The sequence below is a fragment of the Pocillopora verrucosa genome, chromosome 12 (assembly GCF_036669915.1).
Source record: "Pocillopora verrucosa isolate sample1 chromosome 12, ASM3666991v2, whole genome shotgun sequence".
NCBI lineage: Eukaryota > Metazoa > Cnidaria > Anthozoa > Scleractinia > Pocilloporidae > Pocillopora > Pocillopora verrucosa.
Window position 1 is genome coordinate 7,768,713 of NC_089323.1, and position 71,068 is coordinate 7,839,780.

At 38.2% G+C, this 71,068-nt stretch overlaps 6 protein-coding genes across 6 annotated transcripts; 5 read left to right on the forward strand and 1 right to left on the reverse strand.

The window, feature by feature from the left end:
• The first annotated feature begins 6,869 nt into the window (after positions 1 to 6,869).
• On the forward strand, positions 6,870 to 23,155 carry LOC131777829 (vitellogenin). The gene is made up of 27 exons (XM_066159655.1): positions 6,870 to 6,971; positions 7,340 to 7,354; positions 8,070 to 8,215; positions 8,612 to 8,908; positions 9,350 to 9,526; positions 9,987 to 10,147; positions 10,509 to 10,552; positions 10,981 to 11,081; positions 11,459 to 11,616; positions 12,086 to 12,254; positions 12,469 to 12,618; positions 12,977 to 13,171; positions 13,603 to 13,844; positions 14,469 to 14,560; positions 14,977 to 15,101; positions 15,703 to 15,957; positions 16,590 to 16,737; positions 17,015 to 17,246; positions 17,333 to 17,515; positions 18,067 to 18,166; positions 18,734 to 18,941; positions 19,436 to 19,719; positions 19,823 to 20,078; positions 20,592 to 20,719; positions 21,212 to 21,442; positions 22,008 to 22,195; positions 22,901 to 23,155. Exons 1-26 carry the CDS (start codon positions 6,929 to 6,931, stop codon positions 22,191 to 22,193), a joined length of 4,326 nt encoding a protein of 1,441 aa, XP_066015752.1. The 5' UTR covers positions 6,870 to 6,928; the 3' UTR covers positions 22,194 to 22,195; positions 22,901 to 23,155.
• Positions 23,156 to 30,814: 7,659 nt separating this feature from the next.
• On the reverse strand, positions 30,815 to 31,789 carry LOC131777805 (adenosine receptor A2b-like). Its single transcript, XM_059094145.2, has one exon. It carries the CDS (start codon positions 31,787 to 31,789, stop codon positions 30,815 to 30,817), a length of 975 nt encoding a protein of 324 aa, XP_058950128.2.
• Positions 31,790 to 37,881: 6,092 nt separating this feature from the next.
• On the forward strand, positions 37,882 to 38,856 carry LOC131777804 (alpha-1B adrenergic receptor-like). Its single transcript, XM_059094144.2, has one exon. The coding sequence runs from the start codon at positions 37,882 to 37,884 to the stop codon at positions 38,854 to 38,856; it is 975 nt and encodes a 324-aa protein (XP_058950127.2).
• Positions 38,857 to 44,624: 5,768 nt separating this feature from the next.
• LOC131777802 (growth hormone secretagogue receptor type 1-like) lies at positions 44,625 to 45,599 on the forward strand. The gene has a single exon (XM_059094143.2). It carries the CDS (start codon positions 44,625 to 44,627, stop codon positions 45,597 to 45,599), a length of 975 nt encoding a protein of 324 aa, XP_058950126.2.
• Positions 45,600 to 51,256: 5,657 nt separating this feature from the next.
• On the forward strand, positions 51,257 to 52,231 carry LOC131777801 (sphingosine 1-phosphate receptor 1-like). Its single transcript, XM_059094142.2, has one exon. The coding sequence runs from the start codon at positions 51,257 to 51,259 to the stop codon at positions 52,229 to 52,231; it is 975 nt and encodes a 324-aa protein (XP_058950125.2).
• A 7,450-nt stretch (positions 52,232 to 59,681) lies between these two features.
• On the forward strand, positions 59,682 to 60,656 carry LOC131777800 (histamine H2 receptor-like). Its single transcript, XM_059094141.2, has one exon. The coding sequence runs from the start codon at positions 59,682 to 59,684 to the stop codon at positions 60,654 to 60,656; it is 975 nt and encodes a 324-aa protein (XP_058950124.2).
• The last annotated feature ends 10,412 nt before the right edge of the window (positions 60,657 to 71,068 follow it).

Sequence of the window (71,068 nt, forward strand, 5' to 3'; positions counted from 1 at the left end):
ACCGATCAGCACATCGACTGGATTTCAAACTTTTTTTTCCCTTTGTGGTTGTCATGCGCGCCTTACGCGATCGAAATGATTCGATTCTCCCATAACACCGTGGGATGTAGCTATTAAACTTAAATGAAATCATAGTGAATACAATATTTCCTTCATTCGACGATTTAACATACAAACAGCAGACATCTTGCTTATTCTTCGTTTCTTTATGATAAACCATCGAAGAGGATGTTTGAATTTATTGATGTGTTTCACATGACTTCTGTCTCCACAACTAAATTGTTACTGAATAATTTAGACAAACAAATTTTATCATGGCCAATCAATTCTCGAGACTCACGCAGAAAATGTCTTTATTTTTCTTTGGTCATAATTATGAACAGTTACCACTTTTGGCTGAATTTCAACCAAGAAATGTTTTATAAAGATAAGCGAAAACCTTACCACACACCACGAAACTCAAACGCGCAAAGACTAAAGGGAATGCACAGCTTGCCAGATCAGTTTGTATGTGGTGTAAGTGGTAATGAAAATTAGTCAGTAGGATTAGGCTCTGGATCAGAGACGTTCACGAGATCTATGATAACCGACCTGGAAAAACGACCTTTAAGAAAACTATCAAAAACTTTCTACGTAAAACTTTCTCAATTATGGTGAGGTTTCTCCCGTTGATGATGTTTTTTTTTCTAAAGTTCAAGTATAATGTTAAGCAATTTTCAACGCACACATGAAATTAATTTATGGTGATGATGAGCTTAAAACTGCTGGTGAATGACGTCATTCAACTTTTTCCTTATATATAACTGAAGTAAGACCAGAAAAAACGTTAAACTGGTGCTAACTTTGGAATTTGTACCAACGTTCAGGATTATTTCGTTCATGGCTAAAAGTAAACTAATTTGTCTTGCCCCTTTTCAAACATTTTTTTTAATGATGACGATGAAGTGAATGAAGACTGAGGCGGAGTAATTTCGGCGTAGGAACCTATTCATCTAATGAGTAGATTTTTCAAGGAATGGGGGAAAGCGCCAAAACTTTTGAAATGAAAAAAAAAATGAGTAAATTTAATTAAAACAAAGGAGACGCAGTCTCGTTCGAACTAACTGTAACAAGTTATTAAGATTATCATTAAAAATCGTCATTTAAAATAGTTGTTAAAATGAGTTATTAAAATTATGACCTTATTAAATTAGTTATTAAAATTATTGAATTATTAAATTAGTCATTCAAATTAATTTTGTCTTATTACAACTCAATAGGATGTCTGTAGATTTTTTTGTTAATTGCATTTGTTTCTCTGTTCGTATTGACGTTTACTCGTCTTATGTCCGCTTGTTCGTTTTGCGGTTATTAATGTTGCTGTTTTTTTTTTTAAAAGCTTAAAAAAATAATTCCTTCCGGATAGAATAAAAGCTGACAAATGACAATGACAATGATGTTAGTAATTGAAATGGTGGTTATGAACAAGCAAGATCTAGGGAGGAAGCGGGTCATACGATTTTCATCGCAGTTCCAGACCAGACAACGTGGGGTCAAGGAAAAAGAAGAGAGAAGGTTGACAAATAACATAGCTTTGTAAGAGAGATTGGTAAAATATAGATTGCCCGAAAAAGGGAAGTCCCAGTGGTATTTGAAGGCATAAGGAACAGTCCGAAAACGACTGGAAAACAAGTTTAGCCTGTTATTGATGAGGCCACTTAAGTCGACGCAAAAAAACTCCTCTCCTTTGAACCACTAAAATCTTGAACACTGAGTGATAGGGGTCTTGGGGGAGGATGGTTTGAACCGCGGGTAACATTAAGCAACTTGTTGTTGACAGGCTTTCTAAGAGATAACACGGGCTCAAAGATGGTCAACCGGCGCAGTACTAGAATAATTATGATGACAACATTAATATTTTGCTGGATTAGACAAACGCAAAAGAAGAAACTAAACTAAACAGGGGTGGTTAGGGACTAGAATAGATCGCGAACGGAAAAATTGAAGAATTGAGGCCAAAGACCTGCCAAGTGCCTTTAAAGCAGCCCATCAGTTCACCGGCCTCAGGCGAAACAGCGGTAAATGATTCTACTGAATTTGTGATATTCAAACGCGAAGTTCTAAGTAACCTTTTTATCGTCGTTGGAAGGGAATTGAAAGTCGACAATAATAAGGTTGCGCTCAATGCAAGTAATTAATAATTATCCTCCTTATCCGGGAGTGCGACAGATTAGGATCGTTTCCGATAGCGTTTATCACGAAACTGCCAAGGAATCTACTTAGTTTCATGTTTCTCAGACAAAGAGACCCCACGTGTAGACTATGGTTGTCAGTTTTGTCATTCGTTCGATCAATTTCAGACTTCTTTAGACAGAATGCATGAAAATCGCGTTTTATTTGCGTGGTAAAGATGTAACACGAGTAACGAAAGATCTTACCAGCTAGGAACGTAACTTAAGTAGTAGAGAAGAAATTTCTGAAAGAATTTTCATTCCTTTATAATAAATAAGCAAACTTGAAAGGGAATTTAGCCCCTGACTATATCGCGATACCACTGCGGTGTTATTGCACACCTGCTTCCGACGAGGTTTGGCTGTGCTGTCTCCACATTGGATTGCGGAGTCTGAAAAACGGAACAGAAAGGTTACTCTGTTCATGAACTAGTATGTCGAATCTCAGTTACGTTTGATGTTAGTCTGCAATCCTTCTAAAACAACCTTAACACACCAAATACATATGTATCTGACTGTTACACGTTGAGGTTTGCAAAGGAGCTAAAATGCTTGTAAAATCGTGCCGATTTGAAAGATCAAGCCAACATAATTTAGGTTTTTAAAAGACAAAGTCACCTCAAGAATATATTCCAACCGATTTTTTTGTGTGTGTCCGGTAAAGGCATGATGGGGGTCTTGCGTGGGACGTTTCTTTTTTCTCCGTTAAGTTGAGATAGACAGTCGATACCTGCATGATCCTTCGCTTTTCGTCTTAAAGCGTAACCAAATTCAATATCATAACGGAAAGTAATTATCAAAAATAAATTGATGTGGTGTTAGCTGTAGATGGTTTGGCTTGTTTGGCAAACCCCACCGCGTCAGTGGATATACTGAAACCTGAGATGCGACCTCCCCAGAACTCGTCACCAGGCCCCATCTAAATGACACAAGGGCAATTTGGAAGACACGGGAGACAAGGCCGGAGACAAGGGAAAACAAAACGAGATGATAGAGATTCATTCGCCTTTCTCTTCTGTATCAATTTGCTTAACTTTAGAGAACTGATACGAAATTCTCTCGCGTGGTTATCAGTCCATCCAATTACCAGTGCCATCCTTCTTGAAAAAGTACTTACGTCATTAATAACGAGCATAGGTGCGCGATCACTTAGTATTTCTTCGTGAGAAAATTGGCCGCCATATTGGATTTTAAAAGTAGAAGAGGATTTGGAAGAGAGATGAATTTCTATTGAAGGAGTTGACGATGGGCGAGGAAGGTATGCTCATCGCCTCCTCTCCCTGTCTACTGTTGCCCAAATCATACACGGCGTCTCGCTGTACGATCGCGAGCGTGTAACATTCTGACTCTGGCGCTCCCTTTGGGACGCCAGCTCGATAGGCTAGGGCGTGAACACATTTCATAGATAACGACTAGTCAGGTAAACTAAACCACGAACTAATGTCAAATGAGCATCTGGGCGTAAGTTGAGGGTTATACCTTTTTACTTATGTGTAGTTTCTAAGAACGTGCCTAAGCATTCCAACTATTACTTCATTCATTGACTATTGCCGCTGTTTGGCAAGGGAGCCAGGCCTTAAGAAGATTAAAGGGGAAAGCAGCGGAAATTCAGCTTATAAAATCCTCTTGAACTCTTGAATCTGGAGTTACACGATAACGATAAAGACGTTTTAAGTCTAGTCATGGTGACAGGAAATAGAAACTTAACTGGTGAACACGCTATTCTAAGGTGTAAACATTGGTAAAGAGAAGATCGATGTAAAAAAAAATAAAAAAAAAAAATTGAACAAAGCTTCTGGCGATTGGTGAAACAAATTATTCACAGTTCCAGTTAGCACATGCAGAAATGAATGTAGACGATATATTTTCAATGACTGACACAGTAAGCTAGGAATTTCAAGGGATCGAAACTCACCACAAGAAAATTAACTCCCATCCAAAGCTGTTATCATTGATTTTTCTTTTGCAAGACTTCACAGTTTTGTGATCTCTATGAGAGTGTGAATGGAAATGGTTGACACCAGCCATGAAATAACCTCCTTTCTCAAAATGTAGCAGACCCCAGCTCATATTTAAGTTATTCCCTTTCGTCGTGTTAAATTTATATTCTTCCGTTTAAATGCCACTGTAGGGGTGGTTTCATAAATACAATTGTAACCCGCGCGTGTAAAATCAATTTCGCTCCCAACATGTGACTTTGCACCCAACTGGCATCTCAGTGACATGATTTTAATTTCCATCGAGGACTGACGCTTCAATTTCTGCACGCTTTTTTGCCATTTTTGCCAAAAGAATCATATTTTCTCTCTCCAACATTTTGCAGCTATCAGTTTAAAAACGGAAATAATCACAAAATATTTCGGCTTTTCCTTATGGCGTTTCATTTTAAAAGTCAAGTTTCCTTATTGCAATCCAGCACGTTTCCTCTATTAAGATTTTCGTATCTAAACAAACCGTTGATCCACAAAAACAGATTGCTATGTCTGGTAATGAGATTAGTCACGAACAATAGTGGGAACATGATAGATTTCCTGTCAAGACAAGTTGTTTGTTTAAAGACGGTGTGTGGGGGGAAAATTCGGCTTGAAAGTGTCTTGTTTTGGTTCGGCTTAAACGTTTCTTGTTTTGGTTGGCTGAGTTTTGAAAGAAAATTAAAGATGGAGAGGTATTTCGATTAAGGTCAGATATTTATAGGCCTTTGTAGACATCTCTCTTTTTCGCGCTGTGGGATTCAAAAGCTCATCATTTTTCAGTGGCTGATGTGAAATTCAACTCTGAAATGAAATCTGAAAAAAAATTATCTCCTAGCCTGGTAATTTTGAATAAAAGAGATTGTTTTCAAGAGAGTGAAACAACACGTGATGTGAAATCGTAAGAATCAGCTGAGCACAGTTGATGTCATAGCTTTAATTTCTACGTTAAAAAAAAAATGACATTTTCGAGGCTCTTTCATATTGACAAATTTTTGATGTTTTTTAGACATTAGAATGCTCACTTATTTTGTCTTTTTTTCCTTTTTTTTTACGTTTTTCCCTTTTTTTGTCCACGTATGCTACAATAGCTTACTATAGCCCAATTTTAACTCCTGCTTGAATCAATACTTACCTTACGTGACATCACGCTTCCAAATATCCAACCAGAATACACATTGCCATTTGTTCAAAGCCCGTTTTTTACTTTTAGCTTTTCTCCGAAAAAATCTCTTAAAGGTAAATATTTTCGGTATGTATTAAGAGACGTTTTTGGTCAACGGAATACGAGAATTTCCATTGTGATTTAAATACTTTAAGCAAAGGAATTTTTAAACGTTTTTCAATTTCTTCATCCTAAAGTTATTATGAGTAAGAAAGCAAACGTTTAAAAAAAGGCTTTCATGTTTTGATGGTTCTATGATCATATTGGAAATAAAATTACGATGTCTTTTGATCCCAAGACTCTTCTGAGGTTTGTTTGTAGATACTGCAGAAGTTTTAACACCTTTTAGCACTATAATTTCCTTAAATTCTAATTACAAGTTTGCTTTTAGATACAAGGATCTCACCGGAGCCGGGTTGTGTTTTGAACTTCGTTTAACATTTTGCAAATATTACAGAAATAAAGAATAATGGGACAAATTTATCCTGACTGCTGTAGTGAATATAAATATAGTGCTCTAACTTATGTAGACGTCGGTTCTCCAAACACATTCTTCCCCCGATGAAACCTAACAATATAAGACGAAATGGTTTGACTCGTAAGCTAACGTATGCAAAAGCGTTAACAAACAAATGTGTACTCGAAGGTAAAAGCGCTGCATGCGGTTGCGTTTTGATATGGGCCAAGTTTATTGTTGTTTACGCCCCTCGTTACCTTTTCGATCGGAAGCTGTCTCTGCTGATAACATACTGTCCTCCGCCTGCCTAAAGTTTAGTGAAGACTGGGATATAATTTGAAACTCGGTCCGTTTATATCATCTACATGACGTTTTTAAACAATTTAGACTCGGTAACTTCCATTCAGAGGATGCTGAAGAAGCACACTTTATCAAACTAAAAGTACCGAGGATATGACAGGTTATAAGATCAGTCATGGGTACAAAGGTTATACAAACAATTTTTTTTTTACTTTAGTAAACTAGTGCACAAAATAATCTCCCCTCTTGTGTAACTTCCGTCATTTTACTCAAAATTCATCCAATTTGAAACCATTCCACAAAAACACTGGGCCACCTGCAAACTCTGAGAGAAGCTCTCAAAATTTGACTCCTAAAATTCAGAGATGAACGCTGAGGACCAAGAACAACTTAGTACATTCTTCATGGCGGTTGAAAGTTGTTTTCAAATTCTCTTCTGTCTAGTTTACGATATCGAACAAGAAAAGCAACTTCTCGAATGAAACGCCATGGCTATGGGTTAGCGTATGTTATGGCTGCTCAGCAAAACTAGCCTGTTAAGAGGTTCGTGAACCACCGGGTAGAGCGAACGTGGAATCCAATTTAGAACTGTTGTGGCTACTTTGTAACGTTTGCTATTCTTCTGTCCCAAATGACTAGCAAAAATATGATTAGTGGGTGTCTTATTGGCAAAAAAGCCCTCAAGTTCAAACGTGCAAACGGTACTCTGATGTTTTGGCTATCACTTTCAACGTGTGCAAGCGTACACCTACATAAACTATAAAAGCTGACTTCATTGCCATATTCGTCACTGCGACGGAAGTTGCTGCGAGCAAAGCCTTGCACTATGAATGCGTTTGTGGTGATTCTCCTTGCGCTTGGCGCAGTTTGTAAGTACAAACAAGTTTTATTACTTTTTTCCTTTATTATCTTTCTTCCAATTTTTCATCATGTTCAGAAAACCTTCCAGCACTTGCTCTTGATGAGCTGAATAAACTATTCTCGCATCAAAGGAGACCACAGTATAAAACATAAGAAAAAAGTAAAACTATTTAGAGGTTCAAATTAACAGTGAAGAAGAATGAATCGTTGATGATGGTGAAGATTGACGCAGTTTGGCCGACAATTATTGGCCATTCTTCCAGCTCAAGATACGTAAATTGTTATGTACAGGTCACAGTAATTCTTTCAGTTTCCGTAACAGTATCACTTGTGACTCATTCATGTCTCTCTTTTTCTTCCCTTCTGTCTCTTTTAGCTTCAATGCCCATAGGTAAGAGAGAGAGTTCTGTGTTAATCGTACCCTATATTTATTTAAAATTGGTTAATACAAATAAGATAAAACGAACTTAGGTGGGTCGCATGCAAGGGTACTGATCTTGACTAGAACTTTGATTTAAATTTGGATGTGACATCACTCACTTCATTTCATTTGTATACTTACGTATGGGGTCATTTTTCAATCAGATTTTCTCTGAAATATTTCATGCTTTCGACAAGGTTTGTAACAAGCATGTAGCTTATTATTCTCTTTGGGGAAAAAAGTTGTAAATGTTTTAAAAATATTATCTGATTGTTTTCAAAACAGCGTCAGTTAGTTTCATTTGTCTTTGATGCAGAAGGTAGAGAGTTTTCTCCCATACAACAAAAAAATTCATCCAGTTTGCTCCTGTATTAGCCCATGCCACTTAGGTAAAATACTTTTGATTGAAGATGGTTTATTTTTGAGGGGCTAAAACGAACTGAAAGCAGTTACAATGGTTTTCAGAGGGAGCCAATTAAAACTTGAGAGCAAATTTCACTTGACCGGCTACAAGCTATGGAAAACGAATGTGTCCAAGTCGCGTATTTTTTTGCATCTGATTAGTTGGGCTGCATGAAGCAAACCTGACGGGTGAGATCAGTCACAAAGCATTAGCGAAGCAAAACCAACTCAATATAAAAATATGTCGAGAAACCTTCATTTGATAGCTTTGTATCTTCTTCAGCTTTCGAAAAGGGAAAGCGTTACACTTACAACTACCAAACTGATGTATACCATGCCATACCCGGCGGATCAACGAAGACCCTCGGACTCAGAGCGAGGTGTCAGGCTCATGTGGATGTGCTGAAGAAAACCGAGCTTCAACTAACCGTGAGAGATTTTTTCCTAATATCACTTTGCATAGAAAAAAAATTAAGTTTGAACTGAAGTTTCGCTTCTCTTTGATCCACATTGGCTGTTTTCACGACAAATCAAAGATTTTATTTTCAGCATTTCATAGAACATAGGTTAAAAGTCCCAACTGATTTAGCACAAGTATATTTTTTTATCTGTGTTTTGTCTGCCTTTAGTGATTTATAACTGAAATTCATAATATAAATTGACTTAAGACACGCCTTTCGGAGGATAAGGTTATTAAGAAGGGACTACCTGAACAGGGTAAATTCATTGCAAACGGGTCCATTAAAATCAACTATGGATGAGGTATTTGAGGGGTCAAATGATGGACGGAAGGCTACAACACTTACCTTATTGTGGTCTCCTCAGTTGGCAAACATTCAAGTTGCAGAAGTGGAAGGAAACCTTCAGGGCCCAAAACAACAACATGAGACAGCAGCTGACCCCAAGATCGTGAAAAAAATGCAAGATTTCCTCGCCCTACCCGTGAGACTTGCATTTAAGTCACAAGATGGCAGTATCAAACAAGTCTATGCCGATCCTCAGGACCAGGAATGGTCGCTGAACATTAAACGTGGGCTCGCAAACCTTTTCCAGGTGTCACCGCGACAACAACGTAAATCACAACAAGAGAAAAATGGCAAACGATTTGTTACTCAACTTGAGGTTAGAAGTTAGTTATAACTTATATCAACGCTTTTTTTCTGTGATCTGACCACCTATCTGATCTTCTATTCCTTTTCATCTATGCGAGTTTAAAGGGTCAAGTTTCGTATCAAAGTATGAATAAATAAGGTAAAGATATGCTACAAAATAATGATCATGATTGTCTATATGCTTTGTCAATGTACCTCTCCAGTTTGACATATCCATATTTCGAGTTAGGAAGAAACAGCAACAAAGGTCACAAAATTTTTTGAGAATGATTTGCTGAAAATCACCGCTATTATCAATTTGGAAAACAAGAATGACAGTTATACAAGATCCCGTAGCGACATGTTTCTGAGATTGTGGCAAACTTGGTTGGAAGAAAAACGTTCTCTACTATCTGGTTCGCCAGTAAATTTGTTAGGCGAAAAATCTCTCACCTCTTTCTCCTGTCTTTAGACCACTGCAGTCGGTTATTGCCAGGTCTCTTACGTAATTCAATGTGAAAATTGCCAAGCGGGACAGAAGGAGCAAGTAACAAAGGTTACCAAAGTCATCAACTACAATAAATGCCGACACCGACCGGAATTTAGTCAGAGTAATTTTTATGGAAGACAATGCGACGGATGCCGACGGGTAAGAGACTCATACTCGGTTGAGACGTTTCCTATCAAAAGTACCCTCTTAGAAAATTAGGCTTTTCAATTGAAAAACATATTTCTTTACCTTTGCGAATTATCTAAGGGGGGAAAGGTTGCGATATTTAAAGTTGTCTTCCGGAATCGTTGAAGATTGTCGTTGTGGAGAGGTGCCTTAATACGTCAGGGTAAGTGGACACCAAATGGGCGAAGAATATTCCAAAAGGAATTAAGGATGGCGAAGGACGAAGAAGATTTAAAATAATAAAGTTAAACAGTTATGGTGCTATACGAAGGAGTGACTGAAAATCATGAAAGTTGAGAGGAGTAATAATGGATTGGTCAATGATTTGCCACTCCCGCTCCTGTGATACTTTTGTAGAGAATTATGCCATCCAGAAATGGCACACCTTAACAGAAGAAGGCCTCATACTATGTTGATATTTCTTTCCTTGCAGAGCTTGGGTAATGTGCCATACCACCAGTCAGCTGGTCAGATCGAACTTATCCTGAGTGGAAATGAGAAAGACGGTTACACCATCAAAAGAGCTGAAGCTATAGAGCAACATGTAGTCACACCATTCAGTCAAGCCGGAGGACAGCTGACTGCCTCAGCAAGGTACAGTCCCAGTAACGATATCCATCACAGTGTTGAAACTACATTTCATCATAGAAAATCACTTGCGCTTAAAGAAGACCTTACTAACAATTTTTGGTCGAGGAAGGCTTGGAATTGAAGAACATTAATAATAAAGTATGAGTAAGTATGCAACCGCATCGTTGTTGCAGGATATATGTTGGCTGAGTTGCTCTTGCCTTATTTTATATATTAGTGAAAAGGTGTAGTTTAAACTGCTTTCAGTCTGGGTTTGTGCAGGTTTAAAAATTGTTCTTCAGAGATCCATTAGATCTTGTTCAATATTTCAAACTTCAATGTTTTCACTACTGACAATGCCATTAAATTTTTTTCTTGCAAACAGACAACGTTTGGGGTTAAATAAAATATCTGACGCTGGACAGGCATGTGAGTATTAGGACAATTCGCATCCTTGTTTCACTAAATGATCACTCGCTGTCGAGAAAATAAAAATTGAGATTTAAGGAAATCTTCACCTGGGATTACCATTTGATTTCACGCTCAGTTCTCAGAAACAATATTGGGATGAACATTGATTCAATTCATGGCAAAACGGCGAAGTAAGAAGCGAGTTAGTAATTTTGTTCTGTGTCTTTTTACCTTGTGTAGTGCAAACTACCCTCCCTTTTTAGGAGATTGCAGAACATTAGCTTTATAGGATAGAGAGACTCAAAAGATCATAGAGGAAACAAAAAATGGTAATGATGGAAGAGACTGAAAGGGATTGAAAGTTACGAATTTGAAAAGTAGGTTCAATTTTGCCAGGAAACACAAACTGTGATTTAGCTCCGTTTTTTTTTCTTTGCTCCAAGCAGCTGAAAAACTTACCAGGACTATAAGCCATCGATTTGCTGTTGAGAATCCCGAGCGACGAGCCCGCGGGAACGCTAAATGTCAGCAGGAAACTGCTAGACAGGTAACACTCGTGTCAGTTAGTAGTACTCCTTCGCTTTTCACATCGAATTTAACCCCTTTTAAACCAATCAAAAGTTGGAAAAGCTCAATTTTTTTCTGGTGAAAAGATCTTCGATGTGCAACCAAGTATCTTTTATTTGGCACGCACCGCGCTGTAGAGGATTTCTGTGAGACCAGAGGTTGGTAAAAGACAACTCCACAAACATGAAACACAAGTCTGAATTTGATTGTCCCGGTGGTGTTCGGATGCATGAATGTGTATATGCAACCAAAGCATTATTTTAAAAGAATTTCAGTCAGCTCGACATAATTACCTGATGATTTTTTTTTTAATAATTCTCAAGTAGACGTAACATACCATAACATACTCGCTTGCAGGCGAAAAATGCTGCCGACGAAATGTGCAAAGCCATCAAACAGAGGGACGGAGCAGCTGAGATGTTTGCTAACTTGGTACAGGAGCTGAAAAAGTGCAACCAAGACACAGCCGAGAAACTTGCTGATAACATGTTAGCCCGGCAAGACGCATCTGAGAGGTAAATTGATTAATATACTTATGTGTTTTATTGGGATACCTTATCAAGAGTTCAGACTTAATAACAAAGACTTACCCAACTTTTAGCTTCAAAACCAATATAGAAAGAATAAGAGACATTGTAAGTTTTGAGCTCGGTAAAGAAATGGAGAAAGATGCTTTTCTTCTAGACGAAAAACATCGACACTGCTGATCCTAGTTATATGTAGGACGCGGGTCATATGAACTTCGTAATAGACCTCGCTCACTGTAGAGTCTCAGTGGTAGATCATCGGAGCGCGGAATCTGAAGGTCTGAGGTTCGATTTCTCATGGGGACTCAGAATTTTTTCTTTATCCCACGCTCGTGACAAGACAAAAAGCATCTTTCAATCAGATGGTTTGAAAATTTGGAATTTCAATCTTCCTTTATCTACAGTCTTTTATAACATCAATTTTTAAGGTTTAACGTTTGGAAAATTTGTTTATTAGAAAATATTGCATTGATGCTCTCTCCTCTGTGGGAACCCGTGAGGCTTTTCAAGTTCTAAAGAAAAAGATCCAAGAGAAGAAAATCAATAAGGCAGAAGAACTCAAACAAGTGTTCTTGGGAATGTCATCTGCTCCACGACCCTCCGCTGACCACATCAGAGTTACCTGGGTAAGACTACAGCTCATAAGTATGACACAACCTTCACAGAACAAATTATGGCGATCGATTTACTGTTATAAATTGCGGCTTTATTTTGTCACGTCTTCAAGGACGAAGTTATGGTGTTTCAAAAATATTTTAATTCCCTGTCCATTGATAGTCTGTAGCGATTTTTTTTAACTCAAAGATCAGAATAAGAAGATCGTCTTTTTGGCTGTTTTAGGAACTGTGCGAGCACGCTGAAGTTAAAAAGGATATGTCAGCTCGTCGTCAGTGCATGCTCACATTCGGGGCCTTGCTACGTAAGATACGTCAAAGACCCAGTCTCCAACAGGACACCAAAACTAAGGCTGCTTGTGAGGAGTATACAAAGGTAATGCAATCTTGGCCTAGGTGTCGTGCTATAACATGTCCTTCCCCTGTCAATAGTGGACTTCAATATTAATGATTGCTGATCGAAAAATGGGCACTTTTAGAGAGAGATTATTTGATTTGCCACATGATGCTACATTTGCCACATGATACTAAGGAAATTTCAACTGTAATAAACCTCTAAGCAACCGACCCAAGCCATAACTTTCCTGCATTCATAATTTTGTCCATCTATACCAGCATATGATCTCCATGCAACAAAATTGTTAGCTTCAGCAACAACCATCTCAAAGATATCACAGTTGTGTTTAAAACCGGAGATAATTGCTGTTCTTTCAACCGTTACTTTATCTAAACAGAAGATACTAGATCGTCTTGCTGGTAAAACGACCGAACAAGAGAAAGTAATGTATATCAAAGCTATTGGAAACTCAGCGAGCCTTCAAGCACAACCAGCCCTGCAAAAGATTCTTAAGGACCGTGATGAGCCCCTCTACATCAGGGTGGAATGTGTTTGGGCTCATAGGCACATCATCCGTCAGGCCAGGCAAACTGTAAGTAATATGGGTCCTTAGGATTACACAATTTAGAAAAACAAAAAGTGTTGCCACGATACTTTACGCCGGCCATATTGGACTAGTTTTGCAACAAAAAGTGAGGTGGTAAAGCACGCTATTTTGACCATGATTGAGGACGTGAGTACAGCACCGAAGACGCCTAGAGGGAGTGATTTGCCATAGCAATTCGATATGAAGGGAAATGATGTCACCTCAGATGAAAAAATGTTTTTTTTTCTCAATTATCTATGTTCCTAATGTGAGTACATACACTTTCTTTTGGCAACACTGTAACAAAAACCCATTCTCTTGGCGTCTTTGGGAAGACGAAAAATCTTTGAGACAGCTATGTGCTAATGTATTTTTGCAGTCAAATGGACAACTTATAACGGCTGATTTTACTTTGAAACCCTTGGTTTTTATTCTAGGCTACTCCATCGCTGATTTCTACCTTTGCTGATGCGAGAGAAAGCCCTGAACTGCGCATGGCCGCTTTCATTTTGATGCTGAACTCAGGACCTAACTTTGCAACGCTGCAGGCTCTCGCCAATATCGTGAAAAGGGAGATCACTAATGCTGCCCCATGCCCTCGCAGCAACCAAGTAGCATCATTTGTTAGAGCTCATCTAGCAGCTTTGGCCTATCAGAACAATGTCTTGACAAAGCGAAGGTACTGAGTCGCTTTTTACATAAAAATATTTTGAAAAGCAACAAGCTAAAAGACGAAAACAATAGGGGTTGAGCACTTGAGCTCGTCTGGCAAGCACCTGATGAAACAGTCTATAACGAGATTTTTTTGAATGCGGTAACTTAGAACGAGAACATTATTCATAGCTTGTCTATCAAATTTCCATTTTTTAAGGAAAAAAGCAAAACTCGATCTGCGTCTTTGAAATTTTAGGTAAACTAAAACTAAACTTGGGTTGAAAATAATTAGGAACATTTCCTTCAAGGGCGACCGACAAAAGATACTTTAAACGTTGTTTGCCCTTAACAGAAAAAGTGTTGTGACAATTTGCAAATTCTGCTCAGGGCAAAGTATGAAGAATTGATAACAATATTTCTTTAGAGCAGTTCGAAGATTGCCCAAGATTGTTAATCAGTCCAGCCTTCCAAAATTTTAACGAAATGGATACGCAACTAGGAATTAAGCTTACTCATCCAGCCGTGATGAGAAATATTTAAAGATTCCGCCCTTCGCTTTTTTTTATTATAGCAGACGGTTAAAAAATTGACGTCAAATTGTTCTCTCGAAATATGCGCAGTCTGTAAGAACCGCTTATTATAATTTCAGGTGTATGCAGGCTCGCTTGGCTCTACGTCTCATGCCAAAGATGAGCTTTGGTCTTGGATACTCTAAAGGAATTCGATGGGCACAATACTCAGGTAAGGTAACAAGGGCAACGAAAACTGAACATGCGTTTGATTCAGACAAAGACCTAATCAGTTGACGGGTGGGATTTGGTACAGACCTGAGACCGCTGAATTTAAAAGTGCTATCTTTGAGTCATATAGTTCGTACTTCCTAAAAAATCTAAAATAAATTTTTCATTATTGTCGGTAATCTACGCTATTCACCTACATCCTTAATCATTCGCCTTTCGTTTTGTCTGTCGATGCTCCTCAGTGTCTGTCTACTCGGCGACTGAAAATGTTGCGATTACCATCTCCTCGAATAGCGATGTATCCGTCGATTTATCGTTTTGAGGTGTCCATAAAATGCGCGATGTATCAGGTTTCCATGTCGATAGGCTCTTTGATTTGAAATAATCCCGGTTCTCGTCCTTCATCTTTAAAAACAGAGAAATTCCAAGCAGGATTCGAGTTGGAGGCAAACAAAATGAATGTTCCTGACAGCATGCTGCCACGAAACCTCAACACACAGATCCGACTGCACGTGTTAGGATACCAAATTAGTGCGTTAGAGGTAACTCCTGTCATAATTATACGTCAATTACGCCGTATCGACCTCATTATTGTCCTATTAGCCCTTAGGTCATGACTGCACAATGTCTTGGTAACGGACTTCATCATGCAGCATCATAGTATCAAATGTATTGACGTTCTGGTAGCTCATCAACCTTCTCCGAATTGTTTCAATAACGAACTGCTAAAAAGCTGAACTGAAGAAACATATGCTAAGCCCTCTTTCTTTCGATAGAGAAACCCTTTGCACCACACTCCACTTCACAAAAGTTTGGTGCTCTGTAGCTGTCAGTGACATGGTTACACATCAGGGTCTCATCATGCACGTCAAAGCCTTAACTGAACACTCCTATGTATTCAGAATTAGCTTGGGAATGTCCCATTTTTTTTATTTGGTGCCGCAAAAAAACGGTAAATCATAACGAAAATTTACTTAACTTACAGGTTTAGTGTAGTTTATCGTCTAGAAAGATATGGAGTTTTCTAGACCATTAAAGAACTTGAAAAAAAATCCTAGATTACTTTTAAAACTAAATTGAAAATTTCAGCAAGTTATCAAAGTGAACACCTTCTGATTAATTTTTTATTTCTTCTTCGCGAAGTTTGGCGCTCGAATCGAAAACATGGACGGCGTTATTGAGCAGGTAATTTCCGAAGTTCGAAAACGTCACAAACGATCTCTGTGGGGAAGAATCAGCTCCTTGTTCGAAAATGAGAGCTCGGAAGATGATAATTCAGGGGAAGACAGTTCTGAATATGGATCAGGAGACATGATATCAGAAGACAACTCAACAATAATTCGTCCTGCTACTCGTCCTAGTTCACAGCCAACAAAAACTCCCAGTCACGACCAAAAGGTAACTAAACCTGACCATGTTTATCTCTCTCACTCCCAATAGAGAGTGTATAAATTATCATTGCAATTTCAAGACACAAAAACAGACTGTAAATGACAATTCACTATTCAAGTAAGTGATATTGCCTCGGTAGGTCAACATAATCTCCGCGCGATCCATCACGCTAGAATTGTGCTGGGAAAGTAAGCTTATAACCTTTCAGATCGTAGAAATGAAAGGGCTAAATGCCACACTATTTGAAGTAAAACAGATTTGGCTTTGTTCAATTAAGCCAGAAAAGGAAATTTTTGTTTTGAATATGAGGTAATGTACATTCAACACAAAATATGAAGCATGCGGCACCGAGTGTTTTTCCCGCTCTACAACTCTCTTAAGCCACTCACTCATTCATGAAAATTTCAAAGAAACAAAACGGCCCTTCTCTGTCAGCTAATTGAGGAAAGTAGTTTGGTTTTGCCACGGGTATAGATTTAGGTCTCTCACCTAGATTCCCTGACTCTGTTAACGTCTCGAAAACTGAAATTACATTACTTATTTCAGATGTGGCACTTACATCAGAGAAAAAAAAATTGAAAGAAGGCAAATCAAATTGAAATGAAACTTGCTAAATAGACAATTGATATCATTTATAGAATCGTCAACAAGTCTCAGTTTTCATGAAGTTGTTTGGAGACGAGGTGAAGTACATGGAAATCAGGCAAGAAGATATCAAACAGTTTTCACAAGATGTCGCAGACCTTTTGCTGGGAAAGAAAGATCGAATTGAATACGCTGACAAAAGTGAGTTAAAAATAAATAACAGTTATTATCATCATTATTCATTGGTCAAATTTTCTCACTTTTAATTAGCTGCGGCCAAAAAATTTGCACTATCATTATTTTCAGAAGACCATAACTTCAGAAATGTAGAGGCGTCAAATATCAATTAAAATTGCTTCCTTTGAGTTTTTTTTTCACCAAAATGACCTTAGTAGTCTCTTTAAGCTGAACACAGTTTTACAAGCGCGAAGATGTTTTGGTATAGTTCATCAAGTTTTCATTTGTTTTCATTTCACAGCAATCGTGGTCACATCGAAAGGAATTGAAATGAAGCAATCTCTTGAAAAAGCCTTCCTAGCCAACAGTGCGCGCCGTGTGGTGCCAACATTAGCAGGAATCTCACTTGACTTCCAACACCGAACTGCAGCGGTCGCCAAGGTTACCGTTGCCGCCAACATTAACGTTGAGCCATCCATCGGCCGTTTACCACAGCTCCAGGCATTTACTGCTACCACAGAGATAAAACCAATGTACTGAATACAATTTCGTTGTCATGTCACGGCTGTTTTATTTTGCGACCTCTTCTTTAATTTTTGGTCACAATTCTTTTTTGCAGCATTAACGCCCATGAACAAGCACAAGTCGGTATCCACACTCCTTTCCTGCGCATGGGAGTGCGAATGAAAGCTGCTGCGCATTCTGACACAGAACATAAGGCTAATGCTAATTATGCAGCCGGTCAAGGGTACTCAATGACTTACCACGTGCCTCAGGAACAACGTGACATCTTGAATATACAGTAAGTGTGGAGCCTTGAGATCACGGGAAAGACAGGACATAGCAGAAAGTGAACAGACAATTGTGGGGTAACAAGGAAGAACTTTTTAGCGCTCAATAGCCCCCTATACCTTTCCATGAATTAAGTTCTGTCGCTTAAAATCAATTAAATATTTATTTTGAATTCTCCATTTTTTGTTGTAACCGCAATGCATGATCAATGCAAAGTTGTGAAGGTAATATTTTCAGTATAAAATGATAAGAATGCACATTTTCAATATTTTCTTGATGGACAATGAAGTCGATGGAACGCCGTGCTTTGTGGTTAAAAGTATCAGAATAAGTTGGAGTGTATAATACACAAAATACTTAAAGAATAACATTGCACCACATCGGACTCGTTTCGAAACAAATTTTATCCCCTTTCACAAATATCGCTACACCTTCAATCAAAAATTTTTTGAAAATGAAGCAATTTATCGGCTGAGATATATTTGTTTTGATGCAAAACCACGTTCTTCCGATTAGCAAGGACAATTATATGGTAACCACTACGACTGATTTAATTTTCAGGTCAGATGCATATGGATTTGTGGCGAAAAAACATCCAGAGAGCTGTCGGGAAGAGGAGAAGCAATTTCGTTTTGATTTTAAGACGCCACATCTTAAACAGGTAAAAAATAGTTGCAGCTCGATTGTTGAGGGCTTACGGAGTCAGGATGGAAAATTCAACACAATGTCAAGTATGCCAATGCGAACTTCAAGCGCGGGAAACCACGCGGGCCGCTAGTTTTAGTCTTTTCCTGATTGGCTGAGAGTGCAAGATCTCTGGACCAATACCAGTGCACAAGGAAGCAAACCCAATGCAATTCGAGATTACTTTAAATACAACAAAAGGATTATTTTGCTGGAGATGTTTTCACTGTTTGGCGTGGAGTTAGCCAGTAAAAGCTTTCTTTCTCTGATGTTTAGATACACTGAGAGGGAAGGTCTATATCTAGATTGGGTAGTCCATTCTATTCCATTGTTTAATTAGCACACGGCTTCTCATAGATTGAATAGAGAATAAAGGGAAGTTATCAATCTATATTTGACTACCGGGAAAACGAAGATGATTTGTGATCAAACTCAAGGGTTGTCAGAATGTACAGTTAATGTGAGTGAAAATATATGAAATTCGTATCATGGGCGCAGGAAAAAGAAGTAATGCATTCAATTTCTTTACGTTTCTCTCTTTCAGGTTCAGAAGACTTGCAAAGGACAAGATTTGTTTGGAGTTCAGATTTGCGCTGAAGGGCGAGTCCCAGATCTTCCCTCTTTGAGGCTTCAACAAGTTCCAGTCCTCCCAACAGCTGCGCTGACTCAGCTTCGCGTTTCCATGGCACCAGCCGTAGACAAACCAACCGCTGTACAGTTCACGGGTCTGGTCACCCCAAAAAGTGAAAAAGGTAATTTACCGAAAAAAAATGACAGTAGTCTGAATTTTTCGTCAGGAATTCATACAGGAAATCATAACGCATTGATTCTGTGATAATCTTATTGCTGGCTTTTTTATCTCCTAATGTCACGGTCCAGGAGGATGTCCTGGTCTCAAATTTAGTGTGCAGGATCTGAAGCTAGAGCTTCTAGATCAAACCCAAGCCAGCATCACTCTATTGTATTTTTGAGTGGGACATTTTGGTCTCGCAAAGGTTCTCTCCATCTACGAGCGTAATGGTTATAAGTAAATTTCCAAGTAAAGCTTAAGTACACCACAATGGGGGTTAGCCTGCGGTGGACAACCATCTCCTTCTAGGTGGATGACTAATTTTCCAATGCAAATGAACTTTGGCGTCAAAGAGAAGGTCGCTTTTTGTTGAGGTCGGCCTACTAATCATCCGTGAAATTATGTACTCAGAAAGGATGAGCAATGTAATGATAATCAATTTAATTTACTTTAAAGTCCCTACAGCATGGCGAGTTGAAGGTTTCATTGATGCTTCCTCGAAAACCGCCCGTCGTCGAATCCCTTACAGGATGACCCTCGACAAAGCAACATACCAGATGATGATCCATGTAGGAAATATCCAGGCCAAAGGATATGAAGATGGAATGGCAAAAATTACCGTAGGTCGCAGGGAAATGAAACTAGAATTTGGAAGACAAAAACTTCGATATCAGGTTTCCACATCTTGGCAGGTTCAAGATCAAGGAAAAACCGCGCGCCTGATGCTGCAGTGGACAGAAGTAAGCACGAATTCTTTAGTTCCCGGAGAAGATTAACACTTAGCTCATTTTTTTAATTGCTTCTCAAGATTTATTAACTGAGTATTCTTTCCATGACTTTTAGGTTCCACAGCAGTGGAAGACCTTCTTCTACAACTGGGAGCCACAGTTATGGTATTTCCTTCAACAGTTTGCTTGGGTCAGGCGTCCAGAACAATCCAAAAACCAAGTAGAAGTTGAATTTTTTCTTACTTCGCCCATGACTGCTTCGCTGAGGATGAGAACTCCAGACGCTACTGCTGAGAGAACTGGCCTTAGCCTACCAGTGAGAGTGGATCGTTTCCCATCCTCTTTACAAGAAATCAAGAACTACTTCTATGGTGAGATCATCATTTAAGATTGAGGGTTTTCGTGTTTTAATAGTTTTATTAGAGAGAGAATATTGCATTATCTGCCTTGCGTGGTTTTGAAAGGAATTACGGGAACTTAAAATTTATCTTATTTTAAATCTTTGTGAATCAGATTTTTAAACAGAGGTTTAGACGACTATTAGTCTCAGCAAAATATGTATACCTTGGTGAAAACAAAGCCAGCAATTGACATCGAGACCATTTATCGTTGCTTTGGGCACGGGAAAGGATGGGTGTGTAGCTTTCTGTTGAGATAAGGTTGAGCTTCCCTGAAGACATTTTGAAGTTTTTTTCTTTAATGAAAGTTGTGATGAATAAAAAACAGACAAATAAGTTGCACGATAACCATGGACAACCATTACCACAATGACAACGGTAAATGTTATTACATTCCATTCGAACTTTATCTCCTAGTCTTGGCTGAAAACCTACAAGTCACGAGTCATTATTGTTCATCTCGACGTTTTATATTTTATCTTTTAGCCAAGTGTGAGGTCCAAAAAGACAGCATTAGAGTGTTTGACCAACTTCAGTACAAGTACAACATCAAGGGAGGTTGTCCTTATACTCTTGCTAAGGAACATAGGAAAGACAAGCAACCTAGAATTCAGGTAAGATTGGGTTTGTAGAAAAACAAAGGAAGAGAAAAAACACCTCAGGCCTATTTGATAATATTATCCGGTGTCTAGACCAATTAATAATAAATAAAATACCCTCGGATGCTCCGGCATCATGCCATCTTGGTGTTCTAAGCTTTTGGGTATTGTATGAAGTGGGCTAAGCGTGTAAGGAAAGGCTCAAGTTTTCAGATATACTTTAGCTAACTGAAGATATTTTAGTATTTACGATTTTCAACTCTCACATTTTATGTCAACATATTTTACCATTTCACGTCGTAACTTCGCATTTGTGGAATTCACAGTATATTCCCTACCCTGACAAGATTCAATGTTTCCCTTCCGTGGGTAACCAATATATCCCTTTTATTTGCCTCATGGGAGTAGAGGGGCTAGGTGGATAGCCTGGCTTACGTTCGACTCAAACTGTTCGTATCAAAATTTATTCCAAAATTAATCGATGACTCTACTCTTCTGGCCCATCAGGTCTCCGTGAAAATTGACAAACAAGGTCAAAAGACCCTGATAGCAATTATCCGCCAGTCATCTCAACAACAAGACCAGGAATCAGTTGTAGTTAAACCAGACGGCACCACTATGATTGACGGCCAGAAACTCGATTGTTCTCAGAAGGCATGTAAATCAAAACTGGGTGGGGCTTCTGTCCGTAAGACACAGAGGGCTGATGGGAAGACTCAGGTTGAGCTGTTGACAAAGGTAGGAGATATTTCTTACCAAATAATGCAGGTGATTTGAGCCGACGTTTCATACTTTCAGAAATAACAGTAGTGATCTTGCTTTTGTCTCTATTTTAAAAATTGGGCGATTTTTTCGCTCTTTTTTTGCCTTTAAGATAAGTTTTGGTACAAATATTCATAATAGCATGTAACGATTATCAATTAGTGATATATATCACTATGATATTAACAGGGATTTTATTTTATATTCACAAGGTGCTTATTCTTCTAAACGAGTAGGGGAACTACTGTTCTTGAATTTGATTTAATCTACAGAAATATGATATCGGGTAAACTTTAACAATGTTCCCACTGCTTCTGCCGTTTCAGAAGAAGATTATTTTATAAGTGAGCGCGCTGAAGCGGATAGTCTTGGAAAGAAAATTGAGCACAGTTTCCCTTAGCTTGAACAAATTTTAAGCAAACGCCGAACGAAACCACACAACAAATTTTGTTCGACCTTCTTCGTAATTAAAACACTTTTCCTATGTGAGTTACATAATACTATGCTGATTGTATCTCTGTGGTTTTGCAACTTCTCTTAGTTGGGTCTACACGCTACCATGGATCAAGATCAGCAGATCCGCCTGTACGCCTCGCCTTTTCTGCGCAGCCGTGTTCGTGGTTTGTGCGGTGACGCTGATGGTGAACAATGGAATGAGTACAGAGACCCTGAGGACAAAGTGCAGCAGCTTGACCAGTTCATCAAGTCCTGGCAAGAAAAGTGCTGAAGGTGATGATAGCTCATTGTTTTTTTTGTTTTTTTGTTTTTTTCATTAAGCCGATTTGATAAATGGAAACGTAATTTAGAAATAGTACATCTGATAGCTCAGTAACGATTCCTCCAAAGCCCAGTCGCGATCGCAAAATCGGACGGGGTGTGGTTGTCAAAGGATGACGTAAATTTCTCTTCGTTGATGGCTTGTCGCAAATGTTCAACATCTCTATTTAGGCATTTGTTTCTTTTCCACGATGGAAACTCAGAATCTGGGGAAACACTCACATTCTTCCTGCCTTGGTGTTTCTTTCTGTACTTTAGTTTTGTTCAAAAGTTCTTGGAATAATACACCCACTATTGATTTTAAGAGTAACACTGGCTCAGTATGCAAAAATAAACTCTATTTCCGAGGATAAGAACCCATTTGCTCTTTATTTCAATAATCCGTAAGCATGGATGATACATCGCAGCCTGAAAGCTAATTAAATATGTATAACCCACTCTACAATCCTGAAATTATAGGTGTATGTTGTGACGGTAAAATAAGGCAACATGCATGTATTGATTTGATAGAATCACGACAATAAAACACAAAATCTAGCAGATTTGCCCACCTCACTCCCCCCTTCTCTTAGTCAGGTAGTTCCAGCTTCCGAGGCGTTCAGGCCTTTACGACAATACATCAAGAATCTAACTTTGATTTATCTGATTTCCTCGCAGAGACACTGAAGAACCAAAACCTAAAGAACCAAAACCTAAAGACTCAGACCAACCTGAACGGAAACGGCTTCGCTTTTTTAATCATTTAATTTCTTCAATTTTTTTTTCGCTTAGTTGTAGTTTTAGATTTTAAATTTGTTTCATCAGGACTACAAACAGAACGTTAGGAAAAAAGGTTCTTTCTTTTTCATTAACTTCGTTTTTGGGATTCTATGTTTCGGTGCTGGGTTATTTTAAATAAATTTAAAGCATTCATTCCGGTGTTGTTTTGATCTTTCTTCTCTTTATGTTCTTATTGAAGACTATGCACCTTTGATGTTTGGTGACCACACCTGGCAGAACCATGCTATAAACCATCTCCAATAGAGTGAAACGTTTGATCTGAGCGTGTCACGAAGGCAAATAGATAACACTGGAAAAATACTTAATGTCCTCGAATGATTAAGAACCCTATAACGAAATCCCAAGGCCTTTACCTTGGCTGGGTGAAACCATGGCCTAAGTCAGATTACATTTACACAAGAGGCCCAGTAATAGGCAATTCCTTGATGTTCACACTAATTTAAGAATAAATTCTCTTCAGAAACACATCGCCCCCACCCCCTTACCCCACAGCAACAACTATACACTGGAGCTCAGTTCCCACTCTCGTTCCTATTTCCTTCAGGTGTGCCCCATTCCCCCTCAACTCTAAGCTCCCTCCTCTCCGCCTCCTCAAAAAATAACAAACAAACAAACAAACAAACATGCAAACCAACCCAAAACGAAGTAAGTCCAAATTGAGAACTCGTAAAAAAAACCCGTAAAAAAATCGTAAAAACATAAAATAACAAACAACTTAACAACAACAAAATAGGTCCTTTCTTTTAAATTTAATAGAAGCTCCCCAAAGAAGTTCACTTACATCTCCGGTTATCTAGTAAGAGGTTAATAACATAAACTTGTCTCCCTTTGGATTCCACTTCCGGCCGAAAAAAAGCATTGACCTCTGTTTACTGAGACTGTGAACTAAAGGATAATAACACCCTGAACTAATCGGATAATACCCAACCTTTGTCAAATATGAAATGAGACAGTAAATACGAGAATTCTACGGTTTCGTCGTTATTGAAACCCAACAAAAATATGGATGGACTTTTTACAGGCTCGTCACGTTAATTCGATATTGAACTCCAAAAGAAAAAAAAAATGCTTTTTCCGGCTTTAAAATAATTCTAAAAGGCGCAAACTCAAATCTTTTATCGAAGAATAGTGGCTAGCACTGAGATAATTTTTCACTTAACGACTCAAATCATCTTGGATTGTCGGCTAAATTCTGTATATCTTTTAAAACATACAATACAACTTCTTATCATCCAACTGCACAAAGAATAGTACAATTAACGCGCAAATAAGGTACAAATATCGTGCGATATTGTACGGTTATTTGGACAGTTGGTTATTTTGTAATGTAAAGCCTGTTTAACCAGTCGGCTGCGCGCGCTACGCTTCTCCATCCGCTTTGCTTTTCCCGCCTATGAGAAATGAGCAGAAAGACTCAGCAGAAAAAAAAAAGCAGTTGCATAATCAATAACTTAATAGACGTTTGGGTGCGTAGTATTGCTAATCATTTTTACTCTTTGTTTGCATTTTGACTCGTCCTACAGGCTCGTCGAAATACGGCACAACTGGAAAAAAAATAATCAGCCGTATCACTCACCAAAACGTCTACTGAGATATATTTATCCGCAGATAAGAAATCATTAACAACCAATAACATGTTGTAGTCATGCAGTAAATGACAGAAAGGGGGAGAGTCTCAGCACTCGAATCGAGGCTGTTTAGAAGCAACGTGTCATGAACAACATCACCTCGTTTTGTTCGCTTTGTGTGTGATACAGAAAAATTTTTACAAAAGGCCTAAGTGTTGCGCACTCTGTTTTCGTTCTGCTTAAACACACTTGTGAAACCCAAACAGGCGAAAAAAATTGTCCTTAATTGCATCCTGGGTTTCAGTTTGGACGTGATCAAGCTATTAATATTACTGGCCTAAGATTCCCTCGTTGTTCTACTTAGCAGGATCATCCCTCAGGATGCTAAAAGGGTTTCCGAGAGGAAAGAAAAATGAAATTACCCTCGAGTTTTCAGTTTCATGTATAGCTCTTAAAAGCCCCTTCCTAATTGCGTCATTTTTTTGAAGAACCTTTTCCCTGCTCTTTCTTTGAAATAATCTAAATAAAGCGAATTTCTCTTGGATTGTTACGAAGAGCCAACATTCAAGTACTTTTCTATTCATTTTCTCAGCCTTCCGCCTGTTCATTAAAACAGACAATACACTTGTACTGGAGTGAAAATCAAAGAACAATAGCAAGCTGTTTCGTTGTAGTCATGTCCCATAAAACACAGTTAAGTGAGGGACAAGGAAGGATTTGCTCTGCTCAACACGCGGTCCGAATCAATATGCCAAACGCTACATCACCTTTTAGTGGTTTTGAATTTTTTTCAAAAAATCACACAAATATCACTTCTGGCGTTTATTCTGTGTTAGCAATAAGCGCTGCTTTGAATATCTTTACTTTTCCTCTCGCAATTTTACTGAATATGAATATTTATGTCTGGTAATAGTTGCCGTAAAAACAAAGCGACGTCTGCGTACAAAATCCAACATCTCGCTGGCTTGCTTGGCAACAACAGATTTTACTGTAGGACTGATTGTTCAACCGTTGGTCATAACCAATTTCAGCTTATTCTTCATAGGTGGCATCCCTCAAACCGTGACCTGTACTTTTGTTTGGGTATCCAGCGCTGTTGGCCAAACATGCACTGCAGCTTCGCTTCTCCACTTGTTGTTAATGAGCGGGGAACGTTATCTAGCGATCAAACACCCCTTCGCCTACGAAAATGGCCATGTAACTGAAGCCCGTATTATTACTGCATCCGGTATGGCCTGGATATGCGCAGCGATTGTCTATGGCATCAAAATCAGCTTCCTTCCAGGAATAATAGTTGTTTTTATCTCAGCCGTAATATCCACTGTAGTTTATTGTCATGTTGTCATATACAAAGAAGTTCGTTGCAACACACAGCAAATCATCGCTAACCAAGTTTCTTTCGCAGTGAAGGAAAAGTTACTCAAGAATAAGAGAGCTTTTAACACAACTGTCGTGATAGTTTTGACACTTTTCCTTTGTTACATTCCGACTTGGATTTGGCTAATTCTTTTCATTTCCTTCAATGGAGAAAACTCCTCTGACGTAAGACAAGTCGCTTTCTTCCCTATTATTTTTCTACTAGCGCTAAATTCGTCGATAAACCCACTCATCTACACTGCAAGAATCAGACACTTTCGCGTAGCTTTCTTTCAGATGTTAACAAGAGAAACCCTTGCTCAAGCTGAGAAACTTGAAAAAAATATGTTTGGAGCAAATCGTGTGGGAGTTGCATGAACTGATACACAAGAGGAGTGAGAAAATGAGAGCAATTAAGAAAATCAATGGAAGTTTATTAATCTCTCGATGGAAACGAAAGAAACAAAAAACTGTATAAAATCTTATACTGAAAAGCCTTTGCCAGAGGTCTCTATCCAGGGGCGTAGTCAGGACATTTCAAAGGAGGGGGGAGGGTCACACTGAGTCAAATAGAGGGTACTCACCAGATTGTCATGTCGATCTTCATGCCGTGCTTAAAAAAGGTTTTCAAAGGGGCGGGGTTTGGTCATGGGCACCTCAGGACCCTCTTCCCCCAATCTACGTCCTTGCTTTCCACATGTGGGTTTATTCGTGTGAAAAATTAGGACTTCGGAGAGGTTGACTTATCATCGTCAGAATTTTTAAGAAAAATGCGAATAGACGTTTTTGCTCGACAAATCAATTATTTATTAAATATTTCTCAGCTTTCTCCAGAATGAAAATCATTGCCCACTGCTTTTGTTTCTAGGAGCAAAAGCGAACATCAAGACAACTTCCCACTTAATTATCTACGTAGATCATCTTAGATTGTCGAATATGCATTTAAAGATACAACTCAACGTTTTCGTCAAAGAAAAGATATTCATAGGTATCGTTAGTCAAGTATGGTGAGTAATGTTACTTTTGTAAATATTGAAAAATGAAAATTATTCATTAAACAGAAGATCTTCCTCCAAAAAATAACCACCGTAACGAATTAAACAACTTCTCATGAAGCTACTTCTCGAGGGAAGTCAGTGGCTTGAAATCCTTTCGTTTCTAAGGTGACTACAATCAAACAATCACCCCAAGAAGCGAGCAGATTACAAGTGTATTGACGGTAAATATTGCAAGGGTGTCTCCCTAAAATTCATACTGTATACTTGTTTGGAAATCACACCTTTTAGTAGATATGATGTGATGCAGGAAACCCTCGGTAAACACGTCATGTATGTCAAAGGTAAGTGCACGTTATTTGCACCCATTAAGAAATAAGATAGTGACAATTTTAATAATTGCAATTCCAAAGATGGTTAAACAACACCAACGAAAATACAAAACAAAACAAGAAAATAATCGGACTTACTAACCAGAGGAGTCTTTGAAAGAGCGGTCTGATCAGTTTGGCTTGAGACACAGATTTTACCTTTTTCTTGTGTGTTGCAAGACTATAATTTCGTGTACTTATACCAAAACCACAGTCTGCCTGATCGGATCTCTTTAACTTCTCGAGTTTTACAGAAGTGAAAGTTCACTCGAGCGAACGGTAGTAATGGCGATTTATAAGGCCTTAATTTGACATAACTTTGAAACACAATTTTGAAAAAAAACCTATGAAACTCAGTTCCAAAAAAACCACTGAGGAGTATTTCATGTTTATCTTATCTATTGAGCTTACTCAGGAGACACTGAGTTTCAAACAAGTTATTGGGAAGGCTTAAAAAATCCAATTTTGGTTCGCCATGGTCAAGTCAGCGAAAACCGACCAACTTCAAACTGAGTTTTTGAAAAAGTCAGACGCTCCAATCTAGTCAAACTGACATAGTTAAGACGAGGGTGTCGCCAAGAGTTTAACAATTTAAAAACATTTTGCTGTCCACCTTCATCAAAAATTTTTAACTCTATGAACTTGCCTAAAAAATTCGACATCTCTAAGTTTGACTGCTGTTTTGAGAGACTCTACGCGCACTTCTGATTACGACTCTAACTCCAACTCCGTCGTAAGTAATAAACCGGCCTTTAGAGGGACAAGTTCAGGTTTACACTTATCTCCTGCTTAAATATAACTAGGTGTTAACGAAACTGATAAAAGCGTCTGTCTGATTGCTGATCTGCAACATGACTTTTGTCATCCATGCAGGGATTTTATCCAACCAAACTTGCTTCTTTAGGTGTTAACAATTTGTTTGGGGCCTTTTAAGGCAGGAATGGATTTGATAGACGAGCACGTTGAACTGAATATTTTGTGCCACCGATTGAGGATAAGTATAAAATCAGGCGGCATTTTTTGACAATAGCTATTATTTGTATCGTCTCGCAGATAGCCCTATATTATTGTTATTAGTATTATTATTATTATTATTATTATTATTATCACGAATCCGTTTTTCCATTGACCTACTTTTCATGCCTTTAGAGTAGATTTGATGGTTCATTTTAAGGTGATTGTTTTGCGTCAGGACCGTCTTCTTTAGCCAATATTAGCAAAGGCAAAGGCCAAAGAAACTGTGGTTCAAAAAGACTAAGGCGTCGTTTTTGGCCGCATTTTCTTTGGCATGAAGCACCCACTCAAGACACCGGGGCAGCTTGCAATGTTGCTAAAGAGTTGGATAGAAAAATTCTGTGTCCGATGGAGAGGAAGGCATTGTCAATGCAGTGGTAATTGGTTTGATTCCAAGCGCTCAGAGTTTTTTTCTTTTTTTTGTCTCATGAAGGACTAAGATACATCATTGTACTTTTTTATCAGGATAAAATACCTTCCATACGAGATCGCAGCGTAGAAACGAAGGCTCAGCCAAGATTTTGGAGTAATGCAGATTCTGGAACTCCTTTGAAAATTAGGCTCGATGAAGCGTCACGTGTCGAGCTCACGGACGGAAGCGTGTGGAAAACTGGAACCCTCCAGAGCAAATCCTAACATCGAAGAGTTAGCCCAACACACAACCTGGAACTTTGGAAATGCAGAGACACTTGAGGCACTGGAGTATCGTGCCATTTCGTTTCCAATTCCATGCTTATTCACACAACTTCAGTGGCTAATGGTGAGAACTTTGTTGACGAATTTGATTTCTTACATTCCAAGAACGAAGGCCGGAGTATTAGAAAATGCAATGTGTTGAGTTCCTTAAGCTCCGTAAAGCGTAAAACCAGCTTAGGGAACTGAAAAGGGTCCGCTGATCTTCTTTAGTCAGGGTCTTGGTCAAACAATCATTTCTCCACTTACTTCCTAAATTGAATCTTTTTTTGAAAATAGCTTGCTCTTAAAATGCATTTTTAAGACAAATAACTTTCTCCTTCACTTTCTTCATGCGCATGTGGTTTGAGGCTCGTCATTTCAGCTAGCATTGGTGTTATCTTCTTTTCATTCTGGTACCCGTAAATTGAAAAAACCAGTCCCACAGCAAAAAAAAATGTCGTAGCCAAACAAGCGAGCGAGACGTTTGATTTGGAGCGCAGTTGTCGCTTTTGTTTTTACGGCGACTATCATGCACCAGAATGTTCAGCAAAATTGCAAGAGGACAAGTAATGATATTGAGAATGTTGATAACGGTGAACGCACAATAAACTCTGGTGAATATGTTTCTGGACTGAGCAGAAAGACGTTTGTAAACATACCTAGGGCACTGAAATGTTTTCTATGTCGATTTTAACGATTTGACGTTACTTTCATTCTTGCGCGTCGTTTGATGTGCTTTTTTTACATCACTGCAATTTAACTGCTTCCTCAAAGAGCTTGTATTGATTCACTTACTGCATAAAGTCGGCGATCTGAGAAGTATTGGGATGTTGGCCTCTAAACTTCTTTTAAATCAGATATCAATACTTTCTTCGAATGACATGGAAGAGGCTGCGGAAGTTTTGCGATAAGTGTATAAGAAAAAGGGATTTCAAGATCTCCGCCAGAAGGGATATTAGTGGGATTCATAGGAATAAATTCGCAACCACAAGAAAAGGTGATGAAGGATTCTCCCCTTGCCCCGAATTTAATCGAAATTTGTTGCATGACTAAAACGAAGCCAGTAGCTTTTTTTATTTAGTAATAACACCATCTTATATTTAATGCATAATTTTTATTTTTCAATATTTACAAAAATAACATTACTTACCATACTTGACATTACTTACGATACTGACCTATCAATTTTTTTCTTTGACGAAAACGTTGAATTGTATGTATAAATGCATATTCGGAATTTAGTATACCATCTAAGATGATCTACGTAGATAACTAAGTGGGAAGTTGTCTTAATGCTGGCTTAATGCTGAGAAATACTTCAATCAAAATTTCTAACAATTGATAAATTTGGTGAGCAAAAAAGTCTATTCGCATTTTTCTTAAAAATTCTGACGAAGTTAACTTAACCTTTCCGAATTCTTAATTTTTCTAACGAGTAAAACCACAGGTGACCAGCCTCAATTGGGTAGCAAAGACGTTGCGACGGAGAGAAGGGTCTTGCGCTGCCCGTAACTTCCCCCCCCCCCCCCGCCACCCTCACCACCCCCTTTGCAAACCTTTTTTAAGTACGGCATAGAGGTCGACATGACAATCTGGTGAGTACCCTCTATTTGACACAGTGTGACCCTCCCCCCTCCTTTGAATTGTCCTGGCCACGCCCCTGGAATAGAGACCTCTGGTAAAGGCTTTTCAGTAGTAAATTTATTCACTTTTTTTTTCTCTCGTTTCCATGGAAAGATTAATGAACTTCCATTCATTCTCTTAATTGCTCTCACTTCCTCACTCCTCTCTTTTGTCCGGTTGTGTATCAGTTCATGCAACTCCCACACGATCAGCTCCAAACATCTTCTTTTCAAGTTCCTCAGCTCGAGCAAGAGTTTTTCTTGTTAACATCTGAAAGAAAGCTCCGCGAAAGTGTCTGATTCTTGCAGTGTAGATGAGTGGGTTTATCGACGAATTTAACAATACCAGAAATGTAATAGGGAAGGAAGCGATATTTCCTACGTCAGAGGAGTTTTCTCCATCCAAGGAAATTAAAACAATCAGCCAAACGCAAGTCGGAATATAACAAAGGAAAAGTGTCAAAACTATCACGACAGTTGTGTTGAAGGCTTTCTTATTCTTGAGTAACTTTTCCTTCACTGCTAAAGAAACTTGGTTAGCGATGATTTGCTGTGTGTTGCGACGAACTTCTTTGTATATGACAACATGACAATAAACTACAGCGGAGATAACGGCTGAGATAAAAACAACACTTACTTCTCGAAAGATGCTGGCTCTGATGCCGCAGACAATCGCTGCGCACATCCACGCCAAACCAGATGCCATGATAATACGAGCTTCAGTTACAAGGCCATTTTCGTAGGCGAAGGGGTGTTTGATCGCTAGATAACGTTCCCCGCTCATTAACAACAAGTGGAGAAGCGAAGCTGCAGTGCATGTTTGGCTAACAAGGCTGAATACCCAAACAAAAGTAGAGGTCATGGTTTGAGGGCTGCTACCTGTGAAGAACAAGCTGAAATTGGTTATGACCAACGGTTGAACAATCAGTCCTACAGCAAAATCTGTTGTGGCCAGGCAAGCCAGCGAGATGTTGGATTTAGTGCGAAGACATCGCTTTGTTTTCACAGCAACTATTACCAGACTATTCAGTACAATTGCGAGAGGACAAGTGAAGATATTCAAAGCAGCGCTGATTGCTAACACGGAATAAACGCCAGAAGTGATATTTGCGCGTTTTTTCGAAATAAACTCGAAACCATTAAAATGTGATGTAGTGTTTTGCATGTTGATTCTTTATGGCCGCGTGTGGAGTGGAGCAAATCCTTTCTTGTCTCTCACTTAACTGTGTTTTATGGTGCATGACTACAGCGAAACAACTTGCAATTGTTCTTTGATTTTGGCACCAGTATATTTATATAATGTAAAGGCAGAAGGCTGAGAAGTTGAATGGAAATGTACTTGAATGTTGGCTTTTGCTCTTCGTAACAATCCAAGGGCAATTTGCATTATTAAGATTATTTCAAAGTGGAGGGGAAATGCTTCCCAAAAAATTGACGCAATTAGGAAGGGGCTTTTAAGAGCTACACATGAAACTGAAAATTCGATAGTAATTTCATTTTTCTTTCCTGTCGGAAACTCTTTCATGATAAATTAATCTTTCAACGCGTATACTTGCAATCGAGAATTGCTCGATTGCTATAATACGTTGATAATAGTTCAGGTCACGGTTTGAATCCTGCCACCGATGTGCATCAAGCTGAAATTGGTCATGGTCAAAGGTTGAACAATCAGTCCTACAATTAAATCTGTTGTGGCCAAGCAAGCCAACGAGTTGTTAGATTTTGTGCAGACTCGTCGCTTTGTTATCAAAATAATGAGGAGAATGGCAAAAGGAAAAGATAAAATGTTCAAAGCAGCGCTCACTGCGAACGCAGAATAAAATTTAGAAGATTTATTTGTGAGAGAGGTGATATAGCGTCTGTCATGTTGGTTCTTTAAGGCATCTGTTTGAATGTATATGCGGAAAACTGGAAAAGAAACAATCCCAGAAGATCTGAGTAGATGAGAGGAAAAGTATTCCGGATGTTGGCCTCCATTCTTGGCAACGCTCTAAAAGTGGTAAGTGCTTTCTTTAAACAATTTTAATGATAATGCAAGACAAAAAGCTTGCCAATGGAATGATGTATTCAAAGATGCCCTTTTCAACGTGTATTGTTGTCAATCGAGAAATACAGGGAATGCAACAAAAGTCACCCATAAGAGTGAATTGATTAAGAAAGGATTACTAACAAAACCGTTGTCGGTGTAAGCAGAGAGGTTAAAAGATCTAATCGAGCAAAAATAGAAGTAAGGCTACATGAACCTTATGGACGGAGGAAAGATCCTGCTAAGGAGAACAACTAAGAAATCTTAGGGCAACACAAGTAATAGCTTGACTGACTCCAAACTGAAACTCAGGATGCAATTAAGGATAACTTTTTTCACCTGTTTGGGTTTCACAAGTATGCTTAAGAAGCACATAATAGAGTCAGCAGCTCTCAGGCCTTTTGTTACAATTTGTCTGTATCGCATACAAAGCGAACAAAAAGGGTGATTTAGTTTATGGCATGTTGCTTCTTTACAGCCTTGATTCGAGCGCTGAGACTCTTTCCCTTTCTGTCATTTACTGCATAACCACAGTAACCATTACAAAATAATTACAAAACTAACATTACCTACAGTACTAATGGTTATTATTGATTTCTTCTCTGTGAATAAGAAGTTGTATGTTTTAATGCGTATGCAGAACTTAGCCGACAATCCAAGATGATCTAAGTAGATAACTGAAAAATTGTCTTAATGTTGGGATTAAATCTTCGTAAAAAGAGACTTTTGCACCTTTTAAAGTGATTTTGATATCATTTTTCTTTCGGAGTTCCAACATCGAATTAATGTGACAAGCCTGTAAAAGGTCTATCCATATTTTTGTTGGATTGCAATAACGGCAAAACCATATAATTCTCGTTTTTAGTGTCTCATCTCATATATGACAAAGGTTGGATATTACTCGATCAGCCAGGTGTTAACCTTTAACTCATGGTCTCGGTAAACAGAGGTCAATGTTTTTCTTTTCGGCCGGAAGTGGAATCCGAAGGTAGATAAGTTTATGATATTAACCTCCTACTAAATAACCGAAGATGTGCGAGAACTTCCTTCGGGGCTTCTGTGAAATTTAAGATAAAAGACGTATTTTTTCTTGTTAAGTTGTTTGGTTTTTTTTTTAATGACTTGTTCACGGTTTTGCTTTGATGAGTTCTCAATTTGGTCTTGGCTTCTTTTTTGTTGGTTTGCATGTTTTTGTGTTGGTTTGCATGTTTGTTTGTTCGTTTGTTTTTGAGGGGAGGAGAGAATTGAGAGTTGAGGTGGAATGGGGCACGCCTGAAGAAACAGGAACGAGATTGGGAACTGAGCTCCAGTGTATCGTTGTAGCTGTGGGGTTAGAGGATGGGGGTGATGTCCTTCTGAAGAGAATTAATTCTTAAATCAGCGTGATCGTGAACATCAACGAATTGCTTATTATTGGGCCACTTGTGTAAACGTAGTCTGACTCATTGTGAGGACGTGAATGCTCGTCACGGAAGTTATTTTCGTTGGGGAGTTATCTTTCTCATAAAACCAACTACCGTAACGAACTGAAGAACTTCTCATAAAGCTGCCTCTTGAGGGACGTCAGTCGGCGGCCATGGCTTGAAATCCATATTTTTCTTAGGGTGATTGCAATCAAACAATCACCCCAAGAAGCGAGTAGACTACAAGTGTATTGACGGTAAATATTACAAGTGTGTCTCCTTAAAATTCACACTATATGCCTGTTTGGAAATCACACGTTTAAGAAGATATGTTGTGATGCAGGAAACACTTTGTAAGCATATCGAATATGTTAAAGGTGAATGCACGTTATTTGCACCTATCAGGAAAGATACCTATAATAAAACCACAGTCTGCCTTATCGGATCTCTTTAATTTCTCGATTTTTTACGGAAATTAAAGTCAGTCATGGCGTTTTTTAAGACATTAATTTGACGTAACTTTGAAGGACAATTAAAAAAAATCTATGAAACTCATTTCAAAAAGGTACCACTGAAGAGTATTTCATGCTTATCTTATCCATTGAGCTTACTTTGGAGACACCGAGTTTCAAACGAGTTAGTGGGAAGGCTTAAAAAATCGCCTATTGGTTCGCCAGAGTCAAGCGAAAACCGACCAACGTCAAACTGAGTTTTTGAAAAAGTCAGACGCTGTAATCTAATCAAACTAATATAATTAATATAATTAGGGTGTCATGAAGAGTCTAACAATCGAAAAAATTTTACAGCCGACCTTCATTAAAATTTTTATAACTCTATGAACTTGCCTAAAAATTCGACAATCTTCAGAGACGCTTCGCACTTCTGATTACGACTCTGACTCCATCTCTCAGTAATAAACCAGCCTTTGGAGGGACAAGCTCGGGTCTACTTATCTCCCGCTTGAATATATATAACAAGGTGTTAACAAAACTGATAAAAGCGAAAAGTAATATCCAGAATCTATCTGATTGCTGATCTGGAACATGACCTTTGTCATCCATGCATTGATTTTATCCAGCAAAACCTGATTCTTTATGTGTAGACAATCTTTAAAAAATAAAACACAGCTCATACAAGTATTGTGTAGCAGCGGTAGATTTGATGGCTTATTTTAACTTGATTGTTTTGCTTCAGGACCGTGTTGTTTAGCCAAAAGTAGCAAAGGCATAAGAGTTGTCCAATACACCCAAACCGCCACGATTCGTCAAAGGCAGTTTGCGAATCGTTCTACCGGAAGTCCATTCGCAGTTAATGCGTCTCGTTATACTGGAAATCTGATAAACCATCCACAAGACAAAATATTTCGTAAGTAACTGCCAAGGGTTGTTGAAAATGTTGTCGAATCGAACGACTCGTTTCAGTTAAAGTCGACCCGTCATACCAGAAGTCGATTTGCAAGACACTCAGAAAATATTCCGCAAGTGGCTACGAAATGGAGTTGCAAATTTTGTCGAATCAACTTGATTCGACTCGAATCGAACGACTCGTTACAATTGACGTCGACCTGTCATACCGGAAGTCGATTTGCAAGACACTTAGAAATATTCCGCGAGTGGCCACGAAAGGGGTTGCAGATTTTAATTATAATAATAATAATAATAATAATAATAATAATAATAATAATTATTATTATTATTATTATTATTATTATATTAATTGTATTGAGGTGGTAGAATGTCCTTCCCTATAGCCAGAGATTTTCTCAATGCGTACATTGTGTTCATCGACGTGTTCTGTCATTTGCTTTAGCACGCAAAGTTCATACACCTTGGAAAACACAGAAAGGATAGCTATTGGTCTGTAGTCATCACACTCCTTCGGGTTGTCTACTTTAGGAACAGAAGATATTATGGATTTTTAACACGCAGTGGGAAAGGCGTTCTGAGTGATACATTCGCCTATGATGTGCGTTAGCGTACTTGGCTGGAATAAGGTCAGGACCTGTGGCACAGTCAGTTCTTATACTTTTGATCTGTCGTTCTACTTCCTTAAAGGAGACTGGACGTAGTGAGAAGTAGTCGTTACCATAATCTGACAAAAAGGTGGTGTGGTTTTTCAGACATTCTGATGAGGATGGATTGGTTCCCAGTATCCTTTGCGTGGTGTTAGTAAAGTGGACGTTCAACTCGTCAGGATCAGCAGCAATAGGCTTAGGGCTGGGATTAACAATACGATCTTCGTCTGCCAAAGTTCCTTTGGCTTTTTCGACGAAAGTGCCTTTTGATAGAACGTACGTTTTGCCTGCTTGATCTTTGTTCTGAGTAAATTTCGTAAGCCTCTAAACTTTTTCCAAATATCCTCTGATTTGTTTGACGGGCTTTATATCGAAGGTCGTTCCTCTGCATTTGATGCTGTTGAATATCACCTGATTTTAACTATGGCGTTATACAGTAAATAACAGAAAGGGAAAGAGTCTCAGCGCTCGAATCAAGGCTGTAAAGAAACAACGTGCCGTAAACTACGTCACCCTTGTTTGTTCGCTTTGTGTGCGACACAGACAAATTGTAACAAAAGGCCTAAGTGCTGCTCACTCTATTTTTGTGCTGCTTAAACATACTTACAAGCCCAAACAGGTTAAAAAGGTATCCTTAATTACATCCTGGGTTTCAGTTTGGACTCAATCAAGCTATTACTGGTGTTTGCCTAAGATTTCTTTGTTGTTCCACTTAGCAGGATCATCCCTCTGTCCGTATGGCTTATGTAGCCTAATTTCTATTTTTGCTCGATTAGATCTTTTAATAACTCTGCTTACACCGACAAAAGTTTCGTTGGTAATCGTTTCTCAATCAATAGACGTTGAAAATGAAAATGAATTAGTCATCAAGGCCTTCCGAGCGGAAATCAGAATGAAATTATCATCACGTTGTCAGTTTTTGGCCCTCAAAAGCCATCCATTTTGAATGCATCATTTTATTAGCAAGCTTTTTGTCCTGCATCCTGATTCAAATCGTTTAAAGAAAGCACAGACTGGTTTTTAAGAGTGTTGCGAAGAATGGAGGTCAACATCCGGAATACTTTTCCACTCCCCTACTCAGATCTTTTGGGATTGTTTCTTTTCCAGTTTTTTGGATACACATTCAAACACACGCCAAAGAGAACTAACATGGCAGACACTATATCGCCTATCTCACAAATAAATCTTCGAAATTTTATTCTGCGTCCGCAGTAAGTGCTGCTTTGAACATCTTCACCTGTCCTTTTGCCATTCTCCTGATTATTCTGGTAAAATTTGCCGTGGCTTGCTTAGCCACGACAGATTTAACAATAGGACTGATTGTTCAACCTTTGACCATGACCAGTTTCAAAAGGATTCAAACCGTGACCTGCACTCCTATCAACAGCAATCGAACCATTATCGATTGCAAAAATACACGTTGAAAGATGAATTGATCATGAAAGGGTTACCAACAGGAAAGAAAAATGAAATTACCATCGAGTTTTCAGTTTCATGAGTAGCTCTTAAAAGCCCCTTCCTAACTGCGTCAATTTTTTTGGGAAGCATTTTCCCTGCACTTTCTTTAAAATACTCTAAATAAAGCAAATTGCCCTTGGATTGTTACGAACAGCAAAAGCCAAAATTAAAGTACTTTTCCACTCAACTCCTCAACCTTCCGCCCATACATTAAAACAGACAATACAATTGTACTAAAGTGAAAATCAAAGAACAATAGCAAATTGTTTCGTTGTAGTCATGCGCCATAAAACACAGTTCAGTAAGAGAAAAAGAAAGGATTTGCTCTGCTCAACACGCGGTCATAAAGGATCAATATGCCAAACGCCACATCACCTTTTAGTGGTTTCGAATTTCTTTCAAAAAATCACACAGATATCACTTCTGACGTTTATTCTGTGTTAGCAATAACCACTGCTTTGAATATCTTTACTTTTCCTTTCGCAATTTTACTGAATAGTCTGGTAATAGTTGCTGTGAAAACAAAGCGACATCTTCGTACAAAATCCAACATCTCGCTGGCTTGCTTGGCCACAACAGATTTTGCTGTGGGACTGATTGTTCAACCGTTGGCCATAACTAGTTTCAGCTTGTTCTTCATAGGCAGCAGCGCTCACACCATGACCTCTTCTTTTGTCTGGGTATCCAGCGCTGTTGGCCAAACATGCACTGCAGCTTCGCTTCTCCACTTGATGTTAATGAGCGGGGAACGTTATCTAGCGATCAAACACCCCTTCGCCTACGAAAATGGCCTTGTAACTGAAGCTCGTATTATCATTGCATCTAGTATGGCGTGGATATGCGCAGCGATTGTCTATGGCATCAGAGTCAGCATCTTTCAAGAAATAAGTGTTGTTATCATCTTAGCCGTTATCTCCACTGTCGTTTATTGTCATGTTGTCATATACAAAGAAGTTCGTCGCAACACACAGCAAATCATCGTCAACCAAGTTTCTTTAGCAGTGAAGGAAAAGTTACTCAAGAATAAGAGAGCCTTTAACACAACAGTCGTGATAGTTTTGACACTTTTCCTTTGTTATATTCCGATTTGGATTTGGCTAATTCTTTTCATTTTCTTAAATGGAGAAAACTCTTCTGACTTAGGACAAATCGCTTTCTTCCCTATTATATTTCTACAAGCGTTAAATTCGTCGATAAACCCACTCATCTACACAGCAAGAATCAGACACTTTCGCGTAGCTTTCTTTCAGATGGTAATGAGAAAAACTCTTGCTCAGGCTGAAGAACTGGAAAAGAAGATGTTTGGAGCAAATCGTGTGGGAATTGCATGAAGTGATATACAACTGGAAACAAAAGAAACAAGAACTGAATGCAATGTAATACTGAAAAGCCTTTCCCAGAGGTCTCGATCCAGGGGCGTTGCGAGGACATTTCAAAGGAGGGGGGGAAGGAGGGTCACACTGTTTCAAATAGAGGGTACTCGCCAGATTATCATGTCGACCTCCATGCCGTACTTATAAAAGGTTTGCAAAGGGGGTGGGGGTCACGGGCAGGACCTCACCTCCGGACCCTCTCCCCCCTAAATACGTCCCTGCTATCCAATTGAGACCTGATAAATGTGGTTTTACTTTATATGAAAAATCAGGACTTTGGAAAGCTTAATTTATCTTCACAAGAATTTTTAAGAAAAATGCGAATGCACTTTTTTTGCTCGCCAAATTTATTATTTGTTACAATTTTTGAATGAAGTATTTCTCAGCTTTCTCCGTTATTAAAAGCATTACTCTCTGCCCTTTTAAAGGAACAAAAGCCAACATCAAGACGACTTCCCACTTGATTTTCTATGTAGATCATCTTAGATTGTCTGCTAAGTTCCGAATATGCATCTAAACATACAATTCAACGTTTTCGTCAAAGAAAAGAAATCCATAGGTCAGTATCGTAAGTAACGTCAAGTATGGTAAGTAATGTTAGTTTTGTAAATATTGAAAAGTGAGAATTATGTATTAAACAAAAGATGATGTTATTACCAAATAATAAAGGATATTGGCTTCGTTGTAGTCATGTAACAAAATTCTGGTTAATTGAGGGACAAGGGGAGAATCCTTCAGCTCACAGTGTGGCCATATAGAATCAACGTGCCATAAACTTCATCACCTTTTCTTGTGATTACGACTTTATCCCTGTAAATCCCGCAAATATCTCTTCTGGCGGAGACCTTGAAATCCCTCTTGCTTACACACTTAAGTATCGCATAATTTTGGCAGCCTCTTCCAAGTCATTCGAAAAAAGTATTAATTCCTTAGAGACTCATTTAAAAGAGGATGAGAGCCCAACATCCCCATACTTCTCAGATTGCCAAGTTTATGTATTAAGTGATACAATAAACGCTCATTGAAAAAGCAGTCAAATTGCTGTAATGTAAAAAAAAGCATATAAAATGACGAGCAAGAATGAAAGTAATGCTAAATCGTTAAAATCAACATAAAAAATATTTCATGGCTTAGGTATGTTTACAAACGTCTTTCTGCTCAGTCCGGAAAATTTTTCTTTTGCGTTTATTCTGCGTTCATCGTTGTTAACATTTTCAACATCATTGCTTGTCCTTTTGCAATTTTGCCAAACATTCTGGTGACAGTCGCCATAAAAACAAAGCGACAACTGGGTTCCAAATTAAATGTCTCGCTCGCTTGTTTGGCCACAACACTTTTTCCTGTGGGACTGATTTTTTCAACTTACGGGTACCAGAGTCAAAAGTAGATAAAACCACGGCGAGCTAAAATGACGAGCTTCAAACCACGTGTGCACGAAGAAAGTGAAGTAGAAAAGTATTTGTCATGAAAATGTATTTTAAGAGCATGTTATGGTTATAAATGGTTGTTTGACTAAGACCCTAACTAAAGACCCTTCGTTCATTACCTTTCTTTACTAATGATCTTCCCTGTTACTCTCAAATATTGTTGAAGCGTACGCGCAAGGCATAAACTCCTGTAACGCACAGGTTCCTTTTTAATCATTCTTGATCGTTCGGGTGAGTGTAGTCCCTGGAAGGGATGTTGTCGGTAGTGATGACTGACGTCTCGACAACCTGAGCGGAAGTTATCATCAGATTCTAGTCAATAGTTGTTGTCGAATGTTCTAAGTCCGGTTTGTATAAACTGACTGGTCAATTTTTCCGTGATGTTATTGGCTGTAACACTCAAGTGGCGTAGGTCGGTCGTGATTGGTTGGTCTTGATCCTTTAGTAAAGTTAGGTCGTTTTGTTCAGTTCGTTTGTAATGTTAATGTTGTGAGTCGTTGGTATGACTTCTGCTCAGGTTGTTACATGATAACCATTATCATTAATTGTTTTCTTTCTCCTATACACCGTACGCAAGACAAAAGAGAACGGTAGACCCCTTTGAGTTCTCTAAGCTGGTAATACGTTGCACGGAGCATAAGCAACTCAACACATTTTTAACTAACCTTCCCTTCGTTCTTCGAATAAAAGAAATCAAGATCAGAAACAATTTTCTCACCATTAGCCACTGAGGTTGTGATGGAATTGAAAAAGAAATGGCCCAATACCCCGGTGCCTTAAGTGTCTACATTTCCAAAGTTCTAGGCTGTATGTTGGGCTTATCGTTCTGTGTTAGGACTTGCTTTGGAGGTTTCCAGTTTTCCACGCGCTTCCGTCCGTGAGCTCGTCTAGTGACCCTTCATCGATTCAGTTTGAAGTTGGTCGATTTTCTCGCGTTTGACTCTGGCGAACCAAAAGGGGACTTCTTAAGTCTTCCCACTAATTTGTTTGAAACTCGGTGTCTCCAAAGTAAGCTCAATGGATAAGATAGACATGAAATAATCTTTAGGGGTATTTTTTGGAAACGAGTCTCATATATTCTTTCTAAATTGTGTTTCAAAGTTATGTCAAATTAAGGTCTTATAAATCACCGTGACTATAACGTTCGTTCGAGTAAACTTTAACTTCTGGAGCTCAGTTCTCATTCTTGTTCCTGATTCTCCAGGCGTGCCTCATTCCCCCTCAACCCTCAACCCTCAACTCCTTTCCCCCCCCCCCCCCCCCTTCCTCAAAAAAAACAAACAAACATACAAACCAACACAAAAGAAACCAAGACCAATTTTTGGTATTTTGTAATTTTTAATCAACTCGCAAAGCAACAATACCAGCAGAGCTAAAGCTTTGTCAACCGGAAGAAATTTTTATAATTCAAGTTCGTGGAGAAAGGTTTTTGAGTGAAAATAGGCTGGGAAGAAAGAGATAGAGCGACCAAAGAAAGCGAGAAGTGAAAGGCGTCAAGCGAGTCGAGAAAAACGCGCAAGAAGGTTAGAAAGGACGCTTAAATAGGCAGAATAATTCGTGTCTTATCTGGGTTTTCTCTTACGCCAAGGCTCAGAAAAATTCAAGCCTTTTTTTCCCGATCTTCGTTTGATACTAGATTCAGTTTATAATTCAAATCACGTTTCGTTTTTGCATTCATCGCTTTAAAACCCTCGCGCTGGTTCATCGCTCGAATAACATTTCAAAGTGTTCGTATTCTTACACATATTTCTTGTCCTACCTTTTGGATTGTTTAATACAGTCGTGGTATTTAGGGAAAATAAGTTTTCTGTGTTATGTTTTGCCTTGAAAGTTTTAAAACGATAGCGAACGGCGTGAGCAAGTTTCTATCATTCTCTCTCCAGTTAGCTATCACATGGTTTACATTACTCATTTTAAAAAATCGCGCTTTGTCGAAGATTTGTTGTTTTACTCTAAGAACGAAGTAATAGCCTCTCCTAAAATTGAAATATAATGAGATTGAGTCAGCGATGTTCGTGTTTACTTTAAGTCTGACGCGGTAATTTGATTTTGAAAATATTGTTACGAGAGAACCCGTCAAACATCTGAGAATTAATTTACCTAGCGCAAATGTGTGGTGCAAACAAATTCAATGGTAGAAGGGTGTTAATCCTACTGCGGGAGGATTGAATTTCATTGTTTGGTCGTGGTACTTTTATTTATACCAAATTGCACGAGAAAAATTATGTGATTACGTATTAATAATGTACGTGAAAAAATACTAGGTAGCTTATCATAATTATACAGAAGCAAAGCGCGAGCATCAAGTGCAAAAATAATTTATTCAAACCGTGCGCTCGGTCAAAACAACCGCGTACGATCAAAACAAAAATATAAAATGATATTTTCACTTCTTTAAGGCGCAAAAAAGTTCAAAGTCCGGCTAAGCAGTTCAAGAAATTGTCCAGTCTGTGTCCGAATCAATTTCAATGAAATGGAATCGTCGATTCCAAGGTTTAACCACGTTTGTTTTTAATTTTGGCGTAGGATCGCTCGAGCAAAGTGTTAAGCTGGGTCGGCTCGTAATTCTCTATTTCTTTTTAGAAAAAAAAACCAGTTGAATGATAAGTAACTTATTAGACGTTTCAGTGTGAGGTATGGCTGAGTATTTTTATTCTTTGTTTGTATTTTGACTTGTACTGCGGGCTCGTTAAAATACGGCACAACTCGAAAAAATACTGATCGACACTACACACCAAAACGTGTTTAAAAGTTATTCACGGAGAAGAAATCAATAACAGCCATTACTACTGTAGGTAATGTTAGTTGTGTAATTATTTTGTACTGGTTGTTGTAGACATGCAGCAAATGACAGAAAGGGGAGAGTCTCAGCGCTCGAATCGAGGCTGTAAACAAGCAACGTGAAGCAACATCACCTTTTTTTTGTTCGCTTTGTGTGCGACACAGACAAATTGGAAAAAAAGGCCTAAGTGCTGCTCACTCTATTTTTGTGCTGCTTAGACATACTTGTGAAACTCAAACAGGTGAAAAAAGTTATCCTTAATTGCACCCTGAGTTTCAGTTTGGACTCAATCAAGCTATTTCTAGTGTTGCCCTAAGATTTCTTGGTTGTTCGACTCAGAAGGATCATCCCTCCGCCCATACGGTTTATGTAGTCTTATTTCCATTTTTGTTCGATTAGATCTTTTAACCTCTCTGCTTACACCGATAGCAATTTCGTTGGTAATAGTTTCTTAATCAATTCACTCTTATGGATTACTTTAGTTGCATTCGCTGCTTTTCTCGATTGACAAACAATACACGTTGAAAATAAATTTATCATGAACGCCTTCCGAGAGGAAATCATAATGAAATTACCACCAATTCAGTTTTTAGCCCTTGAAAGCCATTTCCTTTGAATGCATCATTTAATTGGCAAGCTTTTTGTCTTACGTTCTCATTAAAATCGTTTAAAGAAAGCACAAATTACTTGTCAAGTATTGTGGAGAATGCAGGCCAATATCTGGAATACTTTTCCACTCATCTACTCAGATCTTTTGGGATTGTTCCTTTTCCAGTTTTCCGCATATACATTCAAACAGACGTCATAGACAAATAAATCATCTAAATTTTATTTTGCGTTCGCAGTAAGCGCTGCTTTGAACATCTTCACTTGTCCTTTTGCCATTCTCCTGATTATTCCAGTGATATTTGCCGTGAAAGTAAAGCGATGACTCTCCACAAAATCTAACAACTCGCTGGCTTACTAGGCCACAACAGATATAACTGTAGGACTGATTTTTCAACCCTTGACCATGACCAATTTCAGCTTGATGCACATAGGTAGCAGGATTCAAACCGTGACCTGTACTCTTATCAACGATTCATAGCAATCGAGCAATTATCGATTGCAAGAATACACATCGAAAGATGAATTTATCATGAAAGGTCTTCCGAGAGGAAATAAAAATGAAATTACTAACGAGTTTTCAGTTTCAAGTGTAGCTCTTAAAAGCCCCTTCCTAGCTGTGTCAATTTTCTTGGGAAGATTTTCCCCTGCTCTTTCTTTAAAATAATCTAAATAAAGCAAATTGCTCTTGGTTTGTTACGTACGAAGAACAAAAGCCAACATTCAAGTACTTTTTCACTCAACTTCTCAGCCTTCCGCCTGTATATTAAAACAGACAATACTTTTGTACTGGAGTAAAAATCAAAGAACAATAGCAAGTTGTTTCGTTGTAGTCATGCACCATAAAACACAGTTAAGAGAGAGACAAGGAAGGATTTGCTCCACTCCACATGCGACCAAAAAGAATCAACATGCCAAACGCTACATCACCTTTTAATGGTTTCGAATTTCTCTCAAAAAGTCGCACAAATATCACTTCTGGCGTTTATTCTGTGTTAGCAATAACCACTGCTTTGAATATCTTCACTTGTCCTTTCGCAATTTTACTGAATAGTTTGGTACTAGTTGCCGTGAAAACAAAGCGAAATCTTCGAAAAAAATCCAACATCTCGCTGGCTTGCTTGGCCACAACAGATTTTGCTGTAGGACTGATTGTTCAACCGTTGGCCATAACCTTTTTCATCTTGTTCCTCATAGGCAGCAGCCCTCAAACCATGACCCGTATTGTTGTTTGCGTATCCAGCGCTGTTGGCGAAACATGCATTGCAGCTTCGCTTCTCCACTTATTGTTAATGAGCGGGGAACGTTATCTGGCAATCAAACACCCCTTCGCCTACGAAAATGGCCTTGTAACTGAAGCTCGTATTATCATCGCATCTGGTATGGCATGGACGTGCGCAGCGATTATCTATGGCATCAAAACCAGCATCCTTCGAAAAATAGGTGTTGTCCTTATCTCAGCCGTTATCTCCGCTGTCGTTTATTGTCATGTTGTCATATACAAAGAAGTTCGTCGCAACACACAGCAAATCATTGCCAACCAAGTTTCTTTAGCAGTGAAGGAAAAGTTACTCAACAATAAGAGAGCTTTTAAAACAACTGTCGTGATAGTTTTGACACTTTTCCTTTGTTATATTCCGACTTGCATTTGGTTGATTGTTTTCATTTTCTTGGATAGAGAAAAATCCGTTGACATAGGACATATCGCTTACTTCCCCATTACATTTCTGGTAGTGCTAAATTCGTCGATAAACCCACTAATCTACACTGCAAGAATGAGAAACTTTCGCGTGGCTTTCTTTCAGATGTTAACAAGAAAAACTTTTGCTCAAGGTGAGGAATTTGAAAACAAAATGTTTGGAACAAATCGTGTGGGAGTTGCATGAACTGATACACAAGCGGAAAAACGAGAGGAATGAGAAGGAAAGAGAAATTAAGAGAATCAATGGAAGTTTATTGATCTCTCCATTGAAACGAGAGAAACAAAAAACTGAATGAAATTTGATACTGAAAAACCTATGCCAGAGGTCTTTTTCTGGACGTAGCCAGGACATTTCAAAGGAAGGGGGAGGGTCACACTGTTTCAAATAGAGGGTACTCACCAGATTGTCATGTCAACCTCCATGCCGTGCCTAGTTACGTCCTTGCTATCCAATTGAAACCTTACACATGTGGTTTTACTCGTATGAAAACTTAGGGGTTCGGAAAGGTTAACTTATTATCGTCAGAATTTTTAAGAAAATGTAGATATAATTTTTTTGCTCGCCAAATTTATTATTTGTTAGAATTTTTGATAAAGTGTTTCTAAGTTTTCTCCGGAATTAAAAACATTGCACTCAGCTCTTGTTTCTAGGAGCAAAAGCCAACATCAAGACAACTTCCCACTTAATTATCTACGTAGATCATCTTAGATTGTCGGCTAAGTTCTGAGTATGCATTTAAACATACGTTCAACGTTTTCGTCAAAGAAAAGAAATTCATAGGTATCGTAAGTAATGTCAAGTATGTCAAGCAATGTTAGTTTTGTAAATATTGAAAAAGGAAAACAAAGATGATGTTATCATTAAATTAAAAAAGCTATTGGCTTCATTGTAGTCATGCAACAAAATTCCGGTTAAGTGAGAGACAAAGGGAGAATCCCTCAGCTCATAGTGTGTCCATAAAGAATCAACGTATATATGGCCATATATAAACTTCATCACCTTTTCTTGTGGTTACGAGTTTATTCCTGTAAATCACACAAATATCTTATCTTGCGTATACACTTAAGTATCATTTAAAACTGATTTAAAAGAAGTTTAGAGGCCAACCTACCAATACTTCTCAGATCGCCAACTTTATGTATTAATTGATAATTTGCAAGCTCTTTGAAAAAGCAGTTAAATTGCAGTGATGTAAGAAAAAGGACATCAATTGACGTGCAAGAATGAAAGTAACGCTAAATCGTCAAAATCGACACGAAAAACATTTCAGTGACTAGTTATGTTCACAAACGTCTTTCTGCTCAGTTCAGAAACATTTTCACCTACGTTTATTCTGCGTTCAACATTATCAACATTTTCCAGTACCTTCACTTGCCCCCTTGCAATTTTGCCAAACATAGTGGTAATAGTCGCCGTAAAAACAAAGCGACAACCCCGCTCCAAATCAAGCGTCCCGCTCGCTTGTTTGGCTGCAACACTTTTTGCTGCGGGACTGATTTTTTTCAACTTACGGGTACCAGAGTGAAAAGTAGATAATACTAAGGCGAGCTGAAATGACGAGCTTCAAACCACGTGTCCACGAAGAAAGTGAAGTAGAAAAATGGTTGTTTGACTAAGACCCTGACTGAAGACTCTTCGCTCGTTACTTTCCTCTACTAATGATCTTCTCTGTTACTCTCAAATAATGTTGAAGCGTACGCGCAAGTCATAAACTCCCGTAACGCAAAGCGTCCTTTTTAATTATTCTTATTAATATAATTAATGGTCTTGATATTAGCAGGCAAGTCAAGAATTTAAAGAAAGCGACAAAACTTTTAAGTCTGTAATACATTTTTCGACAGAAGCTTCTGTCATCTTCATTTAATTAATGTACAAAGCGTTGGAAGTTGAATTATATAGTAAGTAGAACAATGAATGCTAATTATGATAAATAGTGACAACAAGAAAAGAGGTAAAGCATGAAAGTGTGACAATTAAAAGGATAGTTTTAGATTCACAGGGTGTAATTGTTGATTCAAGGATGGTTGTTCTCTTTGAATATGAATAGCCTCTTTTATCTTGGGTTGAAAACCGGTAGAGGCATGGAAGTTATCTGCTGAACACAAAGCGCGACAATGTGCAAAACCTTTCAGATGCTTGAAAATGTGAGAGGCCCTGTCACTGACTAAGTGCTCTCTAACAAGTATGCAAAAATGTCAGCAGGTTTCATCAACGTAACAGGCATTACAGCCAGCACCTACAAACTTATAAACCACACGTGAACGGAGCCCGTCAGGGACAGGGTCTTTCACACCAAACAAGAAGCTGATCTTGAAGGAACAGAAAACCAGCGTAATATCCAAGTCATTGCAATAGCGCTTAATAAAATGGCAGATCTTTTTTTAGTGATAGCAGAAAAGTGGCCCATATAGGGTAGCTTAAAGTGAAACGTAGGTGAAGTGGTGAGAAGGGGACCCCGGGGATGATGATTGCTTTGGGTCCCAGTGATGTAACGGTTAGTATAATTAATATTATCATTATTTGTTTTCTTTCTCCTATACACCGTACGTAAGACAAAAATGAACAGCAGACCCCTTTGAGTTCCCTAAGCGGGTAATACGCTCTACGGAACGTAAGGAACTCAACACATTCCAATTTCTAATTGGTTTATCTAATCTTCACTTCGTTCTTGGAATAAAAGTAATCAAGAACATAAACAAATTTCTCACCATTAGACACTGAGGTTGTGTGAATAACCATGGAATTGAAAAAGAAATGGCACAATATCCCCGTGCCTCAAGTGCCTCAGTTTTTCCAAAGATCCAGGCTGTGGGCTGGGCTAATCTTTCGGTATTAGGAATTGCTTTGGACGTTTCCAGTTTTCCACGCGATTCCGTCCGTGAGCTCGACAAGTGACATCTCATCGAGCCTCATTTTCAAAGGAGTTCCAGAATCTGTCTTGCTCTAAAAATTCTTGGCTGAGCCGTCGAAAAAGAAACATTGACCTCTGTTTACTGAGACCACGAATTAAAGGATAATAACACCTGGCTAATCGGATAATATCCAACCTTTGTCATATATTAGATTAGACAGGAAAAACGAGAATTCTACGGTTTGCAATCCAACAAATATACGGATAGACTTTTTACAGGCTCGTCTCATTAATTCGATTTTGGAACTACGAAAGAAAAAAAAAACAGCCTTTTCCAGCATAAAATTAATTTAAAAGGCGCAAATTGCTCTTTTTTCGAAGAATAATCGCTAACATTGAGACAATTTTCCACTTATCTACTTAGATCATCTTGAATTGTCGGCCAAGTTCTACATACGCATTAAAACATTCAATACAACTTCTTACTCACAGAGAAGAAATCAATAACAACCGTTGCTACGAATCAAGACTGTAAAGAAACAACGTGCCATAAACTACATCACCCTTTTTAACTCGTGAATTGCGCGCATGCGCAAGAGCGAGTTGTAGATACCATGTGGGAAATAGCACTCGCTCGCTCGATTGATCGATTCCTGTAAACTTTTTTTCGATTTTAGGCATTTTGAGTGCATTTGATAGTTTTTTGGCGAGCAATAAACAAACGAAATGGCGACCTTTGTTGCTAAGAATAGTGGTGGGGTGACAAAGAGGCCAATAATAATCTTAAAATTTTTTTTTTTTCATTTTAGTTTCAACAAGCGGCGCCAGCGACTGGCAGGCATGCAAGGATTCACACTGAAATAACAGAAAAACCTTCGTTTTTCATAAAATTGCAATTTACAATCCTTCAACTTGAAAACAATCCGAAGATTCATTGAAAATATCACTTACTGCGAAGCGCTCGGAGTTTACAGATGTTCAAAAGCTTTTTCTGTTACGGCGTGGGATTAAGGACAAAATCGATCATTACGTTTCGTATCGTGTGTTTTTCCTGTGAGAAACAACAAAAGATGCCGGCGACTAACGAAATTTCAAGTTAACACGAAAATCAAATAACACCTAAACAGACAATTTTAGCTACCGATTTTCAGTGAATTTTTAAAGAACAATTTTCTTTTAAGTTTCAAGACAATTTGAAGATTCAAAATACTAAAATGCGAAAGTTATAAACCACAAAATTGATAAATAAGTCTGAAATAAAATTCTATCTTGTTATTGATTATACGTTGCCTAGCACGTGACTAAAATCTACCCGGGCGGAGATCCAAAATGACGGTCACAGTCTTGGCTTAGTTATATCACTCAAAACTCGTTCTCGTTTGTCTCATTTGATAAAGAGGGAATCGTTAATGTTTTCAATAAGAAAGTATGCCTTGATTTTCTAATATTTATAATGATAGACAGTAAATTTCACTTTTCACCCGGCACATTTACTTCCAACCTTTTCCTTTGAACCAGAAACAGAAACAGAAATGATATACGTTTAAAACACATGACAACATCCACCCTTGCCAAATGCAATAGCATGATCATTTCAATTGTAATGCCTTCTTATCCCGACGTTACTTTGTTTCTTTGCTACATTAGCGAACACTGAACTACTGCTCGTACTCTGGATATGACAATCAACCACAAAATTCCCTAAACCAGATAACATCAAACATAATCCAAAAAATCATGTGTCAATTCACGAGTTTGCTCACAGAGCACTTTGATTTGTTTCCTTTGTGTGCGACACAGGCAAATTGTAACAATACGCCTAAGCGCTGCTCACTCTATTTTTGTGCTGCTTAGACATACTTGTGAAACCCAAACAGGTGAAAAGTGTTATCCTTAATGGCATCCTGAGTTTCAGTTTGGACTCAATGAAGCTATTGCCAGTGTTGCCCTAAGATTTCTTGGTTGTTCTACTTAACAGGATCATCCCTCCGTCCCTATGGCTTACGTAGCCTTATTTCTATTTTTGCTCTATTAGATCTTTTAACCTCTCTGCTTACACCGACGACAGTTTCGTTGGTAATCGTTTCTCAATCAATTCACTCTTATGGATGACTTTATTTACATTCACTGTATTTCTCGATTGACAACAATACACGTTGAAAATAAATTAATCAAGAAGGCCTTCCGAGAGGAAATCAGAATGAAATTACCATTAAGTTGTCTGTTTTTGGCCCTCAAAGGCCATCCCTTTTGAATGCATCATTTTATTAGCAAGCTTTTTGTCCTGCATTCTCATTCAAATCGTTCAGAGAAAGCACAGGCTAGTTTTAGAGTGTTGCGAAGAATGGAGGCCAATATCCGGAATACTTTTCCACCCATCTATTCAGATCTTTTGGGATTGTTTCTTTTCCAGTTTTCCGCACATACATTCAAACAAACGCCGACACTATATCACCTTTCTCACAAATAAATCTTCTGAATTTTATTCTGCGTTCGCAGTAAGAGCTACTTTGAACATCTTCACCTGTCCTCTTGCCATTCTCCTGATTATTATTATATCATAGCAATCGAGAAATTATCGATTGCAAAAATACACGTTGAAAATGAATTCATCATGTAAGGGTTTTCGAGAGGAAAGAAAAATGAAATTACCATCCAGTTTTCAATTTCATGTTTAGCTCTTAAAAGCCCCTTCCTAACTGCGTCAATTTTTTTGGGAAGCTTTTCCCCTGCACTTTCTATGAAATAATCTAAATAAAGCAAATTGCCCTTGGATTGTTATGAAGAGCAAAAGCCAACATTCAAGTTCTTTTCCACTCAACTTCTCAGCCTTCCGCCCATAAATTAAAACAGACAATACACTTGTGCTGAAGTGAAAATCAAACAACAATAGTAAGTTGTTTCGTTGTAGTCATGCGCCATAAAACACAGTTAAGTGAGAGACATGGAAAGATTTGTTCCACTCCACATGCGGCTATAAAGAATCAACATGCTAAACACTACATCACCTTTTGATCCTTTCGAATTTATTTCAAAAAAACGCGCAAATATCACTTCTGGCGTTTATTCTGTGTTAGCAATAACCACTGCTTTGAATATCTTCACTTGTCCTCTCGCAATTTTACTGAATGGTCTGGTAATAGGTGCCGTTAAAACAAAGCGATATCTTCGCACAAAATCGAATATCTCGCTGGCTTGCTTGGCCACAACAGATTTTGCTGTGGGACTGATTGTTCAACCGTTTGTCGTAACCAATTTCAGCTTGCTTTTCACAGGTAGCAGCCTTCAAACCATGATCTCTACTTCTCTTTGGGTATTCAGCGTTGTTGGGCAAACATGCATTGCAGCTTCGACTCTCCACTTGTTGTTAATGAGCGGGGAACGTTATTTAGCTATCAAACACCCCTTTGCCTACGAAAATGGCCTTGTAACTGAAGCTCGTATTATCACTGCATCTGGTTTGGCGTGGATGTGCGCAGCGATTGTCTATGGCATCAGAGTCAGCATCCTTCCGGAAATAAGTTTTGTTTTTATCTCAGCCGTTATCTCCGCTGTAGTTTATTGTCATGTTGTCATATACAAAGAAGTTCGTCGTAACACACAGCAAATCATCGCCAACCAAGTTTCTTTAGCAGTGAAGGAAAAGTTACTCAAGAATAAGAGAGCCTTTAACACAACTGTCGTGATAGTTTTGACACTTTTCCTTTGTTATATTCCGACTTGCGTCTGGCTGATTCTTTTCATTTCCTTGGATGGAGAAAACTCCTCTGACGTAGGAAAAATCGCTTTCTTCCCTATAACATCTCTGCTATTCCTAAATTCGTCGATAAACCCACTCATATACACGGCAAGAATCAGACACTTTCGCGTAGCTTTCTTTCAGATGTTAACAAGAAAAACTCTTGCTCAAGCTGAGGAACTGGAAAAGAAGATGTTTGGAGCAAATCGTGTGGGAGTTGCATGAACTGATACCCAGCTGGAAAAACGAGAGGAGTGAGACCTCCCTGCCGTGTCTAGTTACGTCCCTGCTATCCAATTGAGACCTGACAAATGTGGTTTTACTAGTATGAAAACTTAGGACTTTGGAAAGGTTAACTTATTATTGTTTTTTTTTTTTAAGTCATATGCGAATATACTTTTTTTCTCGCCAAATTTATAAGTTGTTAGAATTTCTGAATAAAGTGTTTCTCAGCTTTTTCCGGAATTGAAATCATTGCTCTCTCAGTGCTCTTATTTCAGAGAACATCAAGACAATTTCCTTCTTAATCACATACGTAGATCATCTTAGATTGTCGGCTAGCTTCCGAATATGCATGTAAACATTCAATTCAACGTTTTCGTCAAAGAAAATAAATCAACAGTTATCAAAAGTAATATAAAGTATGGTAAATAAAAAATGAAAGTTATGCAATACACAAAAGATGATGTTATTACTAATTATAATAAAGTTCGGATATAACGCGTGCTGTCATTGGTTGAAAGAGCGTGCTCTATGAGAGTATAGAGCATAGAACTGAGCTAAAGCTGTCACGCCATCTGTCAAATTGTGCTATGTTCGACCTTTTCCGGGACTTATTTTTAGCTTTTCTCCGATAACTGAAAGTGAAATTTCAGAACAAGCGAGCCGGCAAGTATCAACAGAAGAACCAAACAAAGGTTTGTAAACATACCAGGCGCCGTAGTTTACATTATTAAAACGTGAGCAGATACGAAAATCCTCAAAGGAAAAAAAAAATAGACATTCCGAGTTTTAAAGATTTTCACGCTAAGTTAGATTACGTACGGTAATAAAAATCAAAGACAGCTAACACTCGTATGGTATATAAAGTTCAGTGTTCAAAAACAAAACAGAACAAAACAGAAATGATGAAAAATATAACCAGACTGGCATAACTGTTAAAATTTCATACTAATCATGACGGTGTCTGAGCGAATATGATCATGCTGAAGTCCATCGCGGCTCGCTCATTATGGCGATCTCAGGTCATCACCGTAAAGCAAGCCTCAGAAACTACATCGGCCGCCCTTCGAGTGAAAAAATAAGAGCTTTCTCTGATATCCTTTCCGATGCGTTGAGTAGAAAGTTACATCAGTCACTGCAGCCGAGTTTTGCGGCGCTGTCATCCCGAGCGATCTTCATGTTCCGGTGAATTCGGTTGTCGTTCACTCAAAAAACACTCGCCTTGAACAGTTTGTTTTCTACCTTGTCATGTCAAAAAACTTGCGTGTTTTTATGAGCCATAATTCGGCTGAAGTTCACTGAACATTTCACTTCAAGATTCTGTATTGGAGACTCAAAAACTTCAATTTGACCTGCCAACTATTTTAGTTTGTAAACTATCGCAGATTGTGAACTTTGTTGGTTTGACACTTTTGACAGCTTTTGTCTTGTACAGCCAATCAGATTATTTGAACCATTCTAGCAGGGACTGTGATTGGCTTATTGCAGCGTGCTTTATGAGAGTACAGAGCATGCTGACTCCCCACTCAAGAAGTGGGGAGAAACACGAGACGTAGTCGAGTGTTTCTCCCTACACTTCTTTCGTACTCTAGCCGCTTCCTGCGTGCTTTTTAACAGAATAGAGCACAGTCAAGGCTTCTCTATTTGTTAAATGAAAAATGCTATTGGCTTCGTTGTAGTCATGCAACAAAATTCCGGTTAAGTAAGAGACAAGGGGAGAATTCTTTAGCTCACAGTGTGGCCATAAAGAATCAACGTGCCATAAACATCATTACCTTTTCTTGCGGTTACGAGTTCATTCTTACAAATTGTACAAATATCTCTTCCGGCGGAGACCTTGAAATATCTCTTACTTTTACACTTAAGTACTGAAAAAATATGGCACCCTCTTCAAAGTTATTCGAAGAAAGTATTGATTCCTTTAAGACTCATTTAAAAGATGTTTAGAACCCAACATTCCATGCCAATACTTCTCAGGTTACCAACTCTATGTATTATGTGATACGATACAAACTCTTTGAAAAAGCAGTTAAATTGCAGTGATGTAAAAAAAAAAGCACATCAAATGATGTGCAAGAATGAAATTAACGCTAAATCGTTAAAATCGACATGAAAAACATTTCAGTGTTTACAAACGTCTTTCCGCTAAGTCCAGAAACATTTTCTCCTGCGTTTATTCTGCGTTCCCTATTATCAACATTTTCAATGTCTTTACCTGTCCTCTCGCTATTTTGCCAAACATTCTGGAGCATGATAGTTGTCGTAAAAACAAAGCGAGACTGTGGAACTGATTTTTTTCAACTTACGGGTACCAGAATGAAAAGTAGATAACACCAAGGCGAGCTAACATGACGAGCTTCAAACCACGTGTGCACGAAGAAAGTGAAGTAGAAAGTTTTTGACGTAAAAATGTATTTTAAGAGCATGCCTACAATTTAGAAAGGAAGTTGAAAAATGGTTGTTTGACTAAGACCCTGACTAAAGACTCTTCGCTCATTACTGTCCATTACTAATGATCTTCCCTGTTACTCTCAAATATTGTTTAGGCGTACGTGCAAATCATAAACTCCTGTAACGCAAAAGTTCCTTTTTAATTATTCTTATTAATATAATTGACATTATCATTATTTGTTTTCTTTCTCTCATATACCATGAGACAAAAAGAACAGCTGACCCCTTTGTTTGAGTTCCCTAAGCTGGTAATACGCTGTACGGAGCATAAGGAACTCAACACATTGCAATTTCTAATTGGTTTATTTAATCTTCACTTCGTTCTTGGAATAAAAAGAAATCATTATTTGTTTTCTTTCTCTCATATACCATGAGACAAAAAGAACAGCTGACCCCTTTGTTTGAGTTCCCTAAGCTGGTAATACGCTGTACGGAGCATAAGGAACTCAACACATTGCAATTTCTAATTGGTTTATTTAATCTTCACTTCGTTCTTGGAATAAAAAGAAATCAAGATTATAAACAGTTTTCTCACCATTAGTCACTGAGGTTGTGTGAATAACCATGGAATTTAAAAAGAAATGGCACAACACCTCGGTGCCTCAAAGTGTCTCTGCATTTCCAAGGAATCGTTTTGGAGGTTTCCAGTTTTCCAAGCGCTTCCGCCCGTGAGCTCGAAAAGTGACACTTCATCAAGGAGTTCCAGAATCTGTATTACTCCAAAATCTTGGCTAAGCCGTCGTTTCTACGCCAAGACCTACTGTGGAAGGTGCTCCATCCTGATAAAAAAAGTATAATAATGTATCTTAGTTCTTCAGGAGACAAACAAAGTCCCTGAGTGCTTGGAATCAAATCAATTACTACTGCATTGCCAATCCCTTCCTCTCCATCGGACACAGCATATTTCCTATCCACCTCTTTGGCAACATTGCAAGCTGCCTCGGTGTCTTGAGTGGGTGCTTCATGCCGAAGAAAATGCGCCTTCATCTTTTTGAACCATAGTTTCTTTGGCATTTGCCTTTGCTACTATTGGCTAAACAAGACTGTCCTGAACTCAACCGGCATGAAAAGTAGGTCAATGGAAAAATAGATCTCGTGATAGTAATAATAATATAGCACCATTTGCGAGACGATGCAAATAGTAGCTATTGTCAGAAAAATGCCCCCTAATTTTGCACTTATCCTGAACCGGTGGCACGAAATATCCAATTCTACTTGTACGTCTGTCAGATCCATTCCTGCTTCAAACAGCCCCAAACAAATTGTTTACACCTAAAGAAGCAGGTTTTGCTGAAAAATATCAATGCATGGGTGGAAAAAGTCATGTCCAAGATCAGCTAGGATACCCCATTAGTGCCAGGAGACACCGGCAGATCACAATGAAGTGCCCTAGGCGAGGGCTAGTAGATGTGAGGCCGCGTAAGTAAATAATTTGTAATAATAATAATGCAATAATTCGTAGTTGAACAGTAATTCTCAGTATTTTGCAGTTTTCAAGCAACTCGCAAAGCAACAATACCTACAGAGCTAAGGCTTTGTCAACCGGAGGAAATTGTTATAATTCAAGTTCGTGGAGAAAGGGTTTTGAGTGAAAATAAGCTGGAAAGAAAGAGACAGAGCGGCCAAAGACAGCAAGAAGTAAAAGGCGTCAAGCGAGTCGAGAAAAACGCGCAAGAAAGTTAGAAAAGACGCTAAAATAGGCAGAATACGGCGAGGGGAACGCGAGAGAGAACAAGAAAATGCATAAGTAAAAAGGCAAATATCTAGCGAAGGGAAACGTGAGAAGGAAATACAAAGAGATCCAGAAAACAGACTGAAAAGAGGTCATCAACAAAGAGAAGCGAACCACAAAGGATCCGAGAAAGAAGAGGAGGTAAGTCGTGTCTTATCTGAGTTTTTTCTTACGTTAAGGCCCAGAAAAATTCAAACCTTTTTTCCCAATCTTGGTTTGATACTAGATTCAGTTTATAATTCAAATCGCGTTTCGGTAAAACAGTAACTTTTGCATTCATCGCTTTAAAACCCTCGCGCCAGTTCATCGCTCGAATAACATTTCAAAGTGTTCGTATTCAATCATTTCGTGTCCTACCTTTTGGAATGTTTAATACAGTCGTGGTGTTTAGGGAAAATAAGTTATCTTACGGATTATCTCTTGCCTCATTTTCTCTTCAGTTAGCTATCGCATGGGTTACACAATTCATTTTAAAAAATCGCGTTTTGTAGAAGATTTGTTGTTTTACACTGAGAACGAAGTAATAGCCTTTCCCAAGATTGAAATATAATGAGACCGAGTTAGCGATGTTTAATGTTTACATTAAGTCTGACGTGGTAATTTGATTTTGAAAATAATGTCATGTGAGAACCCGTCAAACATCTGAGAATTAAATTACCTTGCGCAAATGTGTAGTGCAAACAAACTCAGGTAAAATGGGTTAATCCTACTGCGGGGGAGTGAATTTCATTGTTTGGTCATGGTACTTTTCGGCGCTATGTTTTCATGCTTTATACTCGATTCGTTCGAACTTTAAGAAATGGTTTGTCTGACAAAACATGGAGCCACTTTGTCGTCGCTCGACATCTCGAGCCGTACTTAATGCTCGGGTTATGAGGAACATGTTTTCGATACGATAATTTTTTTTCCTGATGCTGGAAACTGAAGAATCAATCTTTGAAATTGATAGTCATCACATTTTGCAAAAAGTGTCCGAGCTGTGATCGTGTAATTAAACGGGCTGGCAGTTTGAGCTCAGAAGCATGCTGGTAAGCACATGGTCAGCGTAAATACTTGTTGTTTGCAGTTGTTGAATTCGGTCTGTGTAGCCGAAAAAGCCACTAAAGGCACTGAACTTCGATTTTTATGTACACAAGGCACCCTCCAAGGTGGAAGAGTAGAAGACCATCGAATGATGTTTACTAGGCATTTGCACTTACCGCAATCACATATTCAAGCAAAACTCTACATATATGTAGAGCAACCAACTGTCCCCATTATTACTTAGATCATCGATACCTTGGATTGTCGGTTAAATTCTGCATATCTCTTAAGACATACAATACAACTTCTTATTATCCAACTGCACAAAGCAAATTACAAATAACGCGCGAATAGAGTACAGAGATCCTGCGATATTGTACATTTATTCGGACGGTTGGTTATTTTGTACTGTAAAAAAAACCTGTTTGACCAGTCGGCTGCGCGCTCTACGCTTCTCTATCCGCTTTGCTTTTCTCGCCTTATGAGAAATGAGCAGAAAGACTCAGTAGACAAAAAACCAGTTAGATAATAAATAACCTTTTAGACGTTTTGGTGTGTTTGGTGTGTGTGGTATAGCTGAGTATTTTCATTCCTTGTTTGTATTTTGACTTGTCCTACGGTCTCGTCTCGGCACAACTCGAAAAAATACTCAGCGATATTACACACCAAAACGTCTAATAAGATATATTTATTTACGAAGAAGAAATCAATAACATCTGTAACTACTGTAGGTAATGTGAGTTGTGTAATTATTTTGTAATGGTTGTTTTATTCATGCAGTAAATGAGAGAAAGGGGGAGAGTCTCAACGCTCGAATGGAGGTGTAAAGAGCAACGTGCCCTACACTACATCATACTTTTTTGTTCGCTTTGTGTGCAATACAGAAAATTTGTTACAAAAGGCCGCAATGTCGCTCACTCTGTTTTTTGCTGCTTAAACATACTTGTGAAACCCAAACAGTTGGAAAAAGTTATCTTTAATTGCATCCTGGGTTTCAGTTTGGACTCAATCAAGCTAGAAGATTTCTTAGTTGTTCTATTTATTAGGAACATCCCTCCGTCCATATGGTTTACGTAGCCTTACTTCTATTTTTGCTCAATTAGATCTTTTAACCTCTCTACTAACACTGACAGCAATTTCTGTTGGTAATCGTTTCTCAATCAATTTACTCTTATGGATGACTTTTGTTGCATTCGCTGTTTTGTTCGATTGACAACAATACACATTGAAAATAAGTTTATTATAAAGGCCTTCCGAGAGGAAATCAGAATGAATTACCACCAAGTTGTCAGTTTTCAGCCCTTAGAAGTCATTTCCTTTAAATGCATAATTTTATTGGCAAACTTTTTGTCCTGCATTCTCTTTCAAATCGTTTACAGAAAGCACAAATTACTTTTGAAGTGTTGTGGAGAATGCAGGCCAACATCCGGAACACTTTTCCGCTCATCAACTCAGATCTCTTGGGATTGTTTCTTTTCCAGTTTTCCGCACATACATTCAAACAGACGCCAAAGAGAACTAACATGGTAGACACTATATCGCCTTTCTCACAAATAAATCTTCTAAATTTTATTTTGCGTTGGCAATGAGCGTTGCTTTGAACATCTCAACTTGTCCTCTTGGCATTCTCCTCATTATTCTGATAATATTTGCCGTGAAAACAAAGCGACGCCTCTGCACAAAATCTAACAACTCACTGGCTTGCTGGGCTACAACAGATTTAACTGTAGGACTGATTGTTCTACCTTTGACCATGAACAATTTCAGCTTGATGCACATAGGTGGCAGGATTCAAACCGTGACCTGTACTCTTATCAACAAATTATGGCAACCGAGCAATTCTCGATTGCAAGAATACACGTTGAAAGATGAATTGATCACGAAAGGGTTTCCGAGAGGAAAAAAATTAATAATCATCGAGTTTTCAGTTTCATGTGTAGCTCTTAAAAGCTCCTTCCTAACTGCGTCAAATTTCTCGGCAAGCTTTTCGCCTGCACTTTCTTTCAAGTAATCTAAATAAAGCAAATTGCCCTCGGATTGTTACGAAGAGCAAAAGCCAACATTCAAGTACTTTTCCACACAACTTCTAAGTCTTCTGCCTATGAATTAAAACAGACAATACACTTGTACTGAAGTGGTAATCAAATAACAATAGCAAGTTGTTTCTTTCTAGTCATGCAAAAACACAGTCAAGTGAGAGACAAGGAAGGATTTGCTCCACTCAACACGCGGCCATAAGGAATCAACATGCCGAACACTACATCACCCCTTCTTGGTTTCGAATTTCTTTCGAACAGTCGCACAAATATCACTTCTGGCGTTTATTCCGTGTTAGCAATAACCGCTGCTTTGAATATCTTCACATATCCTCTCGTAGTTTTACTGAATAGTCTTGTAATAGGTGCCGTGAAAACAAAGCGACGTCTGCGTATAAAATCCAACATTTCGCTGGCTTGCTTGGCCACGACAGATTTTATTGTAGGACTGCTTGTTCAACCGTTGGCCACAACCAATTTCAGCTTGTTTTTCACAGGTAGCAGCCTTCAAACCGTGACCCGCACTGTTGTTTGCGTATCCAGTGCTGTTGGCGAAACATGCGTTGCATCTTCGCTTCTCCACTTGTTGTTAATGAGCGGGGAACGTTATCTAGCTATCAAACACCCCTTCGCGTACGAAAATGGCCTTGTTACTGAAGCTCGTATTATCATGGCATCTGGTTTGGCGTGGATGTGTGCGGTGATTATCTTTGGCATCAAAACCAGCTTCCTTCGAGAAATAGGTGTTGTTTTTATCTCAGCCGTTATCTCCACTGTAGTTTATTGTCATGTTGTCATATACAAAGAAGTTCGTCGCAACACACAGCAAATCATTGCCAACCAAGTTTCTTTAGCCGTGAAGGAAAAGTTACTCAAGAATAAGAGAGCCTTTAACACAACTGTCGTGATAGTTTTGACACTTTTCCTTTGTTACATTCCTACTTGCGTTTGGCTGATTGTTTTCATTTCCTTAGATGGAGAAAACTTCTCTGACGTAGGACAAATCGCTTACTTCCCTATTACATTTCTGGCAGTGCTTAATTCGTCGATAAACCCACTCATCTACACTGCAAGAATCAGACACTTTCGCGTAGCTATCTTTCAGATGTTAACAAGAAAAACGTTTGCTGAAGCTGAGGAAATTGAAAACAAGATGTTTGGAGCAAATCGTGTGGGAGTTGCATAAACTGATACACAAGCGGAAAAAAAGAGAGAAGTAAGAAAACGAGAGAAATAAAGAGAATCAATATAAGTTTTAAACATTTCCATGGAAACGAGAGAAATAAAACTGAATCAAATCTAGTGGTGAAAAGCCTTTGCCAGAAGTCTCTATCCAAGGGCTTGGCCAGGAAAGCTCAAAGGAGGAGGGAAGGGTCACACTGTGTCAAATAAAGGGTACTCACCAGATCGCCATGTCGACCTCCATGCCGTGCTTAAAAAAAGGTTGAAAAGGGGGAGGGGGGGGGGGCAAGGGCACATCAGGACCCTCTCCCTCCTAACTACGTCCTTGCCATCCAATTGAGACCGGACACATGTGGATTTACTTGTATGGAAAATTAGGACTTCGGAAAGGTTGACTTATCATCGTCAGAATTTTGAAGAAAAATGCGAATGGACTCTTTTGTGCTCCAAATTTATAAGTTGTTTGAGTTTCTGAATAAATTATTTCTCGACTTTTTCCGAAATTAAATCCGCTGCACTCAGCTCTTGTTTCTAGGAACAAAAGCCAACATCAAGACAACTTTCCACTTAATTATCTACGTAGATCGTCTTAGATTGTCGGCTAACTTCCGAATATGCATTTATACATACAATTCAACGTTTTCGTCAAAGAAAAGAAATTGATAGGTCAGTATCGCAAGTAATGTCAAGTATGGTAAGTAAATAACAAATGCTATTGGCTTCGTTGTTGTCATGCAACAAAATTCTGGTTAAGTGAGAGATAAGGGGAGAATTCTTTAACTCACAGTGTGGCCATAAAGAATCAACGTGCCATAGACGTGCCATAGACAAGTTGTGGCTACGAATTTGTTCTTATAAATGCCACAAATATCTCTTCTGGCGGAGATCTTGAAATCCCTTTTGCTTATACACTTATTAAGTATAAGCAAAACTTAGGCAGACTCTTCCAGGTCTTTCGAAGAAAGTATTGATGCCTTAAAGACTCATTCAAAAGAAGTTTAGAGCCCAACATCCCAATACTTCTCATATTACCAACCTTATGTATTAAATGATACAATACAAGCTCTTTGAAAACGTAGTTAAATTGCAGTGAAGTGAAAAAAAGCTCATTAAATGATGTGCAAGAATAAAATATCACTAAATCGTTAATATCGACATGAAAAACATTTCAGATATGTTTACAAACGTCTTTCTGCTCAGTCCAGAGACATTTTATCCTGCATTTATTCTGCATTCACCATTATCAACATCATTTCCACTATGTTCTCTTGCAATTTTGTCAAACATTCTAGTGCATGATGGTTGCCGTAAAAACAAAGCGACAGCTGCGCTCCAAATCAAACGTCTCGCTCACTTGTTTGGCTACAAAATGTTTTGCTGTGGACTGATTTTTTCCACATACGGGTACCAGTAAGAAGTTGGTAACACCGAGGCGAGCTAAAAAGACGAGCTTCAAACCACGTGCGCACGAAGAAAGTGAAGTAGAAAGTTATTTGTCATAAAAATGTATTTTAAGAGCATGCTATTCTAAAAAAAAAATACAATTTAGAAAGGAAGAGGAAAAAATGATTGTTTGACTAAGACCCTGACTAAAGACCCTTCGCTCATTACTTTCCTCTACTAATAATCTACGATGTTACTCTCAAATATTGTTGAGGCGTACGCGCAAGGTATAAACTCCTGTAACGCAAAAGTTCCTTTTTAATTATTCTTATTAATATATTTAAAATTATCATTATTTATTTTCTTTCTCCCAAACACCGAACGTAAGACAAAAAAAGAAGGTATACTCGTTTGAGTTCCCTAAGCTGGTATTTCGTTGTACGGAGAATAAGGAACAAAACACATTTTATTTCTAATCTTCACTTCGTTCTTGGAATAAAAAAAATCAAGAACATAAACAAATTTCTCACCATTAGCCAATGAGGCTGTGTGGTGAGGTTTCCAGTTTTCCACGCTTTTCCGTCCCTGAGCTCGACAACTCACACTTCATCGAGCCTTATTTTCAAAGGAGTTCCAGAATCTGTATTGTTCTAAAAAATTTTGGCTGAGCCGTCGTTTCTACGCCAAGACCTCGTGTGGAAAGTGCGCCATCCTGATAAAAACATAGGCATGCTATGCATGCAAGAGTTATTTTTTTGGGGGTGGGTGGTTTACATGAAACATTGTAAATGATGTCTACATTCTTATAAAAGGAAAGAAGAGTATCAACGCGGAAAAAAACGAAAATTTCGAATTAACCCACTGTAGACTTCCGAGTGGGTACAAAACTCAGACTGAGAATCTAAAGAGTTTTTTCGTCTGGTATGTGAAAACATGTCATCGTACAACTCACCGAGCGTCGCGCAATCGCTTTGCCGCGATCAGCTTTCACAATTATTTGCATTATTTTGGAATATTCCTGGCCCATTTCTCGATGAAAATCGATCGTAATATAATTTCAAGCCTTCATATAGTCTTCTCACTTTGCGCGCGAGTTGGTTGGTGTGATGTCTGTACAGATTTTACAAACGTAATAAAAGTAGATGAAAATGTAGATGTAAACGAGATGTCACTATTGAATAAATAACATGCGCAAAATTTGAGAAACAATTAACAGCTTTCCACGTGGTCCGTATTATCATCTTTTTAAGCGGTATGTGTTTATTTTGTTGACAAAAATGTGAACCGAGACCAAAACAGTTCCTTCGACTTGATACTTGATATTTGCGATGTTAGTAGATCACATCATTTTAACTTGCCTCCGTAAATCAACCGACAACCGACAGCCCTTGACTGGTTTACTTGCGGAACGACGCACCCCTTTATTTTTCCTGACAAGCTGCCAATCTTTCTCAGTCTCGTTTCTAGGACTTGTCCGTTGTTTTTGCAATCGCTTTGAGTAAATGAGAACCTGAGGCAGTTATGAGCGAACGTTTATTAAAACCTGTCAATATCCTCCTATCCAGCAGTCTGCGCACTCGAACAGTTTCCCGCGCTTTCCTAAACCAGTGCAAAGGCGCTTGAAAAGGAGGCAGGAGTTACGTATACTTGCTAATCTGTTGATTAGTTCATTATCTCGTCTGTTACGTCATCACGACGCGCGAAAATTACAACCCGTCATTACAACTTTGCGTTGGTTGGAGTTGGGCTCTTCATGAGTCATTCGTAGGAAAATTCAAGGAAGTGATGGAAGGAATCAAAGAGATGAATTCTCTCAACGTGAGTACTATTCATTATTAATTTTTTTTGTACTTGGGGTGGTTAAAATGAGCTCCTAGCTATAATTCGCCGGGAAAATTCGGAATTTGTCGTGTGCCAGGCCTTTGGGCTCCTGCATACATAAAGTTGAGTTGTCTTTAAATGAAAAGAAGAAGAAGAATTTATGTGTCGAAAGAAGAAGCGAAGAGACAGAGCGGAGGAAATCAAAGACCAGATGTAAACGTAAGGAAATTTGACGTCAAGAATAAATAACTGAATAAGGGGAAAGGGTTAGCTAAAAGTAATGTTAAAGCAGAAATAAGATATAATATATAAAATCAACATTTTGCACGGTGTTTATAATGTTACTTTTGCGATCACTTAGCTTCTCATTGAACAAATTCTATGCATCACGCAAATATTTTCACTACTGTTTTTCGTTGGACTCATATCCCCAAAACTCAAGTAAACAGTGACACCGTTTGAAATAAACATGGAGCATGGAAAAAAACGGAGCTGGGGACCGAAAAAACTCCAAAGGGCGGGTACCAAAGCAAGCGCAAGGAAATCCTATTCTTACTTATTGACAACTACAGCCAACTAATAAACATTAGAGTCTGCTAGATCAAGATGCGCAGGTCTTACATAATCAAAATACGTCTTTTATACGAATGAAGCAACAATACAAGCATGGCAACAACAACAACAACAACAACAGTCTTAGAGATCGACGGAATAGCATCGCTCCGGGTGGACTTGTAGGTAGTCCAAAATGACACATGGTAGGAAAAAATTTGACTAGGTTTCGATCTTTCAGCGTTTTGTATAGTTAAAATTAATTTAAGGATTTCTTCTGATTAATTAACTACAGTTGAATTAAAAAGGAAATATCACTATTAAACAAAAAATTTCAAACCACTCAGACTCACAGGTTGGAGTACATTGCATTGCTTTTGAACAATCGCACCTTACCTGTGATGAATATAATATATTCTTCACAAGTAAGATGGGATTGTCAGCTCTGTCTTCACAAAAAGTGGTGAGTCATTGAAATCACATTAGGGTTTGAGTTTTTGGTTTGTGTAGTTTAAAAAATAAGTCTTGATAGTGGTATGACAATCTTTTCTGAAAGGAGTTTTAAGTATCTCTTTATTCAGATCACTGTGATGAATCAGGCAATGATGTTTTCCTTTTGAACACTGGGAAGGTACCTTAAGGTACCTTCCCAGTGTTCAAAAGGAAAACATCTGAATTCCCAGTTTTCTGGGAATTCCTAGGAATTCTCAAAAATTCCCAGTTATGCAAATGACCCTTCCAAACTGAATTCCCAGTTTTCTGGGAATTCCTGGGAATTCTCAAAAATTCCCAACTATGCAAATTAACTCTGATTTAAAAAGCTTGGAATTACTGGGAATTTCTGGGAAAGGAAGACTCCAGTTTTGTGAGGACTTGGAATCCCTCGGAATTCCTAGGAATTCTCAGCTTTACAAACTACCTATAATTTAAGAAGTGTGGAACTTTTGGGAATTTCTGGGAATTGAATTTGAGGCAATTTGAAACTCTGATCTGAAAATATTTATCAACAAGACTTGTTAGTTGTGAGAAGTACCAACCAAATTTCCTTTCATAACTTAATTTCTTAAATGTCCCAATCACTGGATCTCCCAAAAAATATTACATCTTTTTATTTTTGGTACAAAATACAAGTCCTTCTTTATATAAAAATGAAAATTGCAAGTCACACTTCAATAATAACAGCTCTAAAGTTTACTTGTTGTTCTTCTCTGTCTGTCAGCTATCAACAAAATTGTTTTATACTTCGGACAGTGCATAATTATTTGTGGACCAGAGTTCCAACGCACTTCTGTAATCGCATATAGTTACTTCTGTCTCTTGTACAAATGTTTCTCCTTTGTAAGACGCACTCTACTCTGTTGTCACTACTGCTTTAAGTTCAGTGGAAACGACTGACTGAGGAATCGAGATGGCGGTGTTGGAACATGTTGCTGAACGCTTGCTACGGTCAAGCTTTGTAGATTTAGGTACTGGTACACTGGGATCATCTATGTATCTCTTATACTTCCTAATGTGGTATCCTTCTTTTATAAATATGAGGGTAAAAGACGATTTGTAGTCCCATTCAAAACTGCGATTAGCTTGTATTTCACCTTTGCCATGAACACAACTCAAGTGAGTTTCGAGTCTTTGTTTCCTCGACAACTTTCGGCCACAAATCGTGCATTTGTAATACGATCGATTCTTTTCGATTATTTCTACATAGAGTGAGCTCACATCATTATTTATATCACCAAGGTATCCATCGTCTAGAAGTAGAGAACCGGTCGGAGAAGTCAGATTAAAGTTGTCCGCTTCTCCTAACACAACAATCGGCAAGCCAGCGGATTCTTTTTGCTAGCCAATTACAAGTCCTCAAAGATCCACGTGATCATACCCGTGATCGGAAACAAAGAAGACTCCATTTGGCGCTCATCTTTGAATGTACTTTTCATCGGTTGATCGTTTTTCTCAACTGTTTTGCTTAATATAACATTTCTAAAGATAACTTTTATTGTGGTTCAATGGGAAAACGAGAACAGCGTGAGTGTTGTAAAAGAAATGAAAGTCGTGGGCGCCGTGGAGTGAAAAGAAGGGACAACAGTTGACATATTGACTGGTACAAACAAGGGTCGAATGGCCATCTGTAAAGCTACGATTTTGAAAGTTTGTGGCGAGTAAAAATTGCGATATTCGTTACGTGATCAAAATCTTATAATAGAATAGATGTAGCGGGTTGAATTAAGCTTACATAACGCTCGGCGCAACTGAAACTAGAATAATTCTGAGAATCGAATCGGTCACTTGCATGCCGCAGTTTCTTAAGCTTATGCTTTACAATGAAATAAACCTATCAGTAAGGTTTCAAGATTCCTTTAGTCACGTTTGGGAACATTCAAGATTCATAATAGGAACTGTTATTAAACAAACCTTATTACATAAAGAAGCCCTCCTTGGTAAAAACAAAATAATGTATTCAGCCCTCTTTTAGTAAAATCTATGAGAGAGATGTACTAACTCCAATATAAAAGTCACTCAATATAACAGAGATTTCTCAATTTGAGAATCCAATGAATGCCCTTTTCCTCAAAGCCATCTTAAAGGCCTGGTCTGAGCTTTAAATATATATATTTATATATATATTTTTTTTTCAAATTCAGATGTCATGGAAGTCAAGCTTCTTGTAGACAACCTCATTCAAGGCCAACTCATTGTGAGCCCAGGAAAAAAATAAAAACAGCAGCTAAGTTTGCATTTTAGGATAACTTCATTCTAATTTATTGTTACAGTTACAACAAGATTTTAATCAAAAAATCAATTTTATTTGTCTGTAATTAACCCCTTCACTCCTAAGAGTGCTTGGTTTTCAAATATAATTTAAGATATTGTATTTTATGGAAAAGAGTCAACAGATTTTATTCACAATTTGTGTCAAACCAAATTTAATGATTGATTAGGACTATTTTATATGAATAGCTGTAATTGAGGATTAATCCTTATGAAGTTTTCAAGAAAAGAAAAATCAAATTCCATCCTAATATTACCACGCATTGATGTTAATAATGAATCAAAAATATTTTACATGTAAGCCTTAATTAAGCTTCTAAATAAATTTCATTGAATACTTGAATTTTAGCTGGGTTTTTTAATTTAAAGCATTTATTTTTGCCCCCGCAGGGTTTTTGGCCCCAGAGGGCCAAAAACCCGAGGAGGCACCTTAGGACTCCCCGCGTAATATAGAGGAAGACTGGAGAAGAGAAAATGTAGGTATTTTCGGTAGATCGTAACCAGAAAAAATCTCGATTTGATCGATTGCACGGCCGCAAGGTATCAACGTTTTTCCCGCAAATGGTCATGGGCGGCCAGCAAAAACGCGCGCGAGTACTATTGGGATCGGCGTCTTTGATACAAGCTTTGTCCTTGTCGAGATTTCGAGTTAAGCGTCCCTGAAAAGCGTCGAGAAGCGTTTCCAAGTCCAACGGTAAGTGTGTATAGCATCTTTCTAACAATTAAAGGTAGTTTTGAGTTTAAAAGGTGATCAAAATCCGTCAAAAGAGAAACAGTTGTGTGAAGTCTCGATCGAAGGCGGCGGAGGTCCACAGCTCAGTCAGCTAACGTGAGAACTTAAAACAAAGAACTTGCAGCATAATTAAAGTATAACCAGATATCAAATACATGAAAAAGTTGAGCTTCTAACTCGTTTGCTTTGATGTTGGATTATTCTCAGAGTTATAGAGTTTCATTTGTGTTATACAGAAGTTAATACAGAAATAATTTCACCGATGCTCAGAAGACGGTGTAAGTTTAGCATTTTGACCGAAAGACTCAGTTAACTTCGATTTGTCAACCGCAAATCAAGCTTATTGCACAAAGCCGAAAGACTCGGCAATTTCTGGATTTGTCAGAGGCAAGTCTGCCACCCATAACATTCCAATGTCAAAACTCACCCAAGTCCCTACATTCTGCTTCTTCTTGATCGTGAAGAACAAACAAATCCTAAGTTGAACCACACAGCAAAAAAAAAACATCCCAAGCACTTCCCAAAACTACATTTTGTACACTTGTAGTATTTTGAGATCCAAAATTATTAAAACCAAAGTACTGAGCCGCAATTCCGTAACAACATAACAGAAAAATTACACAACTGTAAACAACAAGCCCAACTCAAAAAAAAAAACAATAGAAAATGGTACTGTAGGGCGGGGGCAGCTCTAGTGAGAACTATAACTAGTATATCATTAGCCTCAAATTTTTGCTTAAAATTCCCAGTAATTCTTAAATATTCCTAAAAATTCCCAAAAATTCCCAGAAATTCCTAGGAATTTTTTAGATTTACAGCTTTTCAGAGAAAGTCATTGGTTCTCTGAGTTGGAATTCCTAGGAATTCCAAGTCCTGTTGGCTACAAACTTGGAATTTCTGGGAATTTCTGGGAATTTCTAGGAATTTCTAGGTTTTTAGAACCAGAGTTGTTATGGTTGGGAATTCCCAGTCTGAATTTACTGTGAAAATTCACACCTTTATTCCTAGGGAAATCCTAGGAATTCCTAGGAATTCCAAAAGCCATTTCGCAAGGGTTTGGTATCAAAACTGTTCCAAAGGTCGAAATCAAAGACACTTGCTGACAAACTCTGCTTGTAAGTGAGAGTGTTTCTTTAATTCTATGTTAATGACTAAACTATGTTAATCACTACGTTATCCAAAAGAAAACTTTTTAAGGTGGTAATTAGATGCACACTCTGCTCCTGATATTTGGGATCCAGTTGAAAGTGCAGTGTAGGTACTCACGTGATGGTTTTATGCAATTCAATTATTCCCTATCATGCAAAATGCATTGAAATTGAGGTAAATTTTTTGTTTCCTGCAATGCAAGATTTTATATCTTGTATTAGCAATCTTTATAACTATAATGTGGGTTAATCATCTTTGTTTGATCTCTGAATTCAGAGATGTAGAAGAGTACATCAAGAAAAATCTTGTTACTAACAAATTCACAGTTGTTATCCACGGAGAGGGTCACTGATGGTGCAAAGCTTTGTTCATTAGAACTATAATGTGGGTTAATCATCTTTGTTTGATCTTTGAATTCAGAAATGTAGAAGAATTTGTTCAGAAAAATCTGGCACTGACAAATTCACAGTCATTATTCATGGAGAGGATGATGGTGCAAAGCTTTCTTCGATTCATTTGTCAATTTGCCAAATGAATCAAACAAAGCTTTGCACCATCCTTGCATCATTCTCTTTCTTTGAAAGAAATTTTACTACTATTAAAAAGCAGGTAAGAGAAGTTTGTACTGATGGAAACATATACCTACTTCGAATATTAGCAACCATCCAACCAACAAAGTCAGAAGTCAGATGATAAATTTGGTGAATTATACTGGTATCGGTAAAAAAAACACCTTATGATGCTGATAACTTTACACATCAGTGGATGTATTACAATTATTTCACTTATAGAGTACAGAATATTGTTTTATCTGACAGATTTTAGTAATGATATAAATAAAACTGTAATGTTTCCTTTATTGCTTTTTTTTATTTCCTTTTTGTTTTGTTCTAGGTATTCTGGACACAATTCTGCACTATACATGCTAGTTACTAAAGATACCATGTGAGGGTTGGGGGGAATGTTTCTTATTACAGATTTTTCTATGCTTCAATATACCAAGTCAGGGATGGGGGGGGATGTTTCTTATCGTCTTTTCATTTTCATGTATCAAGATTATTCTAAAATATTCTGCATACCAATGTTGCATACCACCCATGGCAGATTAGTTGTCAAGCTGTTGCACAGTGATTGATGTAGGAAGTACTTTCGAGATTAGAGGTTTCTCATGATGAGTATCATTGTTTGGCCTACAGTTACAAGATCATGTCAGTTTTACCCAATTTCTTCCAGCTATGTCTCTGTTGTGATCATGAGGAAGCACTGAAAGCAAGAGCACTGAAGATACATCCAATTTGAAAATTCTACAGCCCCTACAATTTTAAAATCCTAAAAAACGTTCCTATGGTAGGGGATTTTTTAGGATTTTCAAATTGTAGGGGCTTTTTTTAGGATTTTCAAATTTAATAGTGTCTTCAAGAGAATAAGTCATTACTAAGTTTTAGTCTTTTTAACATGGAGAGCATAATGTACCTGCCATCAAGATCAATAATTGTGTCTCCCAGTGTTACATAACAAACTGGCTGCCAAGTACATTGCATGCTTATTTCTTGCAGAGACCTTGAGGATCTCCTTAAAAAGAGTAGCATAACATCAGCTCTCGAATCTGTAATATTCATCGTTTTGTTCAGTACCTAATACTACAGCAACCAATCATTGTGCATGGTGCAGACTGATATATAGCTAATCATTATAACAAGTTGGGCAAATTTTTTTTCATTTTTGTAAACTGAAATATATAGATATATATGAAAAAAGAAGTGATTATCACCAAAGCTGACTGTTAAACATGCATTCAGCTAGAATCTCTCAATTTTTGTAAATGTAACATAATTATGAAGGGTCCAATTAAAATGCAAGATAAGTACTTCAAATTTTCTCAGACTTCTTTCAAAGATGTATATTCCCTGACCTTGAGGAAATTTTTATATCCCTGGCTTTTCCCTGAACTTGCAGAAACCATGAATAATGCTCCTGGTGTAAAACTATCGGTGGAATTTGTTCCCACCGAC

Coding starts and splice junctions, on each gene's coding strand:
- LOC131777805 (XM_059094145.2), bottom strand. CDS start 31,789: ATGCAAAACACTACATCACATTTTAATGGTTTCGAGTTTATTTCGAAA.
- LOC131777801 (XM_059094142.2), top strand. CDS start 51,257: ATGCTAAACACTACATCACCTTTTGATCCTTTCGAATTTATTTCAAAA.
- LOC131777829 (XM_066159655.1), top strand. CDS start 6,929: ATGAATGCGTTTGTGGTGATTCTCCTTGCGCTTGGCGCAGTTT. Junction 11,082..11,458: donor AGCAGGAAACTGCTAGACAG/GTAACACTCGTG, acceptor ACTCGCTTGCAG/GCGAAAAATGCTGCCGACGA. Junction 18,167..18,733: donor AGACGCCACATCTTAAACAG/GTAAAAAATAGT, acceptor TCTCTCTTTCAG/GTTCAGAAGACTTGCAAAGG.
- LOC131777802 (XM_059094143.2), top strand. CDS start 44,625: ATGCCAAACGCTACATCACCTTTTAATGGTTTCGAATTTCTCTCAAAA.
- LOC131777800 (XM_059094141.2), top strand. CDS start 59,682: ATGCCGAACACTACATCACCCCTTCTTGGTTTCGAATTTCTTTCGAAC.
- LOC131777804 (XM_059094144.2), top strand. CDS start 37,882: ATGCCAAACGCCACATCACCTTTTAGTGGTTTCGAATTTCTTTCAAAA.